Source organism: Halichoerus grypus, chromosome 2 (assembly GCF_964656455.1).
Source record: "Halichoerus grypus chromosome 2, mHalGry1.hap1.1, whole genome shotgun sequence".
NCBI classification, from domain to species: domain Eukaryota; kingdom Metazoa; phylum Chordata; class Mammalia; order Carnivora; family Phocidae; genus Halichoerus; species Halichoerus grypus.
This window is the reverse complement of record NC_135713.1, coordinates 149,572,485-149,633,432: the sequence shown is the minus strand read 5'-3', so window position 1 is coordinate 149,633,432 and position 60,948 is coordinate 149,572,485. Positions and strand designations below refer to the sequence as shown.

At 54.3% G+C, this 60,948-nt stretch overlaps 2 protein-coding genes across 19 annotated transcripts; one reads left to right on the top strand and one right to left on the bottom strand.

The window, feature by feature from the left end:
• Window positions 1–557: 557 nt before the first annotated feature.
• On the bottom strand, window positions 558–5,557 carry JMJD4 (jumonji domain containing 4). Of its 13 annotated transcripts, none has more exons than XM_078067726.1 (8): window positions 5,075–5,496; window positions 4,839–5,004; window positions 4,203–4,703; window positions 2,894–3,019; window positions 2,346–2,613; window positions 1,712–1,738; window positions 1,318–1,365; window positions 558–963 (listed from the first exon to the last, which is right to left on the bottom strand). In XM_078067726.1, exons 1-8 carry the CDS (start codon window positions 5,337–5,339, stop codon window positions 661–663), a joined length of 1,704 nt encoding a protein of 567 aa, XP_077923852.1. In that variant the 5' UTR covers window positions 5,340–5,496; the 3' UTR covers window positions 558–660. The 13 variants fall into 13 exon arrangements, with proteins under 13 accessions (XP_077923852.1, XP_077923849.1, XP_077923858.1 ...); XM_078067723.1 differs by having other exon boundaries at window positions 1,712–1,810; window positions 5,075–5,495; XM_078067729.1 differs by having other exon boundaries at window positions 820–963; window positions 1,712–1,824; window positions 5,075–5,497.
• A 105-nt stretch (window positions 5,558–5,662) lies between these two features.
• Window positions 5,663–51,897, top strand: SNAP47 (synaptosome associated protein 47). 6 transcript variants are annotated; one of them, XM_078067737.1, is made up of 6 exons: window positions 5,687–5,816; window positions 11,139–11,300; window positions 12,384–12,913; window positions 30,630–31,120; window positions 38,387–38,511; window positions 50,890–51,897. In XM_078067737.1, exons 3-6 carry the CDS (start codon window positions 12,429–12,431, stop codon window positions 51,034–51,036), a joined length of 1,248 nt encoding a protein of 415 aa, XP_077923863.1. In that variant the 5' UTR covers window positions 5,687–5,816; window positions 11,139–11,300; window positions 12,384–12,428; the 3' UTR covers window positions 51,037–51,897. The 6 variants fall into 6 exon arrangements, 5 of the variants coding, with proteins under 5 accessions (XP_077923862.1, XP_077923863.1, XP_077923860.1 ...); XM_078067733.1 differs by lacking the exon at window positions 5,687–5,816 and having other exon boundaries at window positions 11,158–11,300; window positions 50,890–51,053; window positions 51,556–51,897; XM_078067736.1 differs by lacking the exon at window positions 11,139–11,300 and having other exon boundaries at window positions 5,663–5,816.
• The last annotated feature ends 9,051 nt before the right edge of the window (window positions 51,898–60,948 follow it).

The window sequence follows — 60,948 nt, the reverse complement described above, 5'->3', positions numbered from 1 at the left end:
CCGGATGGGGGATCAGGGGAGGCACAGGCCAGCAGAGGGACGGCAGGCTCTCTGTTAAGTAGTGGTTCTCCTACGGGATAGACACACAGGTCCTGGGCCCCAGAATGTCCGGCCCACACGGAGGGGCTTGCTCCAGGGCAAGATGGAGACAAGCGGGGGTGTGGTCCTACTGCAGAGGGGACCCTGCAGGACAAGCCAGCTGCCTCGCACTGCTGTGGATGGGAGGCCTATGGGCTGGGATGCTAGTCCTTGCTGAGGGAAGGCTGGGGGCACCAGGAATCCCAACCACATGCTGCCCCCACACCCGAGTCCCCAGCACACTCCGGGCCTTCTGGCTGCAGAGCTCACTTAGCAGGGCCTCCCCACCCACCCCCTCACTGGATGCAGAGCACTCAGCCCTGGCTAAGCCTCATGAAGACAAGGAGCCCAAACCCTCTACATAGGCAGGGTCCCGGGGATGCCAGCGGACAGCCAGGACAGTACCACACCCACAAGAGCAGGAGCCGCACCTGGGACACCTGAGGCCACGAGGCTCCGCGGGAAGGTGACCTGTCCCATGCCACACAGCAGCAGAGCTTTATTTCTGGAAGGCGCTGTGGAAAAGACTGCCTGCCTTCCATGCCGGTGCCTCGGGGCCCCGCCTGATGCAAGCTTCATGCCCTAAAGAGAGGCAGTGGCGGCAACGACCTCCTCCAGCTGCTGGAGGAGCTCCCCCGGCTGCAGCGAGAACACGCTAGCGTCCACTCTCTGGAAGTCGGGGTGGGCCACCACGGAGGCCAGCACCTCTGCGATCCGGCTGACATCAAAAGCAGCCTGCTGGGGGCCCAGCCCGCTGCCCGCACTGCCCTCCATGTCACCAGGGCCCATCTCTTTTGCCAGAAGCAGCAGCCTCCTTTCAGCGATGATCTTGAGAAAGTGGTAAAATTCTTCAAAATTGATCCCGGAGCAGGACCTCATGATGACCTGGCCAGAGAGGAGCACCAGTGAGGCGTGGCTTGCTCGCAGCTCCAGGCAAGTGTCTGAAGACTGTGGGCAGGGCCCAGTCCCTGAGGATGGGAACAGACACCCGAGAGCCAGCCAGCGATAGGTCTGAGTCCTGCAAGCTGGAAGCCGCAGCGACCTGCCTCAGGACCACACCGACCGTCACACAGGCAGGCTGGCGGCTACCATGTCCCCAGGACCACAGCTCTGACCTCACGGACCAAGCCCTCCTCTGCGAGTGCAGGCTTCCCTGAGGGCCGGCCCACGCCCTCCCGCCCCGCGCCCTGGTCCTGGAGAGCCCCTCCCGGTCCCCCCCTCCTGCCCAGGCTGGCCTACCTGGCAGTGACGGTCCCAGTCGGGCATAGTGTCCCTCCACTGGCTGACCTCCCGCCCCGCGCCCTGGTCCTGGTGAGCTCCTCCCGGTCCCCCCCCCTGCCCAGGCTGGCCTACCTGGCAGTGACGGTCCCAGTCGGGCATGGTGTCCCTCCACTGGCTGACCTCCCGCCCCGCGCCCTGGTCCTGGAGAGCCCCTCCCAGTCCCCCCTCCTGCCCAGGCTGGCCTACCTGGCAGTGACGGTCCCAGTCGGGCATGGTGTCCCTCCACTGGCTGACCTCCCGCCCCGCGCCCTGGTCCTGGAGAGCCCCTCCCGGTCCCCCCCCCCCCCCGCCCAGGCTGGCCTACCTGGCAGTGGCGGTCCCAGTCGGGCATAGTGTCCCTCCACTGGCTGACCTCCCGCTGCACGGCCCGGAGCTCCTGCTGTAGGAAGTGCCACATACTGGCCAGGTTACAGCCGTTGACCCAGTTGTGGTTGATGGAGATGGTGTCCTCCTGGAAGGGGCGGGCTGTGGGTGCCCCGTGAGTCCACACCAGACCATCCCCAAGCCCTGTCCCGAGGCCCCTGCAACCCTCCTCAGCCAGGAAGGGCTGCTCCCGTCTCCCGGTAGGTGCTAGCATGAAGAGGGGGCTGGGTCTTTCTGAGTGCACAGCTAACCGAGAGCAGGGCTCCCAGGGGAGCTGGGGAAACTCCACAGTGGATAAGGACCCACTGCTGCCCAGGGAAGAAAGGTGGGAGGTTGGAAGAAACGGGCTGGTGGCCCTTCTCCAGTCTGTGCAGTCCCATACCCAGGCTCTCTAGAGGGCAGCCTGCCCACTGTGGGATCAGGAGGGGTGCGCCTGGCCGTCTCTCTGTGGAAAGGCATCTAAGAACGTGTCAAGGGTGAGGAGTGTGCTGGGTAAGCCAGGGGCAGATGAACGGGGAGATGGACACTCTGGGCTTGGGGTCAGACCAGTGGGACCCCAGGGCGTCTCCCTGACCTGTCTGGGCCACATTGCACGCATATGCGGTGGGGTGTGCCCACCCTACCAGGTTGTGGACTTGGTGGTGCCACCCGCTGGGCACGAAGACCATCTCGCCCGCCTCCTGCGTGAGCTCCAGGGGTGGGCTGCAGTGCTTGCGCATGGGGTACAGGCGGCTGTCGAGCAGCGCGGGCGAGGTCACGTCGTAGGGCAGGGCACCGTGGCAATCCCGAAGAGCTTCTTCTTGCCCCGGAGGGAAGAAGAACCACTTTTTCCTCCCACAGATGTTGACAGACCAGCTAAAGGAGCGGAAGATGTCAGCGTGGAACGGTGACCTGTGTGAAACCTCCTGTTGGTGCCTACCGAACCAGAGGTGGTCTGGTTCTTCAGAAAGGCTGGCCGAGGACATGGGCCCCACGGGCCCCAGAGCTCACACCTCCCCCATCTGAGAGCCCCCAGGGGCAAAGTGGGTACGGAGGCTTGGAAATGGGACGCCTGGAAGCCTTCCCCACACCTAGGCGTCTCTGAGAGGCTCTGACAGAGTGGACAGGGTTGAGGAGAGTGTGCGGGGCAGGGACAAGGCGCAGAGAAGAGGTTGGGAGGGACGCATGGTACCAGGTGCCAGCAGGCCCCATGTAGATAAAGCGGTAGTCGTCCACATCCAGGGCGTCCCAGTACTCATTGAGCCAGTCGGATGAGAAGTACACGGGCAGGGTGAACACGTCCTCGGCCGAGGCGTCCCTGCAGGGAGTGACAAGAGGCTGGGGCAGGAGTGGCCACCTTCTGGCCCCTGTGCCCCGAGCACGAGATAGCCAGAGGTTTGGAAGGACACGAATGACGCTGAGCTGCCTTCCACAGCCGGCGTCCACAGTGAGGCTGGCCACCCTGCGCTAGTCCAGCCACATGACCACAGCTCCAAGCGACCCCACCTGAGCCCTGTGCAAGGGACGAACGCCCGTCATAAACAGAGGAAACGACGTTGGGGGTGTTGTGACGCCGCTTAGATGACCCGTGCAGGCGGCACCGCAACTGCTCCAGACCCCTGTTGCACCGGGCCCGGAATTGCAGCCTCTGGTTGAGCTGGTGCTCTAAGTGCCTCACGTGCCTCACGCTGTTCTCCAGAACCTGTGGGCCTCGTCCACGCTCTCGCCGTCTGCCGAGTGGATGCACGACCAGTGGCCCAGGCACTATGGCCCATGTCCACTGAGGTCCTTCTCCCCTACCCCACAGCCCCCCACTCCTCCTGGTCCAAAAGCCTGATCCCCACACACAGGAGCACACCAACCCAGCCCCAGAGAGAGCGAGCTCTCCCAACGACGCACTGGAACAGCTTCTGGAGTAGCTCACACGTCACTTATGGTCAGAGGCCATGATCAGGGAGAGCCCGAGGAGCACCAAACCACTTGTAGTGCCCCAGAACTGCCTCTGCAGGATGTCAGACTCCCACTTATCCCTCAAATCAGATTTCACGTCCCCTAGAGCCGCCTCTGCCTGCCTGGCCTCCCTCTGCTCTGTTTATTCTGGGGTTTCCAGGGAAAATTCGTAATATTCAGTCAAAACTGACCTTCAAACAATGGACAAGGATGTCCCGTGTAATACCTAGAACACACTTATTGCCTATTTGAAGCCCACACCCACCATGCAGGAGCACTGGGTCTAGGAGTCCTATGTGCTGCTGGATCAAGAGTCCCTGGGGGCCACAACCAGGGTCTGGGTGTCCCTGATCCACCCCCTGGGGACAGCTCTCCCTGCCAGACAAGACGCAGTGAGGCTGGGAGCATCCAGGGCATGCCGGTGCGAGATGCTCTCGGATGGGTCTTGGGAATCGCAAGGGAGTGACTCACTGTAATACCCTTAGTTTCCACATCAGCAAAACAAGAATTCATTCATTCACTCGTTTATACAAAACTCTTCGAGCCCGTACTCTGTGCCCTGCACCAGGTGGTTGGGGTGTGAGTAGGTCGGTCTCTGCTTGTGACCAGCACACTGCTGGGTAGGGGAACGGACACAGCACCCAAGGACCCCCTCTGAGCATGGGAACAAAGCAGACGGGGTGTGGCTGCCCACGAGTGTGAGACATGTCCCAGAGGGCCGTCGTTGGAGCTCCCAGGGTGGAAGAAGGGTGTGGTCGAACCACAGAAGGCGTCCCTGGACAGGGCAGGCGAGTCGCTGGTCCGTGATGGAGATGCTACACAGGTCGGGCACAGCCTTGCTGGGAAGACGACCGAGAACGTGAGTGAGCAGAGCAGGGTGGTGCAGGGCTTGGGGCAGCCGGGGTGCGTCGGACCTGCCCTGAGCTGGAACAGCGGCGCAGCTGACAGGAAGGGCACAAGCTAGGTGCGGCCAGTCAGAGGGGGTGCAGCCCGCAAGGATGGTTCTAGCAGCCAGGACACACGGGTTCCCACCTGACGCGGCGTGGCCGGCCCTGCGATGGGGACAACCTCCAACCACGCTGCAGGAGCCAGATTCGTGCACGCCCTGCAATTCCCACCGGGGGCACGACGGGCTGCTTTGTGCGCCCAGGTCCGGGGGAAGCGGCGCCCCGCCCCGCCCCCTTTACCTGCACAGGTGCCAGTCCTTGAGGTAGAGGCAGCCGCGCGGCGAGGAGTAGCCCCCCTGGATGTAGTCTTCCCAGTAGCTGATGTAGTCTCGGAGGAGCATGTGCTCCTTGGGGTTGGAATTGTACTCCTGGACCCCGCAGTTGGCCACAGGGACGACCACGTCTCCTGAAACGAGAGGCCGTCGCACGCTATGCGTCCTCCCCCGGACGGCTGCTCGCGCGCGCTCCGCACTTACCGTAGTTCCGCAGCAGGTGCTCGAAGGCCGGCTTCCCGCCCGGCGTCACCCAGCGCCTGCGGCTGCCCCAGCCCTCGGTGAAGGAGCTGGAGAAAACGCACGGCACGTTGGGCAGCAGGTAGCCCTTGAAGAAGTCGGCGTAGGAAAAGGAGTCCGGGCTCTCGATGAAGTCCACGCGGCCCGGCGTCGCGCCCGCCCCGCCCGCGGGCCGTCCGCGGAGGCGTCGGAAGTGGCTCTCGGCGAACGCGCGCGTCTCCCTGTCCATCCCCGGCCCGGCTTGGCGCCCGCGCTGGACCACACGGCGATGGGAGACGTCCGGCTCCCGGGGACGCCGCAGCCCGGCGAGGGGCGTGGGCCCGGCACCCGCCTCAGGCCTCCCACCTCCCCGCTCTTCAAACGGGGAGATGAAAAGGAAGTACTTGCTACAACTACTTCCGGAGCAGACGCTGTAGCGGACACAGGCTGCGTGCCAGCCGGAGCGAGAACCGCGCGGCACAGGCCCCCCCTGCGATCGGCCCGGCGCGGCCGAGCGGAATCAAGAGAATGCGGCCAGAGTTCCTGCCCGAGTACGAATCCCGGCGCGCCGGGCCCTGGGCGCACGCGCATAGCAGCCTGCGGCCCTCGTTCTGCGCAGGCGCGGGAGCGGCCCACAGCGCCTCTGGAGCGACTGGCTGGTCTGTCCGGCGTTCGAAGCAGCGCCAGATCCGGGTCTCGCCGTCTTCGCATCTCCCCAGGGACTCGGGTAAGCGGCACCCCCAGTCTGCGTTCGGGCCTGTGCCAGAGTCCTCCCGACCCTCTCCCAGCTTAGTCCCGCCTGCTACTCTTGCCGCAATGAGAACCTTTCCTGTTCTGACAGAGAGGCCCCGGGGCCAAAGGTGGGGTCCTGCGGGGATGCTGGGGGCCCAGGGGGATGCTGGGGGCCCGGAGGGGACGGTGGGGACCCGGAGGGGATGCTGGGGGCCCGGGGGGGACGGTGGGGACCCGGAGGGGATGCTGGGGGCCCGGAGGGGACGGTGGGGACCCGGAGGGGATGCTGGGGGCCCAGGGGGATGCTGGGGACCCAGGGGGGTGCTGGGGACCCGGAGGGGATGCTGGGGGCCCGGAGGGGATGCTGGGGGCCCGGAGGGGACGGTGGGGACCCAGGGGGGTGCTGGGGGCCCAGGGGGATGCTGGGGATCCAGGGGGGTGCTGGGGACCCGGAGGGGACGCTGGGGGCCCAGGGGGACGCTGGGGACCTGGAGGGGACGCTGGGGGCCCAGGGGGGTGCTGGGGCCCGGAAGGGACGGTGGGGACCCGGAGGGGATGCTGGGGGACCCGGAGGGGATGCTGGGGGACCCGGAGGGGACAGTGGGGACCCAGGGGGACGCTGGGGACCCGGAGGGGACGGTGGGGACCCAGGGGGATGCTGGGGACCTGGAGGGGACGGTGGGGACCCAGGGGGATGCCAGAGACCCGGAGGGGGTGCCGGGGACCCAGGGGGACGCCGAGGACCTGGAGGGGATGCTGGGGACCCGGAGGGGATGGTGGGGACCCGGAGGGTATCCTGGGGGCCTGGAGGGGGCAGTGGGGACCCGGAGGGGATGCTGGGAACCCAGGGGGTGCTGGGGACCTAGAGGATGATGAAGGCCTGGAGGGGATGTTGGAGATCTAGAGGGATGCTGGGGCACTGGAGGGGATATTGGGGGCCCAGGGGGATTGTAGGGACCTGGAAGAGATGCTTGGGGCCTAAGGGGATGGTGGAGGCCTGGAGCAGATGGTGAGGGGCTGGCGGGGGAACAGGGGACCTGAAATGCAGGTGTGGAGAATCAAAGGTGAGTGTTTGAGGCTGCACACCGGCAGGACGGAAATGGGGGGGTGTCTGAGTGGGGATGTGGTAGGGGTGACATGTCCGGGTCTGAGCATGTTAGAGAAAATGTTCTGTGAACGCCAACCTACCCCATCAGTCTGGAAAGGAAGAACGCAGGCTTGTTGCTACGGGAGCTTGGCAGATGACGTGTATGTGGAGCGTGTGCGGGAGAGTACAGATCTGGGCAGAGCTTCATACATCTCATATGTGGTCAAGCACAAGAAGGAGCAATGAAGACCTGTCATCTCCTTGAGGGAGAAGCAGATGCATCCTGTAGTTTTGCACCTGGTGAGAGATGTCTGACTCAGTTCTGGAGCGATGCATTTACAGCTCTGAGTTGGCGACCGTGCCTTGTAAAATCTGGATGCCACTTTATGTCATTCCTGAACAAAGGGGACACTCTGAGTGAAGGGGAGGGGTAGATGTCGCTCTTTTATTAAATGAGGAAGATGCTACCCTGTTTACTTTTGCGGGTGGGATAAGGGAGTTCTCCCCAGTTGGGACTCTGAGCTTTGGAGAGGGGCTTGAGGGGGACTCTTTCCACGTATCCTAAAGCTTACCCAGAAGGAGAGCAGGGAGGACGGCAGGGGGGGAAAGGCAGAGGAGACGGGGGACTGGGAGGAGGATGAGTTTGGGAGTGTCCGGGTTCTGGGCGGGGCTGAGCACACCAGTGAGGTGGGCTGGTGGAGCAGCGCGAAGGGCTGTGTGATCCTGTGTGTGCTGGGCTGCCTTCCCAGGCGGCCTCGCTGTGCCCGGGGTGGCCAGGTGTGGAATTCCTCACTGGGCCAGTGGGTGGCATGAAGTCAGGGAGAACATGTGGGGCGGTCAACGTGGAGAAGAATCCCCCCTAATCCCATCCACACCGGACTTTACAAGACAGTTGGAAATGCAGCTATCTTTCCAGGCATTCCTTCATTGCTTCCTATTTTATGTCTGTCTCCCCTCCCCCCTCCCCCCCCCCCCGTACACACACACACACACACACACACACATCTGTATTTTGTACGTGTGGAAGTTTGTGTACGTAAGCTTCTGCTGTTTTTAGGCTTTTTTTTTTTTTTTTTTAATCATATATTGTGGACATCTTGCCACAAATCGACTGGGTCCTCGTTAATAATTGGATTTCAGTTGTGGTGAATGCAGATCATGGAAGGCAGTTGGGAAAAGTGGGAAGCAGAGTGTTTGTCACTGTCTGAAGCTTGAGAAAATGTGGTTTAAAGTGTGTCTTGGGAGAAATGTGAAATTGAGATAGTTGTTGTCTGGGAAGAATCCTGGGAGTCTGGCTCCTGAAGCTTGGTTCTTGAAACCAGGTTTCCTGAAAAGGGGGAGGCTTTGGGCCAGCAGGTCCACGTGCTCCCCAGGATTGTTGAGGCAGCTGAGCCAGGAAGCCAGGGTAGGAGATGGGACCCCATGTTCCGTGCTGTGCTTCCTCTAGTCCACACGGTGGCCCTCTGGTGCTGGAGCTGGACCACAACATGGGCTGTGTCCCTCGAAGGCCCCTGGAAAGCAGCCCTGGCATCGTCTGGGAACTGTGAGAGATGTCCTTTTTGGGCCCCACTCGGACCTACTGAGTCAGAACGTGGGGGGCAGGATGCTGCTCCGAGCCTTGACGTGCCCCAGCACTGCGCTGTCCACACGGCTGGAGGGGACTTTCATGCTAGGGCGTGGTTGGAAATGCAGCGGGAGTAGGGAGAGATCCTCGTTCTCCTTTCCGAGGGTGAGAAGGATGGTGCATGCCATGTGAATGGGCCGCGTTGTGGCCCTGAGACGCCCGCAGCAGCACACTTGAACCTCCCAGGTTGAGAGTGGGAGCCTCTGAGGAGCAGGAGGTGGAGGTAATGGAAAAGGTGGCCGCCGGCGCCGGGAGACACTGCTCCCACTGTTCTGCCTCCAGGCCTCCTTGCGTTCAGGAGTCCTTGGAACTTGTGTAAAATGTTGCTGGGTCTGTTCCTTTGGAAACTGACTAAAAATAGGGTGTTTACTTGATGCTGAGGCTCAGTCCAGGGCTCAGGCCTGGTGCAGGCGCTAGGAGACATCCATGTACAGCAGAGCCGTGTACAGAGTGCGGGGCGTCGTGCGCTCCATCCACGTGCCTGCTCACGTCTCCCCACGAGCATCCCTTGGGGTGCTGCCCCAAGATCTTCCTGTCGTCATTCAGCTCCATTCCCAGGGTCAGCGCAGGTCGACGTGGGTTCCGGGCTATAACAGGCGAGGACTGAACAAGGCCTCCAGGAACAAAGCATAGATCAGAGACCCGGGTCAGTGGTGGGAGGAGGAAAGCCGTCCATGGTGGACACAGTCGCTGTTTCCACATTTTTACCTGGTGCCCACGATGTGCTGGCATTGTGCCCAAGGCACCCTCCTCCTTAGGTTTGCCTTCTCCAGCATGTAGACTGAGCCTGTCAGCATGTAGGCTCCTGGGAGCTGTGGCAAGTGCTGTGTGGTCAGCGAAAGGTCTGTTACAGGGGAAAGGGAGCCCCTGGAGCTGGCCATGGGGTGTGGGGTGCTGGGGCAGGAGAGGAGAGGGGGCCCCTGAGGCACCCGGGGCCGGGGGTGGGAGACCAGGGAGGAAACATGCTCTCCCTCCAGAGGGGCAGCTGTGTCGGACAGAGGTTAGAACACACAGAGGTGGGCATTGCATTTGGCCACCTGGAGGCCTGGGCAGAGCAGCGTGTCCGGGGCTGGGGGGGTACCTGGCGGTGGGAGCCGCAGCGGGTGTGTCTCTTGGAGGAGCGGTAGCTGGAGAGGGCTGTGGGGATGTGGGGAGGGGGCACTGGTCTGTCGGAAGGTGGAGAGCTTAGGGCGTCTGTGCAAACTGACGAGAGGGTCTAGGACAGGGGAGGGCGAGCGAGGTGGCCCCCTGTCTTGTGAATGAGGACAGCCACACCCCTTTGTTTCTGTGCGGTGGCTGTCTGCTCCCGCCGTACGCCAGCAGGGTTGCGCTCTTGCAGCGGGGACCGTGTGCTCACAGAGCCTAAGGTACTTGCCGTCTGTGCCCCAGTGTCGGAAGGACGGAGAGGTCGGTGTTGCTGGAAGGGGTTGGGATCGAGGGCACAAGAGCGAGGGCCGGCCTTGTAGGGAGCAGGGGCGCTGCTTCCTGCCATCGGTAGGGCAGCAGGGCACAGGTGGGACACCCGGGGACAGGTGTGGCCGGTGAGTTCACAGCTGAGGGAGAGGGAGGGCGTGGGCATGTTGTTCCTGCTCTGGCCCTCCCCTTCATCTTGGTCACTGCGTCTGTTGGGAAGAATGCCGTGGAGAGGTGTGGTAGGAAGCATGCTGGCCGCAGGTTTCTCCGCTTGCTTTTTCCTGGAATCCTCAAACCCGAGTGCTGTTCTCACAGTCCTCACGTGCAGTACCTTAGCGAGAAGTGTTTCGTTTCTGCTTCGTTCCTCTTTCCTTGTCCTTCTCTCCTTGTGTTTTTTTTTTTAAGATTTATTTATTTATTTGACAGAGACACACAGCGAGAGAGGGAACACAAGTAGGGGGAGGGGCAGAGGGAGAAGCAGGCTTCCCGCTGAGCAGGGAGCCCGATGGGGGGCTCGATCCCAGGACCCCGGGACCATGACCTGAACCGAAGGCAGACGCTTAACGACTGAGCCAGCCAGGCGCCTCAGTGTCCTTCTCTCTTTGAATTCTAGCATATTTCAGAGCTGCTGTTGTCCTTCGGTCTTCAGTCATTTGAGTGGGGGGTAAACAGGCCCAGAGGGTGAAGGAACTTTCCATGGTTGTAAAGCATGCAGAGCGGAGCTCCTCAGACCCTGCAGTGCCACACTCTGTCTCTCTGGAGCATGCATGTCTCATCTCGCTTGGAGCTCGGGAGTCCCCCGGGGCCCAGGCTCTTGTTAGTAGGGACCCAGGCTCTAGCTGCAGCAAGCTCCCCAGCACTGGACAGTGGTGAACAACACGGGCCCTGACTCTCTCTGCGGGTTGGACAGTTTGTGGCGGTCGGGTGGCTGAATGGCAGGAGGGTCCCTTCAGCCGGGAGGACCAGGGTCAGGCCGGCTCCAGGTGCTGACCAGGCACCCAGCCTCCGACCTTGGTCTTGGACTGGGAAACACCAGAAACTGTGGGTAGTATTCCCTGGTTCTGAGAGTAGAGACCTTCCCACCCTCCACAGTCCGAATGACTTCGGGGGGCGCCGCGGCACAATGGCCCCAGCGGGTCTGTACCTGTAGAGGACCCAGGCCAGCAGGCCACAGTGGTCTGTGTTTGTTTCAGTGTCGGGTGGATGTCCCTCTTGCTGGGGAGAGAAGTCTGAGCAGGCCACGTTTGCTTTCTGGTTCCCTGTGTCCAGTGAGAGACCTCGTCCCAGAGGAGAGGACGCCGTGCTGCGTCTGTGCCCCAGGTGGTCGTAGGACTTGTGTGAAAGCTGTCAAGCAGGTAACTCGGTGTTGTGTTCAGCAGGTCTGAACTGTGGGTTGGCTGGCCCTTCGGAGAGCCCTCCTGAGGTCACACGGCGAGCCTGCTGTCTGGTGGCTGCCGACTCTCCAGGCACTTGGATTCCGTGTAATTAGGAAGCTCCATGCGATGCAAGCTCTTTTCTTGTCTTGCCCAGCCGTGGTTGCTTGATGTGGCATCGTGGAGAAGTCTGGGTCTTTAAAGTATAACTCAGTGAACAAATGCAGAGGGTTTCTGTGGACGCTGAGCTTCAGGAGCCGGGGACGATGTCAGTTTCGGCACCTCGGTGCCTGCCGTCCCGCATGGCCTGGGGGCCTCGAACCCATGGCCACGATTCAGAGACTCCCACGCTTCTCAGTATCGTAAGAGGTAATAGCAGTGATTTGTTCTCCCGCGTTTACAGATGAGGTTATGCTGTAACTGTGTGTGTGCATGGCGTGGCGGGGGGGGGAGTGGAAGACAGGCCCCAGTACAGCTGGACCTCTGCACACAAGGGAGGTGCACGAGGCATTCCCAAGTCTACTTGTAGCCAAGTCCTCGTCACGTACTTGTGCTTGACCTTGCACAAGGTTCTCCTCCTTTCCTGGCTTTGTGGGCTTATCTGGTCAGTGAGAGGGGCGCACGCGGTGTTCTGTCAGGATTGTCTCACATCCATCATGCCTGACTTCCTTACCGCTGTATAAAACTGTACGTACAGATACGTACGTGGAGCTAGATAATTACGTAGAACTTGATGAATTTGTGGGCCATGCAAGAAGGGAAAGGTCTGCCTGTAGGATTATTTCCTTTATGATGAAGATTTCAAGAGGAGAGTGTTAGTGTAGGAATATGTGAGGACTGTGTATTGGTGGGGCTGTCACAGCAGAAGTGGTGCTCTTCTGAAGGATCCTGGGGCGGCATCAAGCCGTGGACCCTGGTTCGGGGGGGGTGGGCCTCCATCCTGCCTGTCCTGGGTGGTGGGAGTCCCCGGTGTACTCAGCACCCCGAGCTGTCCTACTGTCTGTGGTCCAAGTGTGCTGACACGTGCTAGCCTCACCCATCCGCTAACCTGTCCCTCTCCTCCAGAGGCAGAGTGGCCGTGGCCGTGGGGCAGACCAGCCTGGGAGCCAGATGAGCAGAGAGATCTGCGTGCACTCCTGGCCTTGCTCCTACTACTTAGAGCCGGAGAAACGATGGGTTCCTGGAAAGCTTTCATTAACTTCTCACTCCCTGAGATTTGCAACTGATAAAACCGGGGAGGCCCTGGTCAGCTTCCCCCTGTCTAGTGTGATTGAGATCAAGAAGGAGGCTTCTCACTTTGTCTTCAGTTCTATCACCGTCCTGGAGAAGGACCACCTCAAGCACTGGTTCAGCTCCTTGCAGCCCAGTCGGAATGCGGTCTTCAGCATCATCGAGCATTTCTGGAGAGAGCTGCTGCTGTCTCCGTCGGAAGCACCGCTCCCTGTGACCAAGGGGAAGCAGCTGACTGGTCTGATGGCCTGTTCCCAGAAGCGCCTGGAAGAGACGGCCCGAGTCCTCCACCATCAGGGCGAGCAGCTGGACAGCATCACCAGGGGCCTGGACAAGATGGAATCTGACCTGGACGTCGCTGACAGGTACAGGGGGCGCTTCGGACACACGGGCCACGCCCCTGCGGTGCGCGGTGACGCCGGGTGGGCATTGGTGGGGGACACGTTCTGAGCCTGGTGCAGAGCTCCAGTCTCGTGTGAATGAGGAAGGCTGCCTCATTTCACCCTGGGGCGGAAACAGGCCGAGGGGCCTGGTCACACGCACGAAGGTGCTGTTCTGCGTGGCCATGTGGCCGCAGGGTTTGAGCTGGAGCTCTGTGGCTCCAGGGGCCGCTGGCTGCGCTGCCACACCGGCCGCTCCCAAACCAGGGACCCCCTGCTCTTCTAAACACTGGAGGCCCGAGGAACTTTTGTTTATGTGGCTATGTGTGCCGACACGTTGAAGAAGTATTTGTCCGTTGAAGAAGTGCGATAATGAACCCGTGACCTAGTAACGGAAATAACTTTGTCAATGAGAAATAGCTTTGATAAAGCAGACGTGTTTAGTGGGAAGAGATGGCCGGGTCCTCCCGCCTGCTTCTGCAGCCTGCGCCCTGCCCCCCAGCCGGGTTATCCTGTGTCCCGGGGCCTCCGGGCGCTCCCTGCACAAGCAGGAGAGTGAGGGCGAAAAGCCGAGCAGTACCATGGTGCTGTTGTGAAGAAACAGACCCCCGGGAGGGTCCCAAAGACCCCAGTTTGCCAAGCACTGCCCTGACTCTAAGCCGTGTGCAATGTGAAAGGGGTTTTAGTGCCTGGGAGGGCTGCCTCAGAGCTCATGACGGGGTGGCAGCCTCTCGTGGTGGGCCCTGAGCGTAGGCAGTGCTGTCTCACATCAGGGACACGTGGCCACTGGTGCTGAGAACCCCTGGCCCCAAGTGACCCCAGTCTGCAGTTACCACCTGTGGCTATTTTGGGATATTCTTTCCTAAGTGCCTGCATGGTGAAAGGCCTAGTGCTGCAGGGAACGGCCCCAGATCTTACCCTTAAGAGGGGTGCCTGTGGTAACTGAGGTGGAAGGTGCTCCGACCTCTGAGTTTTGGTCCTGGGAACATAGCTGGGCAGTTTTCGCCCTTCCATGCCATCATGGGGCGGGGGAGGTCATGGGACTGAGTGGTGGGCAGGAGTGATGTAGGTCACTTCCGGACCTGGTCTCTGAAAGCCTCCCACCCCATCTGTGTGCTCTCTTCCCCTCACCTGCTGGTGGCATGCAGAGAATCCTCCCTAGGACTCAGACTTGAACTGGAGTTTGGGTCACCACACGGCATCCCAGAGCAGGCCCGACCCCAGCCCTCCACTGGGGGGCTATGTCAACATTAAAATAATAAAAATCTAGGTTTCGATGATCTAGTTAATAAGAATTAAAAAAAAAAAAATTAAAGGAAGAGTACACAGTACCAGCTGGAGGATAGTGAATAAGCGCTTTCACACACTCCTAGTTGGAAATGTCTGTTGGTTAATCCTTTCGGAGAACAATCCGGCAATTTAGAAATGTTCTTTTAACAAAAGGCCAAGTGATGGGGCCCCTGGGTGGCTCAGTCGTTAAGCGTCTGCCTTCGGCTCAGGTCATGATCCCAGGGTCCTGGGATCAAGTCCCACATCGGGTTCCCTGCTCAGCGGGAAGCCTGCTTCTCCCTCTCCCGCTCCCCCTGGTCGTGTTCCCTCTCTCGCTGTGTCTCTGTCAAATAAATAAATAAAATCTTAAAAAAAAAAACCAAAGAAACCGCAAAAGTGAGAAGATGAACCTGAGGCTAGAGAAAATGCTTGTAGCATCCACTTGTATTCTCACCCAGGGATTCATACCCAACTAGGTAGAGAGCTCATATGGCAGAATGAGAAAAAGCCAGTTCGGTAGAAAAAGGGGCAGGGGCCGTTGATTGGAGTGTAGGGTCGGCTGCCGTCACGGAGAGCCGCAGATCCCGTGGCTTACAGAAGCTGGGAGGCTATTTCCCCCACACAGAGGTGCAGAGGAAGGTCAGCGTCCCGGGCAGGTCGAAGGCTCTGCTCTGGGTCACGCCCCGGGGCCCCATGTTGGCTCCGTGGCTGTGTCAGAAGCTGTTGGCAGCACTCTTCCCAGCCAGTGGGAAGGGGGCACAGGGGGGCCAGGGCACAGGCCTTGTTTTTAAGCAGATGAGCCCGGCCCACGAGAGGGAGGTACTGGCGCTCCAGTACTTAGAGAAAGGTAGATTGAACCAGCAAGTGTAGATGTGGGACAGCACCGACTGACCGTCAGGGTGTGGGTCGGGACGAGACGTCTCGTGTCGCTGTCACCGATGGGACTTGGCTCGGCCACCGGCAGGACCTAGCTAAGCCGAAGGTGCACAGACCCCATGAGCAAGCCCGGCGTGTGTGGACGGGCACATTCACTGAGGCAGCTATAGGCGGTCGATCCTCAAGGGGATGCAGTAATCAGTCACTACTACTGTGTAGTTTTTGAGTGGAGGTGAGGTCCGGAGCTGACGGCCAAGGAAGAATGCTTGAGATGTCTTCAGTGCAAAATAGTGGTTCTATTAAAGCACGGGGACAGGACCCGTGGGCGGAAAGAGCTGCTGCTGGGGGTTATGAGGAGCTATACTTTGGGGTGGGGTGGGGAGTAAAGATAAGGGAGGTTCCAAAAGGATCTTCATCTGCTAAGGACGACACGGGCTACCAGAGCCCTTGCTGTTGTCAAACCAAGGAGGTTTTTCCTTGTAGCCAGGCATTAACAGGAACACAGTATTTGTCAGTAGGCTGCAGGGTATAAGACAAATAATTTTACCCTCCTTTCCTTCTGCCTTTGTTTCCCACATCACTGCTGACTCGGATTCAATACACTGATTCCTGTTAGGTCTGCACGGACTGACTTGGATCCACCTCAAAGCAATGTTAATAACGCAAAACCAAGTTGAAGGTAGATGTATACAAAAGCACCATTTATAAGAGTTTTTAAATGGGCAAAGTAGCAGTAAAGGAAAAATGCAGGGAGCACCGAACTGCAAAAGCCCGAGCTGGAGGGGCATGCACAGGGCCACACGTGCCGCAGTTCCATAGCGAGCTCCCACAGAGCCACCAACGGGTGCTCCTCGTGGGGGTCTCCTGGCTCATGGGGGTCATTGGCACGGGTGTTTGGTGAGCATGTGATGTGGTTCTGCCTTTCAGTTTTAAAGTGTGTTCCTTCTGGAACTCCCGTTGTCTGGTTCTCGGCTGTCCTGGATTGATCTTCTGATAGCGTTCTCATTTTTCACCTTGTCTTTTTGTTCTACTATTTCTTGAGTTTCATCTTCCTCCTACCCTTCCATTTTTGGGATATTTTTAATTTCTAAGATTTATTTTTTAATCTCCAAATGTTCCTTTTGAATAGCAGCCTGTTGTTGCTTTGTGGGTTGGCTGTCCTCTTATCTCTCAGGATTTTCTGGAAAGCCTCTTGCATAAGGGCCTGGGGTGTGCCTCCCGGCTTGGGGGAGGCCTCTGCTCCCACTTCCTGCTCACAGCTCACCACGCCCCCTTCAGTGGTGACCAGACGGAGGTGGGGCCTGGCAGCACCAGGTCGGTTCTCGTTAAATGAACTTCCAGTCTGTTGGGTTTTGAGGCCCAACTTCACACCTGTTTTCAGAGGTCCTGGTATTCTGTCTTTTTCCACATAGAGGGTTCTTCAGTGGGGATAACTAGATTCTGGGGTGGCTGTGCCAGGTGGTGGCCCTTGGCCACTGAAGACAAGCGGGGATGGTCACCATAATGGACAGCAGAGCCAAAGCTGTGATCAGAATAGTCTGACTCCGAGAGACCTGTGTCCCTGGAGGAGAAGTAGATGGGCAGTTGACCCAGTTCTTTTTTTTTTTTTTTTAAGATTTTATTTATTTATTTGACAGAGAAAGACATAGCAAGAGAGGGAACACAAGCAGGGAGAGGGACGGGGAGCCTGATGGGGGCTCGATCCCAGGACCCCAGGATCACCCAGGCGTCCCAGTTGACCCAGTTCATACTTCGGCTGGGTCAAGTGAGCAAGCCTCTAACTTGAATTAAAAAGCAGTCATGGCCCCTGAATCAGCACCCAGACTTGAAGACCGAGTTTGCAGGCCCAAAACCCCTTGAATGATGGGGACGCTGGAAGGACCCCAGTTTGCTGCTAAAAGTTTGCACCTTTGGGGGCGCCTGGGTGGCTCAGTTGGCTAAGCGTCTGCCTTCGGCTCAGGTCATGATCCCAGGGTCCTGCGATCAAGCCCCACATCGGGCTCCCTGCTCTGTTGGGAGCCCGCTTCTCCCTCTCCTCCCCACTTGTACTCTCTGTCTCTCCTTCTTGCTCTCTCAAATAAATAAATAAAATCTTTATAAATTAATTGATTAATTAAAGTTTACACCTTTGTTCTTTCTCCCAGCCTTCCCCCACGGGACTTGTGGCATTTAACCAGGGTAGCTGTGCACTGGGGAGCAGGAAGCAGTCAGACTTTTCGGGACCCCTGGATGCTGGAACTGACCCGATGCCAGCAGACCAGTCAGAGTAGGGGCTTCTGGGGGTCAAGGGATCAGTGGAGTTCTAACTCAGGTCTGCCTCATACTGTCACAGTGGGCCCAGTAGGCCCCGAACCCATCCCAGTCCTGGAGCACATCATCCAGCAGCAGGCAGAATCGCACACTGGTTCCCTGACCTGTGCAGTGTGGGCTGTTCTGGTGGCCAAGCCAAGTGGGAGCCTCTGGACTGCCTAGAATAGTAAACTCTTCTTGGAGGGATTTCTGAGATCAGTGCCCCCATCAAGGACTGTAAGGGTGCGTGGATAGCGAGCCCTGCATCATCCTCACTCAGCTCACTCACTCGACAGTGCAGAACAAAGATGGATTGTCTTAAACTTCCCAGCTGGTACTCTTAATTGCAGTTGCTGTTCCAGATGCTTGAGCAAATGAACACATCCTCTGGAACGTTCTATGCAGTGGTCTGTCTGGCAAATGCTCTCTTTCCCTGCTCTTAGGAAGGACCACCAGATCAGCTTGCTTTCAGCCACAAGGCCAGCAGTGCGTCCGCATCGTCCCACCTCAGGGGTGTACCAGCTCTCCAGCCCTGTGTCATGCTTTATGTCACAGGGCCCTTGACTGTCTCTCCCTTCACAGGATAGCATGCTGGCCCATTACATGGGGGATACCATGCGGACTGGATCAAGTAAGAAGTAGCAGCTACTCTAGATGCACTGGAAAGATGTTTGCTTGTCAGAGGTGGGAAAGAAATCTGACAGAAATTAGGGACTTTCATCCTAATTGAAATTTCTAGGGCTCCATTGGAGTGGGGCTTGCTGAAGTATCTCTTTTACGGTGAAGGATAGATTTTGCATCTGGCTCTTCCTACAACCAAAAAGAAGACACACTTGGGGCATCTGGGTGGCTCAGTCGGTTAAGCGTCCAACTCTTGGTTGCTCAGGTCACAATCTCAGGGTCATGAGTTTGAGCCCCACATCGTGCCCTACACCCAGTTGGAAGTCTGCTTGAGATTCTTTCCCGCTCCCTCCCCCTCTGCTCTCCCCCCAACTCACACACATGCTTGCGCGTGCACTCTCTCTCTCTCTCTCTGTCTCAAATAAATAAATAAATAAAATCTAAAAAAGAAAAAAACAAAACTAAAAGGAGACACGGCGCCTAGTGAGCCCCTTAGCATTTTGGAAGCAACATACTCTTCATTTGGGTGTGCTGCTCTGGCCAGTTACCAAGTGACTTGAAAAGTTGCTAGTTTTGAGTGGGGCCCGGAACAAGAAGGCTCTGTAGCGGGTCCAGGTGCCACCTGGGCCACATGATCCAGCAGATCCAGTGGCGCTCCAAGTATCTGCGGTAGACAGAGGTTCTCTTTGGAGCCTTTGCGGACCTTTATAGGGAGTCACAGTGCGTGCCTGTAGGATTTCAGAGCAAAGCCCTGCTACAGATGAGGCTCAAGCAGGCCCTGAAAGCATAGGCTAGGTCACATGGCCCCCACTCCTGCCATACCGCCTTCTGTCTCCCAGCCTGCACCTGGGGCACATTCCCTACACGGGGAACACCCTACAGTAATTGACTGAGGAGGAAAATAGTGGAGCCTGGTTTACAGATGGTTTTGTGCAATATGCAGGCATCACTCAGAAATCCTCCCAGTGGGCCGAACTTCAAGGCCTGCACCAGAAAATTCATTGTGTTGGGAAGGCAGTCTTGTGCGTAAAGTCTTTGGACGCACTCTCAGCCTCATAAGAATGGGTTTTAGGCCTGGAACACATAGCCTGTGCCAGGCTTATCCCCTAGTAGGGAAATGGCTTTCCCTGTTACAAGCTCAACCAGTGCTCTCTTGTTCTACAGAAGCATGCATGTGAGTGGCTCTCAGGCACACCCCCAGTCTTCCGTATTTCAGACTCCATAGTTGTGGGGGAGGGGTTGGTCCTTGAGCTGAAGCATTAGAGGGATGTACATAAGCCAGTTGTCCTGCATCGGCTGCCAGGGGCACCTCCTGGCCGTGAGGTACCAGTGCCTACTATTGGACCTGATTTTGTTCTGTCTCTTCTCCATGTGAGTAAAGCTGGGTAAGGCATTGCTCCATCTAGTGCTTGACCATGTTGTGTTCTGTGGTAACTCCAAGATGGCTGTGAGCAGACGTGTTTGGAGGCCCCTGAGATTGGTGACCGTTGTGTGGTACTCTACTCAACAGTTTCCTTGGAAGGAGGAATGGCTAGAGGCTCAACTGCATACTTACTGGCTGTGGCCAGTGGTTTGGCTGGATGTTTGGGGAATGGAAGAAACATGATTGGAAACTTTATGACAGGGAGGTCTGGGGTAGAAGTATATGGATAGACTTCTCTGAGTGGGCCAAAGGCAAAGATGTATCCCATGTGAATGCTCACCAGAGTCTCTTCAGCAGAGGAGGATTGTGATAATCAAGTGGATAGGATGACCTTTTCTCTGGATACCAGTCAGCCTGTTTCCCCAGCATCTCCTGCAGTTGCCCAGTAGGCCCATGAGCAAAGTGAGCATGGTGACAGAGATGGAAGTTATGATGGGTCTCAGCAACATGGACTTCAACTCACCGAGGCCAGCCTGGCCACGGCCACCGCTGCACACCCAATCTGGAGACCAACACTGAGTCTCCAGTATGGCTCTATTCTCTAGGCTGTTCAGCCAGCTACTTGGTGGTTGGTTGATTGATTACATTGGACTACTACTTATTGTGAATCTCTTGAATGTGGCAGGTCGCTTGTCTCTTCCTGCTTTCAAAACTCTGTTTTTGTCTTTGGGTTTCAACTCTTTAACTATGATGTATCTCCGTGTGGATCTTTTTAAGTTTATCCTTCTGGGGGAGTTGTTGAGCTTCTTGAATGTGTACATTCATGTCTTTCATCAGATTTGGGAAGTTTTCAACCATCGTTTCCTCAAATTTTCTGTCCCTTTCTCTCTCTTGTCCATCTGGGATTCCTATAATGCATTTATGTATGTTTGATGGTATCCCAAAGGTCCTTTAAGCTCTGTTCATTTTTCTTCCTTCTTTTTTCTTTCTGCCCCTCAGACTGGGTAATTTCAAAGGTATTACCTTCAAATTCACTGATTCTCTGTTCTCCCTGCTCAAATATGCTGTTGAATCTCTCTGGTCAGTTTTTCATTTCAGTTACTGTATTTTTCAGCTCTAGATTTTGGTTCCTTTTCTTACAGATATTCTTGTTTTGTTCAGACATTTTTTTCTGATTTCTTTCGGTTAGTTGTTACAGTTTACTTTAGCTCATTAGACATATTTAAGATCTTGGTGTAACATCTTTGACTAATAATTAAAATATTAGAGGTTCCTCAGAGATGGGAATGGGCCTTATGAATGGGCCATACTTCCTTCTTTCTTTGTATGTTTTGTAATTGTTTTCTTGAGAACTACACATTCTATTATGTTGTGGTAACTCTGTTATAGACTAAGTATTTGTGTCCCTGAGATTCATATATTGAAGTCACCCCTCAGTGTGATGGTGTTAGGAGACAGGGCCTTTGGGAAGTGATTAGGTTTAGATGAGGTCATGAGAGTGGAGCCCCCACAGTGGGATAAGAGGAAGAGGCTGGACATCTCTCTCTGCTGTGTGAGGACACGAGAAGGCAGCCATCTCCAAGCCAGGGAGAGAGCTCTCCCCCAAAACCAAATCTGTTGGCACCCTAATCTTGAACTTCCCAGCCTCCATAACTGAGAAATCAGTCTGTTGTCCAGCCATGCGGTTTGTGGTATTTGTTACAGCAGCCCGAGCTGACTGATTCAGTCTGGAAACCTAATTTTCCTACTCCTTGGAGATTGGTGGTCTTTGCTTATTGAGGGTTGGGGCTGACCTTTGTGTTTTTTCCAAACTATTTTTGTAAACCATGTCTTTCTTGTGTGTGGTCGTTGAAATTTCTCTTCCCTTGTCTCTCCATTCTTAGGTATCTGGCTCCCATGAAGGGAAGAGGAAATAGGGCTTGTCTCTTTGAATTCTCTCTAGCTGGAAAGCTGCTTCAGTTCATGGTGGTTGAAACCTCTATGCCAGCCTCTCTGCGATCAAAAGCAGCAAAAGGGCCCCATAGAACTCGAAGAAAACAAACTTGTATATATATACTAAAAATCTGGATTATATGCTTCCTACTTCCTGGAATTCCTTATCTCTCTTTAAATGAAATGAAGACAAGTTGGTAACCCGGTTTTGCTATCAGGAGTTTGCTGGAATCTAGTTGTAAGTAGTTTGGTTGTATTTCCATTGGCGTCTGTGAGTAAATAGTGTGGCCTTGGTGTTCACGTGTTGGAAGATGGCACTCTTGAATGACAGTTTGGCTTTTCACAGTTGAGCCCTATGTAGCTCAGCACTTTGAGGATGTTTTCCATTGTCTTCCTAGTGTATGTTATTGCTAAGTTGTGTAGGATTGTGGCTACTGGTTTCCCCCTATCCTAGATATTCTGATGTTTTATTCTGAGGTGTCTTCGTAGATTTTTTTTAAAACAGCCTTCTCGTTTACATACCGTAAAATTTACTCATTGTATGTGAACAATTCAATGATTTTTGGTAAATTTACAGAGTTGTGCAGATATCACTATAGTCCAATTTTAGGACATTTCTGTCACTCCCAAAAGTTGCCTCAAGCCCTTTGGCAGTCACTCTGTTCTTGCCCTGCCCAGGTCACCACTGATGTACTCTTTCTGTGTAGATTTGTCTTTTCTAGAGAGTTCACATATGCATCATGTTTTTGAGGTTCATCCTTGTTGTAGGATATATCAGTACTTTGTTACTTTTTCTTTTTTCTTTTTTTTTTTTTTTAAAGTAGGCTCCATGCCCAGCATGGGGCTTGAACTCACAACCCTCAGATCAAGAGTCACATGTTCTACTGACTGAGCCAGCCAGGCGCCCTGTTGCTGTAGATTTCTGGCTAATATTCTGTTGTATGATCTATCACATTTTGTTTATCCATCGACCAGTTTTGATGGGCATTTTGTTGTTTCTGCTTTGTTGCTATTATGAATAGTTCTGCTGTGGACGTTTGTTTTCCTTTCCCTTGGGAGGGAAATTGCTGGGTCTCTTTAACATTTTGAGAAACTGACCAATTGTTTTCCAAAGTGGCTGCACTATTTTACATCCCCACCAGTAATGTGTGAGGGGCTCCAGTTTCTCCACAACCTCACAACACTTGTCGTCATCTGTCTTTTTCATTGTAACTCTCCTAGTGGATGTGAGGTCGTGTCTCACAGGGTGGTTGACTTCCATTTTCCTAGTGATAATGAGCATCTTTTCATATGCTTTTTTTCCATATGTATATTTTGTTTTCAGATTCTTTGACCGTTTTTTATGTGGTTGTGTTTTTATTGTGGAGTTTATAAGAGTTCATTATAGAAGTTTGTAATGTTCTTATAGAGTTCTGGGTAGAAGTCCCTTTATCAGATACATGATTTGAAAATATTTGCTCCCTTTCTGTGGATTGTCATTTTATTTTCCTTTTTTTTTTAAGATTTATTTATTTATTTTAGACATGGAGTGGGGAGGGACAGAGGGAGAGGGAGAGAGAGAATCTCAAGCAAACTCCCCACTGAGCACAGAGGCATGAGCCCAGGGGGCTCAGTCCCACAACCCTGAGATCATGAACAAGAGCCAAAATCAAGAATTAGACGCTTAACCAACTATGCCACCCAGGTGCCCCCATTTTACTTTCTTGAAGATATTTTTTGAAACGAGAATTTTTTTTTTCTCCAAAGAATCAAACACAATTTATTTTCGAACTAAATAAGACAGATTGAGTAAAAGAAAGTTTTATCCTCAACTTTCGCAATAGAAATTTTCTCCTCAGACTGCATGTTATCAATTTTAAGTCCCATCAGTGGCCATCGTAATATTCACAAAGGCTGTACAAATTGTGTCATTTGGTTGAAGAGTCAAGTTTGAAAATAACAATCTTTCCACTTTTTGTGCTTTAGATTTTTTTTACAGTAATCTCCGTGGGAATGTAGGGTTTGAACTCATGACCCCAAGATCAAGAGCCACATGCTCTATGGACTGAGCCATCCAGGTGCCCCACTTTTGTGCTTTAGAACAATTCTCAAAACACGTTATGATGCTCCCAGCTCATAACTGTGCAGTTAATTTTTTCTTCTTAAAATAACTTAGAGCAAGAGATTCATTTACTTATGTAATATATATATTCAAAAAAGAACTCATCCAGTTCCTCCCGTATTCATGGTGGGAAAAACTAGTCCAACCCAAGAGATGTAGCAAAACATCTGTGTCCTATTTTGGCATCTCTGTTTTAAAGGACCAGAGAAAATCCTTTGTTGTTTTCATTTTGGTTTCAGCGTAACAGTACCAAATGTCCTTTTCTTCCTCCCGATCTTGATCTAGCATCCAACATTGATCTTTTATATTCAAAAAATGAGCTTTCCAGAGCTTCGCAGTTTCCCTTCTTCAGACACTGCCAAGCAGACTTCCCTCCCTGGAGCATGCGGTCTGACTGTGGGAGACGACTATGGGCCCTCTTCGTGGCCACATCCTCGACTCCTCCTCGGGATACCAGCATCCCAGGGCCTGATTGCATCTCTCATGCCTCTGGCCCAGACCTGGCTGGGTGCAGGCCTAAAAGATTTAAAGTGTATCTCTTCTTCTTTCATCATTTTCCTTTGGTGTCATATCTGATTCATAGCCGAATCCAAAGTCACAGAGGTTAACTCTTTTTTAGCCTTTCTGTTTAGGTCTGTGATCCACTTGCAGTTCATGGCATGAGAAATGGGCCCAACTTCTTTTCTTTTTATGTGGATATCCAGTGGTCTCAGCAATATTTCAATTTAGTGTTTCCCCGTTAAATTGTCTTGTCGTCCTTGTTGGAGACCAGCTGACCCTACGCATAAAGGCTTGTTTCTAGACTGAGTTCTATTATTGATCCATGTGTGGACCTTATGGCAGTACCGCACCATCTTCATTTCCATAGCTTTGTAGTAAGCTTTGCACTCAGGTAGTGGGAGTCAACCAACTTTATTCTTCTTTTTCAAGATCGTTTTGGCTATTCTGGGTCCCTTGCATTTCTATATGAATTTCAGGATTAACTGGCCAGTTTCTGCACAAGAGCCAGCTGGGATTTTGATAGAAATTGGACTGAACCTGGAGCAGTTTTGCCATCCTAGCAATGTAATTATTAGTGTGGTGTAAAAACACTTAAATCTGCTGTTTTATTTTTTGTGTTACTTGTTCCCTCTATTGCTCATTTTTTTTTCCCCCACCTCCTGTAGGTTACCTGAATATTATTTCAGAATTCCATTGTGATTTACCTACACTGTTTTGAATGTATGTTCTTACATATATTCTTCATTGGTCACTCTAGGTATTACGTTGTATATGCATAATTGGTCACAGTGTGCTGGTGTTGCCATTTTTTTTTAAAGATTTTATTTATTTATTTGACAGAGAGAGACACAGCGAGAGAGGGAACACAAGCAGGGGAGTGGGAGAGGGAGAAGGAGGCTTCCCGCGGAGGAGGGAGCCCGATACGGGACTTGATCCCAGGACTCTGGGATTATGACCTGAGCCGAAGGCAGCCGCTTAACGACTGAGCCACCCAGGCGCCCCTGGTGTTGACATTTTACCCAATTGAGCGGTGTGTAGAAACCTAACCACTGTCTTTATGTCTGTTTACCCTACCAGATTCATATAAATCCTCTGTAAGTTAATTATCTTAACTTCATTTACCTATTTGAAAACCACATCAATTTTGTAATTTTTACTTCAAGTGCCATACATATTTTAGCCAGCTCAAAAGAAAAAAGCAAGTGCATTTTATTTCCCTATATTTTTACTCTTTCTGTTTCTCTACCCTCCTTCCTGATGTTCTAGGATTCCTGCCCTTACTAGTTCCTTTCTGATTCATCGACTTCTTCGAGACATTCTTTTAGGGCAGCAATTTCTTTGTGGGTTTTCTTCCTCCGAGAATAACTCAATTTCCTCTTTATTCCTGAAGAAAAGTTTCACTCAATGTGGAATTTTGAACTGACAGTTCTTTGAGCACTGAAAACCTTTGTGCCACTTCTTTCTGGCTCCATGGTTTCTGACGAGAAGTGCGCTGTCACTCGAATTGGTTTTCTCCTGTAGGTGAGGTCTCTCGTGCCACTGTCAAGATCTTTTCTTTGTTTAACATAACTTCACGGTAATTTCTTTGGTTTTATGCTGTGTGGGTCTGATTAGGTTTGTTTTTTACCCTACGGGCTTATGTCTTTTTGCCTAACTTGGGAAATGTTCAGCCATTATTTGTTTGAATACTTTTCCAGCCCCACACTCTTTCTCTTCTCCTGCTGGAGTGGTGGTGATGAGTGTTCAGTCTTTTGTTTTGGACCCTTGGGTTTGTTGTCATTGTTGTTTTTAGTATTTTCTCTCTGTTGTTCAGATTGAGTAATTTCTGTTCTTTGATCTTTAATTTCACAGATTCTTTTATCTCTCATCTCAGGCTGCAGTCTACATTTACCCATTTTTTATATCGGTTATTGTATTTCTAAGTTCAAAAATTCCCGGATACTTTATTGTGTCTTCTGTTTCTCTGCTAAGACTTTGTGGTTTTTAATTTATTTCCAGCATGTCCATAATTGCTTGTGGAAATACTTTTATGATGGTGCTTTAGAATTCCTGTCCAGTAATTCCATCAGTTTCATCCTGGTTTTGGCATTTGCTTGTATTTTTTATTTAAGAAGAGATTTTCCTGGTTCTTGGCATGGCGATTCTTCATTGTATCCTGGACATTTTGGGTATTAAGACTCTGAATCTTGTTTTTCTGTTTTAGCAGAGCTTTCCCTGACACAGTGCCCAGGAGTAAGAAGCTGTTTCCTCTTGGGGCACCTGGGTGGCTCAGTGGGTTAAGCACCTGACTCTTGATCTCAGCTCAGGCCGTGATCTCAGGGTGGTGCCATCAAGCCCCATGTCAGGCTCTCATGCTGGGCGTGAGAGATTCTCTCTCTCCCTCCCCCACTCTCTCTCTTTCTCTCTTAAAGGAAAGAAAGAAAGAAGGGAAGGGGAAGGGAAGCTGATTCCTCTTACTGCCATGTGAGGATGAGAGCCCCAATTTCCCACTTGGCCCTTGTTTGTGCCTTGGGGTAGGAACAGACACCTGTTGCTGCTGGCTGGGAGTGGGATTTCAGGCTTCCCCAAAACTGTGCCCTAGCTGGGAGAATTGGGGGGGTCTTGTTACCATCCCCTTCTACTGAGCCAGTAAGGTTTCCCTTGTTACTGATGGCTCTTCATGTGGCCTTCTCTACCACCGTCCCACTTAGGGGAAGGACCCCTAGTGCAGCCAGGTAAGGGTGGATGTCGAGGCTCCTCACGTACCTTTTCTGACACTACTCCAGTTAGGGGAAAGCACACCACAGTATAGCTAACTGAGGGTGGACATCCATGCCCCCCCTTTTTTAAATTTAAGTATAGTTGATACACAATGTTCTGTTAATTTCAGATGTACAACATAGTGATTTGACAAGTTAATGTTACACTCACCACAAGTGTAGCTACCATCTGTATTGGTATTACAATACCATTGTAATTACAGTACCATTACAATATCATTGACCGTATCCCCTATGCTGTACCTTTTATCTCCATGACTTATTTGTTCCATACTGGAAGCCTGTATCACCCACTCCCCTTCATCCATTTTGCCCCTCCCCCAATCCTCTCCCCTCTGGCAACCATCAGTTCTCTGTATTTATGGGTCTGTTTCTGCTTTTTGTTTGTTCGTTTGCTTAGTTTTTTAGATTCTACATATAAGTGAAGTCATGTAGTGTTTGTCTTTCTCTGTCTTATTGCACTTAGCATAATACCCTCTAGCTCCATCCACATGGTTGCAAATGGCAAGACTTCATTCTTTTTTGTGGCTGAGTAATATCCCACTGTGCGGGTGTGTGTGTGTCACATCTTCATTATCCATCTAGGGAGACCCTTGGGTTATCTCCGTATTTTGGATATTGTAAATAATGCAGTAGAGATAGGGGTGTAGATATTTTTATCGCTAGTGTTTTTATTTTCTTTGGGTGAATTCCACTACCCAGTAGTGGAATTATTGGATCATATGGTAATTCTGTTTTTAATTTTTGAGGAACCTCCTTACTGTTTTCCAGAGTGGCTGCACCAATTTGCATTCCCACCAACGGTGTAAAGAGGGTTCCCCTTTCTCTGCATCCTCACCAACACCTGTTGTCTCCTGTGTTGTTAATTTTAGCCGTTCAGACCGGTGTGAGTTGATATCTCAATGTGGTTTGCATTTGTATTTCCTTGATGATGAGTGATGTTGAGATCTTTTCATGTGTCTTTTGGCCACATGGATGTCTTCTTTGGGAAAAGGCCTATTCAGATCCTCTGCCCATTTTTTAATTGGATTGTTTATTTGTTTTGGTGATGAATTGTATAAGTTCTTTATATATTTTGGATATTAATCTCTTATCAGATGTATCATTTGCAAATAATTTTTCCCATTCAGTAGATTGCCTTTTTGTTTTGTCAGTGATTTCCTTTGCTGTGCAGAAGCTTTTTATTTTGATGTAGTCCCAACAGTTTGTTTTCACTTTTGTTTCCATTGCCTAAAGAGACATATCCATAAATATGTTACTAAGGCGGATGTCAAGGCGATTTTACTTTTAGGAGTTTTATGGATTCAAGTCTCACATTTAATCCATTAATCCATTTTGAGCTAATTTTTGTGTATGGTGCAATAAAGAGTCCTGTTTCATTCTTTTGCATGTGGCTGTCTAGTTTTCACACCACCGTTTGTTGAAGAGACTGTCCTTTCCCTGTTGTATATTCTTGCTTCCTTTGTCATAGATTAATTGACAGTGTAAGTGTGGGTGTATTTCTGGGCTCTCTGTTCTCTTCCTTTGATCGATGTGTCTGCTTTGGTGTCAGTACTGTGCTGTTATGATTACTACAACTTGGTAGTAGATCCTGAAATCAGGGATTCTGATACCTCCAGCTTTGTCCTTATTTCTCAAGATCACTTTGGCTAGTTGAGGTCTTTTGTGGTTCCATACAAATTTTAGTATTATTCTAGTTCTGTGGAAAATGCTCTTGGTATTTTGATAGGGATTGCATTAAATCTGTTGATTGCTTTGGGAATTATGGACATTTTCACAGTATTAATTATTCCAGTCCATGAGCATAGTATGTATTTCCATTTGTTTGTGTTGTCTTTAGTTTGTTTGTTTGTTTGTTTTTAATCAAGGTCTTATAGTTTTCAGAGTACAAGTCTTTCATTTCCTTAGTTAAGTGTATCCCTAAGGTATTTTATTATCTTTGGTACATTCGTAAGTGGGATTTTTTTTCTAAATTTCTCTTGCTGCCACTTTGTTATGGGTATTCATATTCTTAAACTACTTCTTGCTTCAGTTTTGGAAGGTTGGGTGTTTTGAGTATTTTGTCTATTTCATATAAGTTGTCCCATTTATTGGTGTAAAGTTGGGTGTGATATCCCCTAGAAGGCTTTCAGGGGCTAAAGGGATCTATGGTGATGCCTCCCTTTTTATTCCTGATATTGGTAATATGCATTTTCTTTGCTTTATTCTTCTTTTTTTTTTTTTTTTTAAGATTTTATTTATTTATTTGACAGAGAGCGAGAGAGCACAAGCAGGGGGAGCAGCAGAGGGAGAGGGAGAAGCAGGCTCCCCACTGAGCAGGGAGCCCGATGCGGGGCTCGATCCCAGGACCCTGGGATCATGACCTGAGCCAAAGGCAGACGCTTAACCAACTGAACCACCCAGGCGCCCCTCTTTGTTTTATTCTTGTTCATTTCTTGTAGGGGTTTAATTTTTAAAAATTACTTCAAAGAACCAACTTTTGGCTTTGTTAATATTTTCTTTTTTTCTGTTTTCAGTTTCATTGATTTCTGCTTTTCCATTCTTCTACTCTGGGTTTAATTTATAACTTTTTGCGACAGAAGCTTAAGTCACTGATTATAAACCTTTCTAAGAAGTTTTCAAATACATGCATTGAGAACTATAAATTTTCCTCATGACTGCTCTGTTTGCATCATGCCATTTCCTGCATATTGTTTTGTTTCATTCACTTCAGATATTTTCCAATTCCCTTTATTTAGAATTGTGTTTAATCTCCAAATATTTGAGGACTTTCTATTAGTCTTTTGTCATTAATTTCAAATTTCATTTCTTTGGGTACAGATGGTATGCTCTGTAGGATTTCAATACTTGAAATTTATTGAGATGTGTTATACTCTTTTCTTAATGTTCTGAATACACTTTAAAAGAGTGTGCATTCAGCGGTTGGATGATGTTTCCATAAATATCAGTCAGGCTGAGTGGATTAAATAGTGTTTATATTCTTACTAACCATTTTTGTCTTCTTGCTGTGTTAATTATGGAGAGAAATTTGTTGAAATCTACAACTGTGATTGTCTATTTCTCCTTTTAGTTTTGTTAATTTTTGCTTAATGAATTTTGAAATTTTGTTAGATATACATGTTTAGTATTAAGTCTTTTTGTCAAATTGACTCTCTTATTTTTATGTATTGTCTGTCTTTATCCCTGGTAACACTCCCTGTCTTAGAGTTTACTTTTGGCACAATATATCTTTTTTCCAGTCCCTTTGCTTTTGATGTTTCTGTGTCCTTATATTTCAGTGTCTCTTATAAACAAGACATAGCTGTGTCTTGGTGGTTTATTCTTTAATCCAGGCTGACAATCTGCCTTTAAATTAGAGGATTTAGTCTATTTACATTTAGTATAATTACTAATATGGTTGAGTCTAACTCCACCATCTTGATATTTATTTTTTGTTGATACCATTTCATCTTTGTTGCTTTGCTTTTCCTTTCCTGCTTCCTTTTTTTTTTTTTTTTTTTTGCTACAAGGTAGATCTCTTTGTATTCGTGGATATTTTACAGTGGTGCCATCCACTGTGGTAGCCACTAGCCACATGTAGTTAAGTTGAAAAGTCAGTCCCTCATTATATCAGCCACGCTCTGGATGCCCAGTTAGCCACACATGCTTGTTACCACATTGGAAAGGAGAGATTACTGCAGGAAGTTCCAGATTGAGGTCAGGATTTATTTTGAGTCAGAATTACCCAGGGTCCAATGTGAAAAGGGCAACGTTCTAGTCAGAAGATGTGTGTTCATGTTGTGTGTTTACTACTGATGGGCTTTGTGTCCGTAGGCCTACGAGATCCTGCTCTTAGCCTTAGTTTTCTTTTCTAAAACACACGGATAGGAATTCCTGCTCTTCTGCTTCATGGAGTGCTTGTGGAAAAGAACACTACAAAATGGTTAACAGTTTTCAAGAAAACATTAAAACTCAGTTGACGGTGTTTCTGTGTTTTGTTTGGTCTTTTAGGTTGCTGACGGAGCTGGAGTCCCCTTCTTGGTGGCCCTTCAGCTCCAAGCTTTGGAAGATGCCAGCAGAAACAAAGCCCAAGGGGGGCACCTCAACGGCTAGTCCCAAAGCTCTTGGAAAAGAAGGGGTAGTGGTCCGAATTCCTGCTGTTATCTCCCAGGGGACAGCATCTCATGTTAAAGCAGGAAGTCTTACCATTCTTGTGTCCGGGTTGGAAATCCGCGACTCGAGTTCTTTGCTCATGCACAGATTTGAAAGAGAACATATAGACGACATTAAGGTTCACACACCTTATGAAATCAGCGTCCGCCAGCGGTTCATCGGGAAGCCAGACATAGCTTATCGCCTGATATCCGCCAAGATGCCCGAGGCTGTCCCCATTTTGGAGGTGCAGTTCAGCAAGAAGATGGAATTGTTAGAAGGCGGCTTGACGCCCGGAAGTGCCAGCGTGTCTTCCCCAGCAGAGAAGGGCTGCTCTGTCTGGCAGGCGGGTAAGTGCGTGTCGGTCTCCAGGGCCGCGGCCTGTGGTACACCGTTAACGAGCCGCGTCACTGAGAGCATCTGCTGGTTCTGTGCACCGGTGCAGACTGTCTGTTTGTTTGTAAATGAGAATACTTCAGACCGTTTTCCTCAGTACCTGCCACCTCAGCGTGAGTCCCGGAGCGCAGGTGTATCACACACTGGAGGGCTATGTGGGTTTCCCCTGAGCTCAGCAAGGCTTGGTGGCCCTTTCAGAACAGAGGAAGGCTCCACGTTAGGCGATTCCCCCTTTCCTCTGTGTGACTCAGGGCACCTACCTGCCCACCCTGGTGGGTGTCCAGTCCCTCCACCCCTGACCTTGGCGTCAGTCTGGGTCATCCCAGCCCGCCTTCAAGGGACATGTTTAGGAATCAGAATCTCTGAAAACTGCAGCATAGTTTTTGTGGGTTTGCAGGCCTCCACTGGCGGTGAGGTGTGCTGTCCTCCCGAGTGTCTCTGGGGAGCACGGAGCTGGGCATGGCCCTGGGGGTCGCAAGAGTCCCAGGTCCCAGCCCCGGCCTCGCCCACAGCAGCCTGGGGTCATCTGACTTCTCAGATTTGCCGTCCTGGTGCTGTCAGGTGGCATCTTGCTGGTGTCTTTATTTTCACGTCTGATTGATTGTGACGTGGAGCATCTGATGCTCCTTATTTGCTTTTGGCCTTCACACGTTTCTCTGTGGATTGCCTATTCTGTGGTGGTGTTTTTTTTTTCTTCTACTGTGCTGTTTGTTTATTCCATGTTGTAGGTATGCATCCCTTGTTGGCTTTAGAAGCTACCACCTCTGCCAGACTGTCATTCTCCATTACAGAAATCCTTAATTGGGCAAATTCCCCTTAAGTTTGTTTCTGCACCCATCTTAAGAAATCCCAAAGTCATAAAATACCTTATTTTCCCATAGGTGATCTTACGTCTGTGTTACTGTGATTTTTCTAACAGGCTAGTAGTCATTCCTTGTTGACTTTGATTGCTGGATGTCTGTTACAATAAGAGATATGTTTGCTTCTTTTTGCTCTGAAGTGATTGATTTCAGTGCTAATATGTAACCTGATTCCCTAACACATGAATATTTTGATGTTATTCTACATGGCTTCTCGTTTCAAAAGAAATTTACCTGAAAATAGATCTGTCCCATAAGCACCAAAATTTTGGAAGTGTTAATGTAAACAGGTAATTTCTTGGCATTTCCAGATTTTTCTTTGGCCCTTCTCAAGGCAGGACTGGGAAGCCCGTAAAGGGGCCAAGAAGGGTGGTCAGTACCCGCGAGCCCAAGACCCTGATGAGGGAGGCCTCAGGCCAGGCCGTCAGTACCCCCACCCTGTGGTTTTCCCCCGGGGGGTGAGGCTGGGCAGTGAGGGGACCGGGGCTGGCAGGCCCGACGCAGAGTGCCTTCAGCCATTGATTCTGCCAGTGCTGATGGAGAACTCCCTGCGCCAGGCACGGTGCCGGGCCCCCACAGTCCGTGTTCTCATGGAGCTCCACCACATTCGTGGGTTTTCTGTGTACCTGGTGGTTTTGGAGAGAGTGTCGTGTGCCAGGTGGCAGATGCCAGCACACGCCATACAGGGGAGAAGAGGCTTGCTGGGCCTGCTCTGACCCCGAGTGTCCAGGTGCAGACAGGGCTGGAGAGGAGCAGGAAGTGCGTGCCAGGGCCTCTGCGGCCGTGGTCCAGCGGCAGGAAGCTAGGTGAGTGCGGATTCCGCAGGGCTTGCCATCAGGAAGGGCACAGGCCAAGGCTGCTGACCACAGGCCGCACGTCTTCCTCCTCAGGGAAGCCTCACGTAAAGTCAGCTGGTGCTGGGCCTTCGCCACATCCACAGATACCTTCCCAGCAGCACCTAGATTCAGGATGTGTGGCCTCGCCTGTCAGTCACAGACGGTGTGTGTGTGGGACCACATCCACGATGACAGATGGGTGTTCATCCTGGTGCTCACTTTAGCCTCTGGGGTGGAGGGGTTCCCACAGCGTATCTGCATCTGCATGGAGCAAGAGGTGCCGTGCTCCCTCGGTGAAGCCACCCTGCCCCGGGAGTGCTTGAGGGCGCAGGTGACGAGGAGGGGAGCCGGGGGGCGGCCAGCACGTGGGCTTGGGAGCAGAACAGCAGGATGGCGTCTGGCTTGCTGGGGACTCCGCGGGAGGCCTGGGCGGGCCCTCTCTGTCACCTCTGCTGTTGTTTCCAGCACCTGTGTTTTCACTGTCCCACGGTGGAAAATGCAGAAGCGGTGGGGGTGGAAACCATGACTTGACATCTCAGAAATTTACCCTCTCCTCCAGAAGCCGTGTTGGTGGGCTGCGTGGCCAGCAGGTGGCAGTGTCGCCACGGGACCGGGTTTGCCTTGCGTCAGTGTGGGGAAGAACTTTCCAGAGACCTCCACAGTCCGGTGCAGTGTAGGTGGCCCGGCCAGCGACTGGCCCCAGGGGTCTCCTGGGCTTCGGGGGCTGGGAATGACACAGATGGGCCACATCCACCCTGGGGAAAGGCAGTGGAAAATGGCTGTTTTCTTGCACAGCATCTTTAGGGTACCGTTTACATCTTAGCATGGTTTCAGACTTGAGGAAGAGCTGGGAGGAGTGTCCCCCACAGCTGCCATCCTCACTGTCACAGCTGACGAGCCTGTCTGAGCTGTGTCCAGATCTCCTCGTGCTTGCTGTTCCAGGACCCCGTCTGGAGTCCCACATGACGGGTGGTGTCTCCCTGGGCTCTCCTTACTCTGAAGGTCTCGATGGCTGGTAGGAGGAGTGCTGAGGTTTTGTACACTGTCTCGCGATTGCACTCTGTCTCATGTTGTCTCATGGTCCTGGGGTGATGGGTTTTAGGAAGAAGACTTCAGAGCATGGCCCATGCTTAGCAATTTATGGTATTTTGGGTACTTATTTTTGTCTTTGTTGTTTGCCAACGGCCACCTTTGAGAGAAGCCTTCTCTGACCAACTCATTTAAGAGACAACACTCGCCCTCGGGTGCTGTTGGCTGCCATGCTCTCACACTGGGATTGCGTCCGGACCGGCCCCAACTTGTCTCTTGATGACTACATCTCTAGCACCCAGAACAGGCCCAGGCATCCAGGAGCACACACATCTGCGTGACAATAGTACACATCTGGGACCCTGACGTCCCTGTGCAGGACTGCTCATTTAAGACTTCGGCTTCAGGCGGGGGAGTTCTAATCCCAGGACGTGGACACCACGCCGACCACAGACAGACCCCCCCACCTGTGTGGTCACTAGGACACGGACACCACGCCGACCACAGACAGACCCCCCCACCTGTGTGGTCACTAGGACACGGACACCACGCCGACCACAGACAGACCCCCCCACCTGTGTGGTCACTACGACACGGACACCACGCCGACCACAGACAGACCCCCCCACCTGTGTGGTCACTAGGATGCGGACACCACGCCGACCACAGACAGACCCCCCCACCTGTGTGGTCACTAGGATGCTGACACCACGCCGACCACAGACAGACCCCCCCACCTATGTGGTCACTACGACACGGACACCACGCCGACCACAGACAGACCCCCCCACCTGTGTGGTCACTAGGATGCGGACACCACGCCGACCACAGACAGACCCCCCACCTGTGTGGTCACTAGGATGCTGACACCACGCTGACCACAGACAGACCTCCCCACCTGTGTGGTCACTACGACACGGACACCACGCCGACCACAGACAGACCCCCCCACCTGTGTGGTCACTAGGATGCGGACACCACGCTGACCACAGACAGACCCCCCCACCTGTGTGGTCACTACGACGCGGACACCACGCCGACCACAGACAGACCCCCCCACCTGTGTGGTCACTAGGATGTGGACACCACGCTGACCACAGACAGACCCCCCCCACCTGTGTGGTCATTACGACACGGACACCACGCCGACCACAGACAGACCCCCCCACCTGTGTGGTCACTAGGACACGGACACCACGCTGACCACAGACAGACCCCCCCACCTGTGTGGTCACCCCCCCACCTGTGTGGTCACTAGGACACGGACACCACGCCGACCACAGACAGACCCCCCCACCTGTGTGGTCACTAGGACACGGGCACCACGCCGACCACAGACAGACCCCCCCACCTGTGTGGTCACTAGGACGCGGGCACCACGCCGACCACAGACAGACTCCCCACCTGTGTGGTCACTAGGACGCGGACACCACGCCGACCACAGACAGACTCCCCACCTGTGTGGTCACTACGACGCGGACACCACGCCGACCACAGACAGAACCCCCCACCTGTGTGGTCACTAGGATGCTGACACCACACTTAACCACTCACAGACCCCTACTGGGTGCTAGGACACGGGCACCCCCTGACTCCCGCAGGCCCCCTGGGACCTGTGTGGCTCTCACCCATTTGATCTCTTCCAAGGACCCTCGAGTCCAAGGCACATTTGCCAAGTACGTTGCTTTAGCTGAGCTTAGTTGACATCGGCCTCTCTCTGTTAGGTTTCCTGCTTGGGCATTTCGTGATTTTTTTGCAAAGGGCTTCCCACCCCAGTTGTGTAAGCTTCTGGGGCCATCCCTGGGTGGAGTAGGCATTTCCTTCCCTGTGTCATCAGTGAGGCTTCTGGGTCCCAGGGACAAGGAGGAAGATGTGCCCAAGACCAGACAGGCTTGGGGTGGGGGTGGGGTTCCTTCTGCTCTCAGGTCAGGGCTGGTGGTACGTGCTCTGAACTTCTGGTGAGGCCGGGGTCTGCGTCTGAAACATGAAGGACACTGGCGTCCACAGCTGCCCCTACCAGCCCAGCTGTTGTTCCTGGAAAGTGAAATCATCCGTAAGTTCCCTCGTAGCTTGAACAATTTGTGCTGATTTTGTTTAACTGTGATAATTAAGGACTTTAGAGACACAAACCATTTTATACTGAAGTTAATTTTTTTTGAAGATGTTTCAAAGCATTGAAGAAACTGAGTCAGTGACTCAGGTCTCAACACAGAGCACCAGAGGTGCCGAGCTCTGTGCTATGCACGATCCTGCTGACCCCACAGCTTGTTGTGAAAAACACCCCTGACATGGTATGTTCCAGGAAGAAAAATTCTCTATTTTGGCTTTCTGGTTAAGTAAAACCTGTTTTGCTAAACATTCAAAAAAAGGTCAGCGTGTCCCTCCAGAAGATAGCTGTAGGTCTTGGAATGGAAACCAGCAGTGGTGAAGGAGCCCAGGCCGGGCACCGGTGTGAATCCGATGTGGGCCTTCGCCTCAGAGAAGCAGTGCGTCACCAAGCACATGAACACCAAAGGTGTGCAAGAGGAACGATGCCAGGACCGATGAGCAAAGGTTGTTGCTGATGGGGTGGCGGAGTGGAGGCCATCTATGCGTGTGATGTGTGCAGATGGGGTGCCGAGGATGGGGGCCCCGGGGAGGGCATACCAGGGGTCCAAGGACGGGGTGCCAGGGTGCATGGGCCTGGGACCAGTGTGTGTCGTCGCATCAGCCCTGATGACTTCCTGGAGGCTAATAATAGCCGGTGGAACGCGTTTGCGTTGCTATTTCTGCCGTCATATCTTCCAGCTAGCTCTGACGGTGTTCTGCTGCAGCCGTGTGAGGAAAGTGCTTGTCACCATTTGCCATTTTGGGTGGTGACATTTCAGAGCACGTGAGGCGTGCTGTGGAGAGTTCCTTGCTGAGTAAAAGCCTTTAGGAGGCTGGAGTAGGATGGGGCTTTGAGACTGTAGACCACCGGTGGTGGGATCAGTCTGATGGGTTGCAGTCAGCTTTGACTGTTCTTAAAGAAGAACCTAGAAAACCAGACGTCCGTGTGCACGGTGCACGGTAAGGGGTTTCTCTGGCCTCCTGCATGCACCCCTCACAGGCTCACAGAGCATGGGGGCATCCGCACATAGCCTCCTCCAGCAGAGGCCGGCCGGGACCCAGCGTCCTGCCTCTGTGTGGCTCTGGCTCGCGCACTGGTTCCTGAGCTCCCCCGTCTGGCCTGGGCCCTGTTCCACTCCAGGACCCTGAGAACCCTATGCCGTCCTCGTCCTCGTCCTTGTCCTCGCTGCAGCCTGCATTTATCCTGGACGAGGCCATGCTTCCATTGCTCAGCCAGGCAGTCCTCAGGGAATCTTGATTTGTACAGATTATTTTGGGAAATGAGAGTAGAGGCGGTATTTCTGTGTGTGCTAGCGGGGGGGGGGGGGGGGGGCCGGGGGTGGCCAGCTGGGCTCCTGCTCTTCGGGCCCAGTGGGGAGCTGTGGCCCAGACCGCGTTCCTTGTCCCTCCCCCTTCCTGACGGCGCATTCATCGGGCGGCTCTGCTCAGCACCGCCAGGGTCCTGTTGGCCCTTCTGTGCCTCCCACCCCCCGGAAGCGGAGAAGTGCCCAGAGGACCTGGTGCTGGTACCCAGACAGCTGTCCAGCATCCCAGTACGCGAGCGGGCCGTGCTGCGTAACTGAGGTGCCTTGTATCATGGGGAAGCGTAGGCAGCAGACCCTGGCCGATGCCCTTCTCTGGGCCCTGTGGTGCCAGGCCTGTGGTTGGAGTCAGCTCTTTAAACAAAGGACAGGTGGCACGCCACGGGGGCGTGCGAGGCCCCCTCAGCTATCACCACATCTCCAGGCTACCTTTCCGCTCCTCGGGGAGCCTGCCCAGGCACAGGTGCCGTGTGACCAGGAACACCCCGGAGCAGGGCCCGGCCACGTGCAGCGCTCTGACTCACCCCCACCTCCGTGCGGCCACACAGCCAGCTTTGCTTGGCCCGACCAGCTGGCCATTTCCTGTGCTCTGGAGAACCACAGCGCTCTGTGGGGCGGCGAGATGTTGCTGCGGCTTCCAGCACTGTGCTTTATGTGCGTTTCACCAGGTCCCACAAGTGGCATGTTTGAATCTCCCCACGTGTAGCCCTCTCCCCCAGAGAAGAATAATGGCCGCACATGGATAAAGGGCCTTTCCTGAGAGAGCAGTTACAGAGCCAGACCCAGAGCACGGTCAGTGGTGCCCTCTCTGATCGGAGCGGGGTAAGGACACAGCTTGGGCCGGGGTCAGAGTGAGCTCAGGCAGCCCCCACCCCAGCTCAGCGTAGCAGAGCTTGGGCAGCGGACCCCCCAGCCCCACCACCCCGGCAGGCGCAGAGGCCACAGACTGGTGCATGAGTTGAAAACACTGCGTCTGCTCAGAGAGCCCTGACGGTCTTACACATCAGTCCTCGTGAAGTTCTGAATGTTCTTGCGTTGTTCACGCCTCCGGGAAGGTGTCACTGCTGTTTGATTTTCCATTCCAGCGTCTGGGCTGATGGACTGCGCCATGCACCGCGAGCCCTGCTCGGGGAGCCAGGAGGGCCAGCCGCTTCCGCTGCAGATGAGTGAGCCGCTGGTTTCCGAGGGGGACGCCCAGGAACTGAGACAGGTAACGTGCGCTCACGGGGCCGCCTCGCGCCTGCCTGCACACAGCTCCCCACTGCTCGATGCTGGCCTCCCGTCTACAGGGGCTGCTGTGTGCCCAGCCACTTTGTTCTGCTCTCTGGAGCTGGAGAACAGAGAGGAAGAGCGGCGCCTGGTCCAATTACCTGTGTTTCGTGGCATGCACACACACCCGTGTGCCTGTGCACACGCAGTCGGCGTGCTGGCTGCATCCTTCTGTTTGACATGTGCATGTGCACATGTACGTGTGGGCTGTGCATGTGCGGTGTGTGCACGTGTGTGCTGTGTGTCTGGTGTGTACTGCGTGTGCTCTGTGTGTGTGTTCATGTGTGTGCTGAGATCATCCACGTGTACGTGTGTGATGTGCGTGTGCGGTGTGTGCACGTGTGTGCTGTGTGTCTGGTATGTACTGCATGTGCTCTGTGTGTGTGTTCATGTGTGTGCTGAGATCATCCACGTGTACGTGTGTGATGTGCGTGTGCGGTGTGTGCATGTGCGTGCTGTGTGTCTGGTGTGTACTGCGTGTGCTCTGTGTGTTCATGTGTGTGCTGAGATCATCCACGTGTACGTGTGTGATGTGCGGTATGTGTACGTGTGTGATGTGAGTCTGGTGTGTACGTGCGTGTGCTCTGTGTGTGTGTTCATGTGTGTGCTGAGATCATCCACGTGTACGTGTGTGATGTGCATGTGCGGTGTGTGCACGTGTGTGCTGTGTGTCTGGTGTGTACGTGCGTGTGCTCTCTGTGTGTGTGTTCATGTGTGTGCTGAGATCATCCACGTGTACATGTGTGATGTGCGTGTGCGGTGTGTGCACGTGTGTGCTGTGTGTCTGGTGTGTACTGCGTGTGCTCTCCGTGTGTGTTCATGTGTGTGCTGAGATCATCCACGTGTACGTGTGTGATGTGCGTGTGCGGTGTGTGCACGTGTGTGCTGTGTGTCTGGTGTGTACGTGCGTGTGCTCTCCGTGTGTGTTCATGTGTGTGCTGTGCGTGTGTTTATCTGTGTCTTTGTGAAGGCTTGTGCGTGAGTCTGTCCGTGCGTGTGCATGACTCCACAGATGTGTGTACAACCAAGCGTGCTCACTCCGCAGGTCTCTGTCAAGGCCTTGACACTGGGTTCTTGAGGATGCTTGCCACTTCGTGTCCAGCAAGTAGAAATTTAAACGGTATCTGACAGAAATACTTTTAGGTTGTCTTCCTGTGTTATTGCCAGACAGTACAGTGTTTTTTCTTTTTCTCCTTTTAAGTCATTTTGAAGCAGATGCCGTAGACGTCGTGTCCCATCTTTCACAGATATCTCTGTGCACATCTTTAGAATGTAAACACTGTTAGAAAGCCCCACACCGCGCCGTGCTCGCCCCAGTTCGTCAGACATACGCCGTCTCGTTCAGGGACTTGGGCTGCGTGTTTGTTCAGCTCACGAGCCGCCTGAGGTCTGTACCAGCCGCTCAGCAAAGTGCCTCTTAGGGAATGGCTTCCCTCTCTGCTTTCCGTTGGCTTCACAGTGTATTTGTGGAAACACTCCGTTGTTTCTGTGTTGAGGTTTTGGTTTGCAGCTGCCTGACTCGGTTTCCCTGGTACCTAGCTCAAGGTGTCTTTGGATCCAGGCTCTGCTTTGGAGAGGCCGTGTCGTCCATAGCACCGCACCCCCACCAGGGCGCACAGGAAGACCATGCGTCTCTCAAACCTGTTTTTGAAGAAGTCGTCTTACTGACGTGTCCACATAGGCATAGCCTCCTTTAAGCTTGGCCATTTCCTTTCTGGAAAAAAGCGTTCATCCTTGCTATGGGATATTTTAAATATGCATGATTTGTCACTCTTTCCCCTGGTCTAACTTAGTCACTTTGAGTAATAACCCACAGAAACGCTGCATTCTAGCGGCAACCAGCAAATTCTGCAGGTTACTGACTGCAGCTTTCGATGCTCGTGTTGACCCCAGAACATGAAACCCTCATCCTATAAAGGAAACGCTCCCTTTCTCCTGAGGGTGGATGTGAGCCCACATGCCTCAGGTTGACGGGATCTGGGACCCCTGTCCCACCCTCCTACAAAGGCGTCCCACCGCTGTGTCAAGGCCAAGGCAGGAGCGTGGCTTTTGGATGGGAAATGTCGCGATTTTGTCTGTTAATTCTGGTGGTGGCCATGTAGTTGGAGAGGGCCCTTCGGTTTTAAACCAGCAGTCTCTGCCCTAGAAGCCAAGGTGCTAGAGGTCATGATGATGAAGACACGAGCCGCTGTGTGGGGAGCAAGCTTCCTCACCCTCCTTCTCCATGAGAGTGTGTGACTGTGGGGTCGGTCCTGAGCGTCATCAGCAGGTCAGTGAGCCCTGTGGTGTCCGTGCTGGGAACAGTGGATGCCGTGAGTCAGGACGCTGGCCGCAGGGCGGGGAAGTGGTGACCCCTGAGTGGTGGGGCTGGGGAGAGCCGCCGCGGGAGAGCAGGGCTTCGCACCAGCCAGCTGCCGGTCCTCCTCCCTGCAGGGACAGCCCAATTCCACCAGGGATCGTCTTCTGGAGGTAAAACACATGTTTCATATTTGGAGAAGAATTCTTAGCTGTGGAGTTGAAGCTCCAGCGTAAGTAGGAATGAGGTAAATTTCTGGGGAAAACAGAAATGCAAGAACCAGCCCCCCCGTTCAGCTGTGGTTTCTGTGGCAGATGCGATTACCATCGTTACGTGGAAATGGGTCTTGGTGACTTACCCTGCAGTGGCATGCTGAGAGACGACTGGCTGTGGTTTCCCCGGGGCCAGTGGGCTCCGCGCCCTGTGCCAGCTCGCACTGCACCCCTGGGGCCCCCGGAGCGGCCGTAACTGCAGCGTCCACCGTCCACAGGGAGGCGGTGCGGTGGCGGCGGCCAGGAAGGGAAGCGGATTCCGGGGATGGGTTTGGCAGAGGGCCCTGAATCGTCTCACATCTGAGGTGCTGGCCTTTCCCGTCGCAGAGCTGCTGCTTGTTTGTTAGGGATCTGTGTCGGCTCCCTGGTGGAGGCAGCTCCTGGCGCCCTCAGGGCATCCTGCGTCCCGGACTTTTCTTCTCGACTCCTTCCAATCCACTGCGCTGTCCGGCCCCGCCCCCACCTTACCGCACCCCAGACGGGGATAACCAGTGAGCACTGCGACGGGGACTCCAGAAGCCCTCCTGTCCTTCCCGTGACAAGGGGTGCTGCGTGTGGACTCGGGGTGTGAGGTCACGGTTCTCCATAGCGGGGTGCACCGTGTAGACTTGGGGTGTGAGGTCATGGTTCCCCACAGCGGGGTACAGCGTGTGGACTCGGGGTGTGAGGTCACGGTTCCCCATTCGGGGGTGCAGCGTGTGGACTCAGGGTGTGAGGTCACGGTTCCCCACAGCGCGGGTGCTGCGTGTGGACTCGGGGTGTGAGGTCATGGTTCCCCATTCGGGGGTGCAGCATGTGGACTCGGGGTGTGAGGTCATGGTTCCCCACAGCTGGGGTGCAGCGTGTGGACTCGGGGTGTGAGGTCATGGTTCCCCATAGCTGGGGTGCAGCGTGTGGACTCGGGGTGTGAGGTCACGGTTCCCCATTCGGGGGTGCAGCGTGTGGACTCGGGGTGTGAGGTCATGGTTCCCCACAGCTGGGGTGCGGCGTGTGGACTCGGGGTGTGAGGTCATGGTTCCCCACAACGGGGGTGCAGCATGTGGACTCGGGGTGTGAGGTCACGGTTCTCCATAGCGGGGTGCTGCGTGTGGACTCGGGGTGTGAGGTCATGGTTCCCCATAGCTGGGGTGCAGCGTGTGGACTCGGGGTGTGAGGTCATGGTTCCCTATAGTGGGGGTGCAGCGTGTGGACTCGGGGTGTGAGGTCATGGTTCCCCATAACGGGCTGCTGCGTGTGGACTCAGGGTGTGAGGTCATGGTTCCCCATAGCTGGGGTGCAGCGTGTGGACTCGGGGTGTGAGGTCATGGTTCCCCATAGCGGGGTGCAGCGTGTGGACTCGGGGTGTGAGGTCATGGTTCCCCATAGCGGGGGTGCAGCATGTGGACTCGGGGTGTGAGGTCATGGTTCCCCACAGCGAGGGTGCAGCGTGTGGACTCGGGGTGTGAGGTCATGGTTCCCCATAGTTGGGGTGCAGCGTGTGGACTCAGGGTGTGAGGTCATGGTTCCCCACAGCGGGGGTGCAGCATGTGCACTCGGGGTGTGAGGTCATGGTTCCCCACAGCGGGGGTGCAGCATGTGGACTCGGGGTGTGAGGTCATGGTTCCCCATAGTTGGGGTGCAGCGTGTGGACTCAGGGTGTGAGGTCATGGTTCCCCACAGCGGGGGTGCAGCGTGTGGACTCGGGGTGTGAGGTCATGGTTCCCCATAGCTGGGGTGCAGCATGTGGACTCGGGGTGTGAGGTCACGGTTCCCCATTCAGGGGTGCAGCGTGTGGACTCGGGGTGTGAGGTATGGTTCCCCATAGCGGGGGTGCAGCGTGTGGACTCGGGGTGTGAGGTCATGGTTCCCCATAGCTGGGGTGCAGCGTGTGGACTCGGGGTGTGAGGTCATGGTTCTGAGCTCCTTCTGAGTTCAGCGGGGTGTGTGATTCCTCATAAACAGCAGTCACGGAGCTCGCGAACTAACCGAAGTGAGGGTGGGTTGTTCCGAGCGGACTCAGGCGGTGGGGTCGTGGCGGGAGGCTGGGCAGGAGGCTGTGGAGTGCGGTGTCCCCTCTGCCGCCCGCCTGTGCCTTCTTGAGCTGGTCCCGGCTGAGTTCTGTGGCGCTCTGCAGAAACCGTCTCTTTCCCGTAGGAAGACCAGAGCACCTTTCATGCTCAGCCCTTCTGTCCCTTCTCTGGTGTGTTCACGCTTGTCATAGTTCCCGTGTGTCCTCCTCTGTCATTTCTTCCATACAGAATCGACGCATTTGTTCAGCCCAAATCCATGTCTTAGCAGTTCAGGATTTAGCACTGGTCTCCGCGTGTTACCTGTCCGCGAACCCACCGGCACCTGCGTGCCAGGCCGGGGAGGCTGGATTTGGTCCCATGAGCCGTTTGGAAGGACTGCAGATGTTGTAATTCCAGATTTCTGCCCATCGTTCTCAGGTTCTCTTGCTGCCCTTTTCCAGGTTGTTCATTCCTTTCGTTACTTACAGGGCGCAGTACAAAGGGGAGGAGGTTATGTTTGTATTTATGGCTTTGATACCGGTCCAGATACAAGCCATGAGTTAGGCCACTCATCTCAGTATCTGTTACTTTGTAAATTATTAACAAGTGTTCGTCATGTCCTGTGTCATCTGTTAAACCAGGAGAAGAGCCTTGGTAACGGGGAAGAGGTGCCCAGTAACTTCTGACGTCCATGACAGTTGACATTTCAAGTGAGAGGACATGCGTCACAGGACGAGCCCTGAACTGGGAACTGGGGTCCAGGCACTGGTGCGGCCATGCCCTGTCGACCCCACAGCCCGGGTGGGCTGCGCACCTCCCTGGGCCCTGGTCACCGCCTGCTGCAGAAACAACCCGAGTAACGCGAGCTGACTCACGGGACAGCGTCATGCTGCACCTCCCAGATGCACCCGGGGGTTGCCCGTCTGTTCTGCTATTGCCTTGGTCACTGGTAGCCACGAGCCTGCCGTCACGGACCCCCGCCCCGGGCCCCCTCCGTGGTTCCGTGTGCCACCCCCCTCGGGCTGCCCTCTGCAATCTCTGGACAGCCCGCGGGGCTCACGTCCTGCCGGCTGTGGCCAGCACTCTAGGGCAGGCCCGTGTGCTATCTGGGGCAGTGCTGAGAAAGCTGGGATGACCACGGGCTGCGTGAAGGGACAGCTCCCTTGTGGTCCACCTGGACCACATTCTGTCCCCTCCGCTGTCCCAGAAAGGTGAACAGGGTGGGAGTGCCAGACAAGGACACCAGGATCTGGTACTGCGGACGCAATTGCAGAGCGTGCTGCATCTCACCGCGCATCTTCCAGAGCAGCTGCTGGGCTGTGCGGAGGGAGGAGCGCGAGGCCCAGCGAGGGCCAGGGAACTGATGCTTTCCTGTCGTCCCAGTCAGCCTGCAAGTGAGCCTGAAGGGTTACCGTCAGGTGTTTGGTCGTCTACTACTGAGTGCCTGGCTATCTTTTAGAATGGTGTTTTTATTGTAGTAAATGTATATAACGTAAATATTGCCATTTCACCCACTGCTTATGTGTGGAGCGCCCTGCTGTCCCCCCATCCCACACGGTCCCGTGAAGCACCGGCCCCTGCGGTCTTCTGTCTGTCATGCACGTGTCCTTCCACGCCTGGCTGTCCTCACTCCCCACCGTGTCTTCGGGCGGATCTGTGTTCCCTTCTCACAGCTGAGTGGTGCACGCCGTATGGGTGGCCCACATCCTGTGTCCGTTCATCCACGGCTGTGCGTGGTGCTTCCCTGAGCGTTCACACATGCAGGCATCTGTGTGGGTCCTGTCTCTGCTCCCTGGGGGCATATACCTAGCGAGGCGTGGAATTGCTCGGTCCTGGATAATTCCACATGTAGATTTTTGATGAGCTGCCAGGCTGTTCTCCGTAATGGCTTCACCCTTTTATAATCCTGCCAGTGACGGATGAGGGGAAGTGAGTCCTCCAACTTCATTCTTTTTCAGCATTGCTCTGGCCCTCCAGGGCTCCTTGCAATTCCATATGGGTTTGAGGATCCATTTTTCCATTTCTGGGGGAATAAAGGGGTGCTGGAAACTTGATATGATTTGCATTGAATGTGCAGGTCACTTGGAGGCATCTTGCCGTCTTGCCAGTATTAAGTCTTGCAGTCCAGGAACACCGAACATCCCTCATTATTTCGGTCTTCTTTAATTTCTTTCAGTGTGGTGTGTGGTTTTTAGGCCTTTGTGTCTGTTTTCTTGTATTCTGGGATGAGTCCTATTGAATCCCATCGTGAGCTGATAGCGAGTGAGCTGGTCCCCAGGGTCCCCCTCTAGCCCTGGGAGGTGCTCACCATGTGCTGACCCTGTCTGGACCTTGAGAGGCCACTGGGAACTGGAGTGAGGGCTGACAGATCCCTGGAGACTCTGCTCTCAGAGTCTTGCTGTGGGGACAGCACTGTGGGGACCTGGTGCGTCGGCTTCCCCCCTCCCATCCCCCACTGCACAGAGAGGGGGTCTGGAGGAGGCGGCCGCGGCAGGGGCCTCCCTAGAAGACAACCCTGTACTGCTGTCCACAGATAGCCCTTGGGGCCTCAAGGAATGCAGCAGAAGGGACGGGGTGGGACGCGGGGGTGGTCTGTGAGTGCTGGATGTGACAGATTGTAGCCTAGAATGTTCTTTACAGCCTCCAGAGCTCTGGCTGTGCTGGAAGCCAGTTTTTCCCTCTTTACCTTCTCTACAGCATATTAATGGTCCCAACTGGTAGAACTATTTGGAGTTGCAGACAGCTTGATTTATCCCAGCTCTGTTCTTAAATGGTTGCTAATTTCTCACTGCAAGAAAATTCACAGTTTTTCAGTGAGTCAGCTTAATAACAAGATCAGGGCAGACAGTCTAGCTAATACTAAACTCACTTTGGGTGTTTCATATGAATACAGTAATACTGTGAATCCTGGAGTCTCATCGTGAAGTAGAACAAAACATTTTCTTCTTTCAGTGAGGCCACCAGCACATTACAGATGTTCTGGAAACATCAAGGCCCGCGCCTCTGCGCCCTGTGTCCTCCCCTGCTGCGTTACGTGGTGAACGCCCGAAGCCGGGCGCTCCAGGGGCCTCTGATTCCCCGATTCCCACACCTTGATGGCTTGCATGAGGTGCATACATTTAAGCACAGGTGCTTTGGTAAGCGGACCTCCTCTGCTGGATGAGCTGTTCTTCCGTTTGTATAAACAGAATGGAAACAGCTCCGTACCTGCTCGTGTCTGTGGTCTCGGGGAGGTTAGGGTTAGGGGTGCAGGCTGTGTCCAGAGCGGCAGAGAGCACAGGAAGGTCTGCTCGGCCCTGGGAACCACATGGCGCCCCCTGCCCCCAGCCCGGGTCGCCTGGGCCGTGTGTCCCCACCCCCCTCCAGTCACTGACGCACCCAGCCCGCGGGGCACTGAGCCTCCCGTGCAGACTTGGTTGAGCGCCTGCAGCCCTCCCGGCTACAGATTGCTGAGTATTTCTGCGGTTTCTTTCCAGAGGCTGTTCCCAGACGGTGTCTCGCCTACGCTTGTGTGCAGGAGTGCTTCTGTCTCCTCGGCTCGGTGCACTTTCTGTGTAGGGGCAGACATGTCCGCGAGATGGCTGGTCACTGGGCTTACTTACTGGCGTGGCAGGGGCTCGAGGAAGAAAGCGCGGAGCCTGGTCGGAGGTTCCTCTGGGCGGCCAGCTGATATTTCAGAGCCTGGCGGGGTGACACACTGATGACTAGACAGCTTGTCATCCTGGGCCACAGAAGTCACAACTGCATGAAGGTCTGGCCAGACTTCGCGTTCCGCAGTCTTTCCACCCCGTGTTCTATGGAATGCACATGATGGCATTTAATGTGTCCAGTCCCTTCCTTAAAGGGAAAAACACTGGACCAATACTCCAGAGGGACTCCTAGTTCGAAGCTCACTCAGTAACTTTCTTTGCAGACTCGGTAGCTGTGCAGATCACTCGGGTTTTTGCAGTATTAGCTCATTTCAAGTGCAGTTGGAAGCATTTGAAGCTGCGAAGGAGGGGTCTCAGTGAGACATTTTCACAGTCAGACAGTTCAACAGGAACGAGCCCGAGTGTACGCTGTGGACTCCATAAAATGCTCAGCTTTCGTAGGCACGTCAGTTGGTCTTGCTCACAAAGTAAGTGCTGTGCCTGTTATCGCCGTGCTTCTGTGCGTAAGAAGCATAGACTCAGGACCGCAGGAATTCCTCCCGGTGCCGCTGCTTCTGTGGGCGGGGAGACGGTAGGGGCTGTCACGGAGCGTGGCCCTCGGTGGGAGAGCCGTGTGGAGATGTGCCATGACTATTCCATTCACCAGCTATCAAAGAACAGATCTGGGTCATTATTCTTCATGTTGATTTCATGGGGAAACAATAATATTTTTATTTGGTTCGGTTAAACAAGATGCATTGTTAAGATTAACGATGCTTGTCATTTTTTACGGGGCACCTGACTGGCTCCGTCGGAAGAGCATGCGACTCGTGAGTTTGAGCCCCATATGAGGATGTAGAGATTACTTAAATAAATGAAACTTTAAGAAATGCTTATCGTTTTTACTGTTGAAGATGTGAGCGTTAGAAAATTGAAAGTCGCAGGTGTGGCTCTCCTTACGCAGGACCTTTGCTATTGCTGCTCGCGGCTCCAGGAGCAGGCCCGGGGCTCCCGCCCTTTGCCCGGGGCTGAATGGCTTGCTGATCCCTGCTGAAGGCCCTTTTGCCTTTTCAAGGAACATGTGCAGTTCCTGTCCGCGCTGGTGCTGTGACGTCCGCACCGTCGCACAGTGGCGCCTGTCATCCACGGCCTCATCGTGTCCGGGCCGTACTGTGAGCTGGCTGCTAGCTTGGGCTCTTGGACGTGTCCTGTCAGCCTGATGTGTGAAACATTCAGTTTGAGGGTTCACAGAGCCCCACGGCCCTCCCCCTCATTCGGGAAGCAGGAAACAGAGCTGCGTGGATGCCTGCCTCCACCCCCAGGGTCACGTCCCCGTGCCAGCGTATGGGCACGCGATGGAAGGAAGCTGGGCACACGGCACCCCCGTGCCACCAGCAGTGCTTGTCTGACGGGCACGGATTGGATCCGGCTCGGGACAACGTCTACTTTCTTCTCCGGTCCTGTGTCCTGACTTTCTACTTGCGGCGTGAGTCCTGGAGCAGGACGATGGGCCATCCACACAGGACACAGCTCAGAGCCTGCTGGGCCCGAAGGACACTTGATGTAGTTGACAAGGGCGCAGAGGTTGCAGACAGCGCGACCGGCCTGATTGCCCCACACAGGGGGGGGGGCCACGCGTGGCTGTGACGTCAGGTGCGAGCGGGTGGCAGAGGCTGGTCTCCCCGGGGCTGTGGTGTGCCCATGCCTGGCAGAGCAGCCTCGTGAGTGCACGGAAAAGTGCAGGCCAGCTGGGCGGGGTCGCTGAGCAGAGAAGCGCTCAAGGACCTGCATCCCACCGTGCTGAGCTGCGACTGTTTATTGTGCCGTTTGGGCCTCAGCCATATGAGGTCATAGGAACGCGATGGAAAAGACCTCCTGTATTAGGTCATCCAGCCCGTCCCTCGGAGCCGACTGACCCCACAGTATACTTTCCAGAGCTCCGTCCAGTTTTTCCAGTGACTCAACGGCTCCCAGAGGAGGGCGCAAAAGGCTGGTGTCTGAGCCTGCTACCTTGAGCCAGGATTTCTTCCTCGGCGCCTGGACGGAGCTCCCGGGGATGATGCCGTTGTTTGCAGAGAGATGTGGGCTACGTCCTGCCTCTGTCACAAGCACGTGTGACTGCAGATGGCCTTAGGTCCCTCTACAGCACGGGTGCGGCGCGGGGCTCATGCCGCTGAGCCTTCCAGGACTTGGCGGGGGCACCTCACATCGCACTTTATAGTTTTCACAGCTTGTTCACATTTGTGAGCTCATTCGAGCCTCCCCATTCCTAAGGACGGAGTTGATCTTATTATCCTCTGGCCACCTCCCTGCCTCCATTCTGGTCCTCGTGTGTCAGACGAATCGGCTCGCCCACGTGGTGGTGGGCAGTGCAAGGCTGCTTCGTGTGAGCTGAGCGCACGGGCACCGTGGTCATGCCCTCCCTCGCTTCCTCTGGGTGCTGCGTGCTCTCCTTGACCTGGGGCCGCTCCCAGGCTGCAGTGTCCCCTGGCCGTGCCCATGACGTTGATCTCCATGTGCGGCATGGTGCACTGCCAGCTCAGGTAGATCTGGGGCCCTCGCTGCTGACATCCTTCCCACGGGACAGAGGACTTGGAACACGGCCGTACACGGTCGATCCACTGCGAGTTGGTAAACGGGCACCCAGGACTCCTCTGATGATTCACAGTCTGCAGTTCCTTTGTCTTGACCTAACCAGGGATCTGAAACTTTCCCTAAAAGAGGCATTAACATTTATTGCAAGTAGTTGGTCATTAAGATTTCTCTTAAAATCATTCCTTTTTGTTGTCAGCTTGAGGATATTAAATTTTTAAAGGCAGGCTCACCACGCATGTGGTTAAAGTACATTTCACAATGCAAGTAGTCTCGATAGGATTGCAGTAAAGTGGCTGTTCTCAGCAGTGCATGAGACATATGAAGCATGACGTGAGTCCCAGAGAGGGGGTAAGGGGCCTGGCCTCCAGGAGCCCCAGGTGCGCCCACAGCGTTGTGCTGTGGTAGCTGCTTCGTCACCTCGAGCTGTGGTACCTGTGAAATGTTTCCAACAGATGGGCAAGACAGGGGTTTGGCTTTTCTTCCACTTCCGTCTGCAGCTAGGTACGTGGGTGCAGACAGGGATTGGGTCCTGGATGGTCCCTGGGCCAGCCGACCCCCCGCCCCCTGCTACTGCTGTGTGGCTGGAACAGCAGTGCCTCAGGGGCATTGTCAGGAGGTGTGGGGGCTGTGGCCTGGAGCAGGGCCAGAGGGCTGATGCCTCATCTGCTTCAGCTCTGCCGCCCTGGGGGCCAGAGCTCCCTGGGGGGGGGTCAGTGCTCCCTGGGGGGTCAGTGTTCCCTGGGGATCAGAGCTTCCTGGGGGGTCAGTGCTCCCTGGGGGTCAGAGCTCCCTGGTGGGGGGGGTCAGTGCTCCCTGGGGGTCAGAGGCAGAGACTGGGGAGGGGGTCAGAGCTCCCTGGGGGTCAGTGCTCCCTGAGGGGTCAGTGCTCCCTGGGGGGGGGTCAGAGCTCCCTGGGGGTCAGCTCCCTGGGGGGTCAGTGCTCCCTGGGGGGGGTCAGTGTTCCCTGGGGATCAGAGCTCCCTGGGGGTTCAGTGCTCCCTGGGGGTCAGAGCTCCCTGGGGGGGTCAGTGCTCCCTGGGGGTCAGAGCTCCCTGGGGGGTCAGTGCTCCCATCAGTGCTCCCTGGGGGTCAGAGCTCCCTGGGGGGGTCAGTGCTCCCTGGGGGTCAATGCTCCCTGGGGGGGTCAGTACTCCCTGGGGGTCAGTGCTCCCTGGGGGGGGTCACTGCTCCCTGGGGGGGTCAGAGCTCCCTGGGGTTCAGAGCTCCCTAGGGGTCAGTGCTCTCTGGGGGGGGGTCAGAGCTCCCTGGGGTTCAGTGCTCCCTGGGGTTCAGTGCTCCCTTGGGGGGGTTAGTGCTCCCTGGGGGTGGTCAGTGCTCCTGGGGGTCAGAGCTCCCTGGCGATCAGTGCTGGTGAGCCACAGAGCTGAGACCCAAACCCAGGATGGGAGGACAAAGTGTTTGTCATCCCCACTGACTCACAGAATTTCCTAAGTACTGTAAAAGTGATGGAAAGAAATAGCGTCTATTTTTGAGAGTTAAGAAAGGGCAACCCCTCCTGCCCTGTGTCTGCTCTTGCAGATCCTGAGGAAGCTGAAGAGTCTTGCCCTGGACACTGAGACGGAGCTGGAGAGGCAGGACGAGGCCCTGGACGGCATCACTGCAGCTGTCGACCGGACCACCCTAACCATCGACAAGCATAACCGACGTGCCAAAAAACTGACCTAGGACAGAAGAGCAGAGAGGTGACTGGTTTTGATGACAGTCACTCCCCTGAGTACTTTGTTCTCAACACCTGCACACGTCCTTGACATAAAAACCTGGAAAGTCATTCCAAGGGCGGCTTAGTAGTTGGAGGCCCTGGGCCAGGAGGTGCAGGCTTGCCTCAGGGTGGAGGATCCCGACCACTGCACACGCAGGAAGAAGGAGCTCCAGGAGAGGGGAGTTCTGCCTGCACATCCGGCAAGCACCCCCAGCACCGCCCCTGCCGTGGTGGCCCCAGGTCCCCTTGCTCCCCACTCCCCACAGGCCCCGCTGCCTTCTCCCCTGCTCCCCACAGGTCCCGGCTCCCTTCTCCCCCTCCCTCCCCTCAGTCCCCGGCTCCCCACACATACTTGAGCCCTTCAGAGGGTCCCCAGCAGCAGGAAGGCTCTTCCCTGCAAGGCTGGCTGTACCCAGTGCTCGGTGGCTGCTTTGCATGCTTAGCATGGCCACCAGCTGAATTTTTATTCTCTCTGTTCTTGCTAGGTGTAAAGGGGCCATGTAAATCCCTATGACAGAAATGTGCTGATTTCTGAGTCTGCGCACCTGAACCCTGCGGCCTGTGTCAGCAGAAGCCCTTCTCCAGGACCACACACAGGCCCGAGCCTGTTCCCCTCTGGGGGCTGCTCTGCATGGGCCCCTCCATAGTCACTCTGTTCTGTGACTTGTTTTGTTCTCTGACAGGCCAGTTTCTTTTTGGTTGTACTGTGATTTTTTACCTGAAGTCCAGTACATCTCAAGGTCATCCTGTGAACACTGGGAATATTCTTTTCACTGCCCAGTTTGTAGCCAAGTGTAAAAATAATACACACAGCACCTATTTAAAAAGTGTTGATTTTTTTTCTTTAACTGCTCCATTTCTATCCAGAAACAAGAGAGAAGTCATAGTTTTAGAATATATTTTGAAGATAGGCATTCATGCTGCTTTTTGCTTGGTTTTGGGTGCGTTAGTGGGAGGGCCCCTCAGGGAAGGACGGATGGGGGCAGAGTGGAGAAGTGGGTGACCCCTTCCCTTGTCACAGCAGAACAGGCCACCTCCAGACTGCTTTGGAATAGCATCCCAGAGGGCAGTGCACAGAGAGGTGCCGTTGGGCCTTGTCCAAGTGTCCCTTTGAGGTGCCTTTCCTCTGGATCTCCTCTGGCAGGCCCTGTGCTGGCATTCTGAGTCCCAGGTGGTTTGAAGAGTGAATGCACAGGCGCAGTGCTAGTTTTCTGGGGCTGCTAATGAATGACCACAAATGGGCGTCTTAGGACAACAGGCATTGTCCTCTCCGGGTCTGGAGGCCAGGAGTCTGCAGTCAAGGTGTCACAGGGCCGTGCTCCCTCTGAAGGCTCCAGGAGGGTCCCTCCTGCCTCTCCCAGCTGGAGGGGGGGGACCCAGGCGTTCTGGGCTCGTGGCCGCGTCTCCCCAGTCTCTGCCTCTGCCACTGCGTGGCCGTCTCAAATCCCCCTCTCCCTTCTCTCGTCAGGTCAGCCTTTGCATTGTGTGACAGTTTCCACTAGGTCGCATTCCGAGGTTTGGTGGGGTCCCCTAGGAGTGCTCAGCCTTCTGGAAGCTGACCTGTTCAAGAAGACACAGGAAGGAGCAGTTCCAGAGAAGAACCTTCCCAGGGGCCTTCTAATTCTTCACTCTTTGAATGTGCTGAATTCTGTTCCTAGTCTCCAGCTGCCTTCTTTGCTCTGTACTTGCCAGCCTTCCAAATGAGAAGTGCGCCTGTCCTTTCAGGGTTCCCGACCCCAGTGCTGGTGTGTGAGTGGCTGCTCCTGGCCTTCCCTGGCACCGTGAGGGTGCAGCACAGCCATCGCAGAGGTCGCAGCCCCAGGCAGCTGCTTCCGCTCAGGCCCAGCGCTGGGAGGGCAGGGAGAGCACAGCCGGTGTGCGGATGCGGCAGCGAGGACAGTCACTGAGAGCTTACACAGTGCCCAGAGGCGGTGGCTGGACCGTACCTTCTGGCACGGGGGATGATGCCGGAAGAGAGGCAGCCCGTGCCCCGGGCCCAGGGCGAGTGCAGGGGGCAGGCCGTGTGCCCAGAAGCTGCAGCTTGTCCCAATAGCCCTCGAGGAATGGCGACGTTCCCAGAGGTGGAGCATATGGTTCCGAGCCACAGCCGCATTCCGGGCTTGCACCAGGGACTCAGAAAACGCACACACACCCACCGACCCCAGGTTCCTCGGTCAGAATCTCTATGGGTATACATGCTTCTCGAGTGTTTCTAAGGAGCAGGCCAGGTGACTTACTGCCGGCAGGTCTGCTCTCTCTCCATATCTGTCTGTGGAGAGCCCTGAGCAGCCAGAGGGAAAACAGACCTGCCCCACCCTGCTGCTGTGCTGAATCCCAGGAGGGCGCTGCTAGGGAAGTCCAGCCAGCGTGCACTTGTCCTGAAGACACGCACTGCCCAGCACCTGCATGGCATGGGGGCTGCACACACTTGGGTCAGTGACAGGACTCTGCCCGGAACAAGCCTCCTTTTCCAGCACCTGGGGATGCTTAAAACCCCAGGCACTGGGCATGAAGATATGTGGGACCAAAGGCATTGTAGCATTTTTAGAGGACTAGTCTCTAGGCCATTCTCTCTCACAAATACTTAGATGATAGAGACTACGGTCTTTCTCTGCAGAATTAGAGTGTAAAAAGAAAGGTCCATCAGGATCTTTTCATGGTACCTACTAACCTTGACCCCAGACTTAGCTTGTTCACCTTAGACCCTTCCAGTAGCAAAAAATCCATTGCCAAACTGATTTGCCTGGAGCCTAAGCACAGAAACCTACCTGTTGAACTGACTGCTAGTCTCCAAGGCAGAGGCAAAAGTGCAAAAACCCTATGAAACCAGGCAATAACTCCAAAACCCACTACTTCCAATCCCAGCTGTACACCACCACCTCCGACTGTTCCCACAACACCACAGCTGCACTAACTCCGCGCCCAGTGCTCCCCATACCAGGTGCTCTAACTCCACCCCCCACTGCTCCCACCCCAAGTGCTCTAACTCCACCCCCCACTGCTTCTCACCCCAGGTGCTCTAACTCCACCCCCCCACTGCTTCTCACCCCAGGTGCTCTAACTCCACCCCCCACTGCTCACACCCCAGGTGCTCTAACTCCACCCCCCCACTGCTTCTCACCCCAGGTGCTCTAACTCCACCCCTCACTGCTTCTCACCCCAGGTACTCTAACTCCACCCCCCACTGCTTCTCACCCCAGGTACTCTAACTCCAGCCCCCACTGCTACCCCAGGTGCTCTAACTACACCCCCCACTGCTTCCACCCCAGGTGCTCTAACACCACCCCCCACTGCTCCTCACCCAACTGTTCTAACTCCACCGCCCACTGTTCCTCACCCAAGTGCTTTAACTCCACCCCCACTGCTTCCCATCCCAGGTGCTCTAACTCCACCCCCCACTGCTCCTCACCCAAATGCTCTAACTCCACCTCCCACTGCTTCTCACCCCAGGTGCTCTAACACCACCCCCCACTGCTCCTCACCCAAGTGTTCTAACTCCACCACCCACTGTTCCTCACCCAAGTGCTTTAACTCCACCCCCACTGCTTCCCATCCCAAGTGCTCTAACTCCACCCCCCCACTGCTTCCCATCCCAAGTGCTCTAACTCCACCCCCCCACTGCTCCCACCCCAAGTGCTCTAACTCCACCCCCCACTGCTTCTCACCCCAGGTGCTCTAACACCACCCCCCACTGCTCCTCACCCAAGTGTTCTAACTCCACCGCCCACTGTTCCTCACCCAAGTGCTTTAACTCCACCCCCACTGCTTCCCATCCCAGGTGCTCTAACTCCACCCCCCACTGCTCCCACCCCAAGTGCTCTAACTCCACCCCCCACTGCTCCTCACCCAAATGCTCTAACTCCACCCCCCACTGCTCCCCACCCCAGGTGCTCTAACCCCAGCCCCCACTGCTCTCTACCCCAGGTGCTCTAACTGCACACACCTCCCACTGTTTCCCATCTCAGGTGTTCTAATTCCATCCCCACTGCTCTGCACCCCAAGTGCTCTAACTCCACCCCCCACTGCTCCTCACCCAAGTGCTCTAACTCCACCCCCCACTGCTTCCCATCCCAGGTGCTCTAACTACACCCCTCACTGTCCCACCCCAGGTGCTCTAACTGCGCCCCTCATTGTCCCACCCCAGGTACTCTAACTCCAGCCCCCACTGCTCTCTACCCTAGGTGCTTTAACTACACCCCTCACTGTCCCACCCCAAGTGCTCTAACTCCATCCCTCATTGTCCCACCCCAAGTGCTCTAACTGCACCCCTCACTGTCCCACCCAAGTGCTCTAACTGCACCCCCTCACTGTCCCACCCCAAGTGCTCTAACTCCACCCCCCACTCCTTCCCACCCCAGGTGCTCTAACTGCACCCCCCACTGCTGACCACTCCAGGTTCTCTAACTCCACCCCCCACTGCTCCCCACGCCAGATGCTCTAACACCACCCGCCACTGCTCCTCACCCAAGTGCTCTAACTCCACCCCCCACTGCTTCCCATCCCAGGTTCTCTAACTACACCCCTCAGTGTCCCACCCCAGGTACTTTAACTCCACCCCCCACTGCTTCCCATCCCAGGTTCTCTAACTACACCCCTCAATATCCCACCCCAGGTGCTCTAACTCCACCCCTCATTGTCCCACCCCAAGTGCTCTAACTGCACCCCTCACTGTCCCAACCCAAGTGCTCTAACTGCACCCCCTCACTGTCCCACCCCAAGTGCTCTAACTCCACCCCCCCACTGCTCCCATCTCAGGTTAACTCCACCCCCCACTCCTTCCCACCCCAGGTGCTCTAATTGCACACCCCACTGCTGACCACCCCAGGTACTCTAACTCCACCCCGCACTGCTCCCCACGCCAGGTGCTCTAACACCACCCACCACTGCTCCCACCCCAGGTGCTCTCACTCCACCCCCCACTGCTTCCCACCCCAGGTTCTCTAACTCCACCCCCCACTCCTTCCCACCCCAAATGCTCTACCTCCACCCCCCACTGCACCCATCCCAGGTGCTCTCACTCCACCCCCCACTGCTTCCCACCCCAGGTGCTCTAACTGCACCCCTCACTGCTCCCACCCCAGGTGCTCTAACTCCACCGCCCCCACTGCTCCCACCCCAAGTGCTCTAACTCCACCCCACATTTCTCCTCACCCAAGTGCTCTAACTCCACTTCCCCACTGCTTCCCACCCCAGGTACTCTAACTCCAGCCCCAATTGCTCTCTACCCTAGGTGCTCTACTACACCCCTCACTGTCCCACCCCAAGTGCTCTAACTCCACGCCCCCTGCTCCCATCCCAGGTGCTTTAACTCCACCCCGCACTGCTCCCACCCCAGGTTCTCTAACTCCACCTCCCACTGCTTCCCACCCCAAGTGTTCCTGCTCCACCCCCCACTGCTCCTCACCCAAGTGCTCTAACTCCACTTCCACACTGCTTCCCACCCCAGATGCTCTAACTGCACCCCTCACTGTCCCACCCCAGGTGCTCTAACTCCAGCCCCCACTGCTCCCACCCCAAGTGTTCTAAATCCACCCCCCACTGCTCCTCACCCAAGTGCTCTAACTCCACTTCCTCACTGCTTCCCACCCCAGGTACTCTATCTACAGCCGCCACTGCTCTCTACCCTAGGTATTCCTAACTACACCTCTCACTGTCCCACCCCAAGTGCTCTAACTCCACCCCCCACTGCTTCCCACCCCAGGTGCTCTAATTCCATCCCCACTGCTCCCCACCCCAGGTACTCTACTCCATCCCCCACTGCTCCCACCCCAGGTGCTCTAACACCACCCCCCACTGCTCCCACCCCAAGTGCTCTAACTCCACCCCCCACTGCTCCTCACCCAAGTGCTCTAACTCCACCCCCCACTGCTCCTCACCCAAGTGCTTTAACTCCACCCCCCACTGCTTCCCATCCCAGGTGCTCTAACTCCACCTCCCACTGTTTCCCATCTCAGGTGCTCTAATTCCATCCCCACTGCTCCCACCCCAAGTGCTCTAACTCCACCTCCCACTGTTTCCCATCTCAGGTGCTCTAATTCCATCCCCACTGCTCTGCACCCCAGGTGGTCTAACTGTACTCCTCACTGTCCCACCCAGGTGCTCCTACTCCACCCCTCACTGCTTCCCCCCTGATGCTCTTAACTCCATCCCCCACTGCTCCTCACCCAAGTGCTCTACCTCCAGCCCCCACTGCTCCTACCCCAGGTGCTCTAATGGCACCCCTCACTGTCCCACCCCAGGTTCTCTCACTCCACCCCCCACTCTTTCCCACCCCAAGTGCTCTAACTCCAGGCCCCACTGCTCTCTACCCCAGGTGCTCTAACTCCACCCCCCACTGCTCCCCACCCCAGGTACTCTAACTCCAGCCCCCACTGCTCTCTACCCCAGGTGCTCTAACTGCACACACCTCCCACTGTTTCCCATCTCAGGTGTTCTAATTCCATCCCCACTGCTCTGCACCCCAAGTGCTCTAACTGCACCCCTCACTGCTCCCCTTCCAGGTGCTCTAACTTTATCCTTACTACTCTTCCCTTTATGTGGGCTCACTCCACCTCCTACTATTCCCTAGTTTGGGTGGACTGGCTCTGCCTCCACATTTTGGACTCTTATAGAGAACATAACTGAGAGTGGACACTGAGTTGCTCCTGGAAGCTGGACAAGGGGAAGCAGGTGAGCAGTCAGGCTCGTGATCTCTCCTGTGATCCTCGGATAGCCCAGGCATTGGTGTGATGGCTGGAGCCAAGTTCTCTGCATCAGGTGAGTAGATTCTCTGGAGAGTGTGAGGAGGACCACACTGGGACTATGGTCAGCCGTAGCTCGCTGTTTGGAATGGGGCCTATGGCATCTCCTTCCTGTTTTACTTTCCTAATGTGGACCTTGAACTCTGTATATGGGGTTGAGGTCACCCATGTGCTTTATTCCTGCACCAAAATCTGTTTGCCCTTGAACTGATGGGGTTGGATTATGTTGGTCTGTTGTCACCCTGTGAGGTGTTTGCACTTCCTAAAACACAAAATGACTTGAGTTCTTTTTTACTCGACATAACTGTGGGCCAAAAGCAAGACTCTCGCCGCTGTGGCACCAGCATCGTGCTGACATGAAACTGCTGATTCTCAATCAGGACCAAACAGTCCTGAGCTAATCAATCAGTTTGTTTTGGGCAGGGATGGGCACACTTCTTCTATAAAAGGCCCAGAAGTAACTACCTCATCTTTTGAGCCATAGGATGTCTGTTGCAACATCTGAGGTGTGCTGTTTACAAGACAGCAGCCTGGACTTGTGAGCAAATGGGCTTGATGTATTCAGATAACGCTGCCTGCGACATTCAAGTGTGTCATGAAATGTTAGTCTTGTTTTGATACTATTCTTTGAACTAATTGAATTTTAAACACGTCCTAGCAGGCAAGCTGTAGGACAGGCGGCAGGCCCACCACCCACCCAGGGATGTGTGTTCCTTAGGAGGCTGCACTTGACCTTCTGTCCTGGAGGGCGACACACTGCCCTCTTCAGCCCCAAACTCGAGTGTGGCCTGAGCCAACCACACAGCTGAGTCCAGGGTCGCAGCTGGGAGATCCCCACCCCGTTCCCGGGCTGTGCTCAGCTGCCCCGAGCTTCAGAGGTTGCAGTGATGTCACAGAGTCAGTCCTGTCCCCTTAAAAGGCAGACCTAGGAGGGGAGTGGAGAGAGGGGAGGAACGACTGGTGCTGGTTTCCACAAGTGACTTTCCCTACAGGCCCCCAAATCTGCACACACAGAAATTTTAGGAGAGGAAAAAACAAACATCCTTGAGACATTTTCAAACACCACACACACAGAAAACCTCGACGATATGCAGTCAGGGTGGGGGCTCTTGGTTGGGTTTGGAGTTTGATAAAATGCCCTCTCGGAGGCAGTTCTGTTGGTTGGGACGTCAACCCTGGCACAAGACCATCAGCCTCACCTGTGAGGAGCCCCCTCCATCCTCACCTGCTGCCAGTTTAATTATTAGCTATAGGCTTGAGTAAAACTTGAAAGACACGCAAATTGTAGTCAGTTTTCACATTTGCAACTGATTTCCACATCCACATAATATTTCAGACTTTTGGCACCCATCTGGAAACTTGGAACAGCAGCGAGCCTGTCGAGGAGGTAATTTTCCCTGATTCATTTTGAAAGTGAAAAGCCACAGGGCTGGAGGCAGGGGTGGTCCTGCTTCCCAGAAGGGCTGCTCAGTCTCGTCCCTTGGTTTCCTCAGCACACGCAGGCAGGCAGGAGCAGAGCGAAGATATCAATTTGCAGGTCCCAGGAGCTCCTCCCAGCCCGGGAGAGCCACACAGGGGTCACACTCGGTATCCGGGGTGGAGGGCCATGGTGCTAGGTGAGGAGCCCCGGGCTGCAGGGACACGGAGCTACGGGCAGGACCAGAGTGGAGACTGTGCTCTGTCGGCCTGGCCTGCACGTCCAGGGCTCCAGCAGGTATGGATGAGCATGTCCTCAAAGCATGGTTGGTGCCCTGTCATGCACAACTGCTGTCCTGCACAGTGGCTCCACACTGACCCTCTGGCATCCTCCCCTATCAGCTTCCCCAGGGTCCTTCAGATTCTGCTTGGAGCAGGCGGGAAGGTTAGGAAAAGGGCATCTTTCCTAGAAGGAGCAAAGGGCTTGTGTCCGTCTGGTTGCAGGGTGCAGAACCCCAGCTGGATGCAAAGGAGGGTCAGGGCCTCACAGGCTTCCCCAAAAGTGCTCAAACAGCCCAACACCACTGCCCTTGGGGCCGCCCCACCCACCCACAGTGGCCTGGCCATGCAGCTGGCTCAGGAGGTTGGTGAGGCTGACCCTTGTTCGGAGACACTGGGGCAGATGGCCTGGGTGGGGGGACAGCCACAGGCGCTGGTCCCACACTTTAAGGCAAGGAGGTGAAAATTAAGGGAAGCCTCCCTAAAGTGGACTCCAATGCTAGCCAGGGAAGCCAGAAGGGGGAGCATGAAGAGCTGTCATTACAGACCCCAAGGGAAGCATGCCCAACCAGAAAGAGTCATCAGTTACAGGCCCCAGAAGGAAATGGTGTGCATTACATGTTCTATCAGAAATTGACTACCCCTTCAGTCCACCTGATGAGAAACCCTTAGAGTGTCCAGAATTGCAATTCTCTATTATCCCGGAATAAACCAATTCTTGCTGATAAAATAACTATTTTATTTGAATTTCCCTGATGGCTAGTGATGTTGAACATTTTTTCCTGTGTCTGGTGGCCATTTGTATGTCTTCTTTGGAGAAGTGTCTGTTCATGTCTTCTGCCCATTTTTTGACTGGATTATTTGATTTTTGGGTGTTGAGTTTGAGAAGTTCTTTATAGATCAAATCAAAACCACATTGGGATACCACCTTATACCAGTTAGAATGGCAAAAATTGACAAGGCAAGAAACAACAAATGTTGGCGAGGATACGGAGAAAGGGGAACCCTCTTACAATGTTGGTGGGAATGCAGGCTGGTACAGCCACTTTGGAAAACAGTATGGAGGTTCCTCAAGACGTTACAAATAGAACTACCCTACCACCCAGCAATTGCACTACTGGGTATTTACCCCAAAGACACAGACGTAGTGAAAAGAAGGGCCATATGCACCCCTATGTTCATAGCAGCAATGTCCACAACAGCCAAACTGTGGAAAGAGCCGAGATGCCCTTCAACAGATGAATGGATAAAGAAGATGTGGTCCGTATATACAATGGAATATTACTCAGCCATCAGAAAGGATGAATACCCAACTTTTACATCAACATGGATGGGACTGGAGGAGATTATGCTAAGTGAAATAAGTAGAGAAAGTCAATTATCATATGGTTTCACTTATTTGTGGGACATAAGGAACAGCATGGAGGACATTAGGGGAAGGAA

What these genes read in the sequence shown, in the direction of transcription:
- JMJD4 (XM_078067732.1), bottom strand. Translation starts at nt 5,339, where the DNA reads ATGGACAGGGAGACGCGCGCGTTCGCCGAGAGCCACTTCCGACGCCTC. An exon ending in GCACCTGCTGCGGAACTACG is followed by an intron (nt 5,005 to 5,074) that starts GTAAGTGCGGAG and finishes CTCTCGTTTCAG; the next exon opens with GAGACGTGGTCGTCCCTGTG. An exon ending in ACTGGGACCGCCACTGCCAG is followed by an intron (nt 964 to 1,663) that starts GTAGGCCAGCCT and finishes CTCTCTGGCCAG; the next exon opens with GTCATCATGAGGTCCTGCTC.
- SNAP47 (XM_078067736.1), top strand. Translation starts at nt 12,429, where the DNA reads ATGAGCAGAGAGATCTGCGTGCACTCCTGGCCTTGCTCCTACTACTTA. An exon ending in GACCTGGACGTCGCTGACAG is followed by an intron (nt 12,914 to 30,629) that starts GTACAGGGGGCG and finishes TTGGTCTTTTAG; the next exon opens with GTTGCTGACGGAGCTGGAGT. An exon ending in ACGCCCAGGAACTGAGACAG is followed by an intron (nt 38,512 to 50,889) that starts GTAACGTGCGCT and finishes CTGCTCTTGCAG; the next exon opens with ATCCTGAGGAAGCTGAAGAG.